Below are 72,089 nucleotides of genomic sequence, written 5' to 3'. Positions count from 1 at the left end.
GGCAGGTGGAGGTGACACTGGATGCAGTAGGGGTTGTCCTTGGTATAGGAAGTAGGTCCTTTGATAAACAGAGTGCCTGTGAGGCAGCAGGAACTGTGGGCTTGCTGCTTCTCACAGTTTAAAAAAGTTAAAGATGAGAAGAACATGCTCCTGAAAGAGACCCAAGAAATGGCAGTATGAGAACATGAGCTGTGAACTGCTGTGGATTCATTGAAGAATGAAATGACATTGATACTAGAGGAGGCAGCACAAGAATGCTGGCTGTGAAGTGCCACCGAGGAGGTAAAAAATTTGTTGGTGACTGAAATGGCATCACTACGAGGTACTGGGGAAGAGGTAAAGGCCATGAAGGAAAAGGACAGGCCCCTGAAAAAACCACAAGAGGGAGTGTGAGAAAGTGAGCTGCAAGGTCCAGTGGAGGAGGTAAAAGATTCCTTACAGAATGAGACAGCAGTGCTGCCAGGTGCTCTGAAGGAGACAAAGGCCAAGGAGGAAAAGAACATACTCCCGAGGGAAGCACAGGAAGAGGTGGCATGAGAATACCAGCTGCAAGGCATTGAAGGTAAGAGAGCTGCTGAAGACTGAGCTAGCACTGCTGCAAGGCACTGTAGAAAAGGTATAGTATATAGCAGAGGGGGCACTCAGGGGAGGGGAGAGAAAGGTGCCATCAACCCCAGAAATGGAGTAGCTGGGGAAGGATGAAGGGGTGGTGCCAGGGGCACTGACCCCTCCTCTGTTGAAAGCACGCTCAGTGGTTGTAAAGAAAATAACCACACAGCAACCGAGGGTTCCCCAAGAAGAGGAGCAGCCCCCTCCCCAGGTCGTGGAGCATGCTATGCCCCACACCTATACTCAGGCTGAGCTGGTGGATTTGGGCTCCCGGTTTAGGCAGAAGCCCTCAGAGTCAATATAAGATTGGCTTCTGCATCTGTGGGATTTAGGGGAGGATGGAATTATTCTGTCTGGATCAGAGACAGGAAAGCTGGTATCCCTGAGAGTAAATCCTGCCTTGAGGCAGAGATTACAAAATGTACAACAGACCCCAGGAAATCACTCCCTCCTTGATTGGCTTATGGCTGCACTTCATGCTGTGTGGCCCAATCAGGATGGTTTACCATCCTCCCCTGCTAGACTGCAGATGTATGCTGAGTTCCAACAGGTGTTACGGGAGATAGGCATAAGTGCCATCTGTAGTACGGAGAATTATGGCCCAGATGAGGAAACTTTTACAGCAGGGATGAGAAATGCTGTGCTTCAAAGGGCTCCCACATCCCTCTTTGTGTCTCTAGAGGTCATTCTTGTCCCTCACTTAGGGCAGCCCATAAATGAGGTTACTGACACACTAGCAGACTTAGGAGTGCCTAAAGCAATGAGAGAAATAGGGTCTGCCACTCAGGAATAACGAAATGAAGTAAGGTCTGCTACTCAGAGGAAGAATTTAAAGGGCCCCATGAAGGTTATGAGGACCCAGATGTGGGTTGATTTAGTATGGGCAGGAGCAAACTGAAGGAAATTAGATGGGAAGTCAAAGAGAATCGTATTGGAGCTGTGGCAACAACTGAAACCAGAGCAGCTGTTCCAGCCATTTAGAACAAAGCGGCAGAGGCCAGAGACAGAATCTCAAGTCCAGCCTGTGCGTTTGCAAGACTTCCTGCTGGAGGGTGAGCCAACCTCACTTGAGCCCACAGAGGAAGATGACTGGGGAGCTTGGTTTGATTGAGGGGAAGTTGAGGTATCTGCCCTGAGGGAACAGGGGAGGACCAGAGGCCACATGTTGAAATATATATTCATTGTTCCCCAGTGAACATACAATGTGTCCTGGCTCTGGTAGACACAGGGGCTGAATGTTCCCTGATTTATGAAACCCTGGACCATAAACTGAGTGGTTTCCCATCACCTCGACTATCATAGATGGATATGGGGGTAAGCCTATCAGGGTGAAACAAGCCCAAATTCCTTTGGGAATAGGGTGTCTACTCCCAAAGGAGCATACTCTATATTCTCTCCCATCCCTGTGGGGAGATTATACTTTGCGAACTGATATCCTATGGTTGTAGACTACTTCAGGTGAGTTCAGACTGAAGATACATGTGTTGAAGGCAGTTCTGAAGGTCATGCTAGGCATCCGCCCATAGCTTTACCTTTGCCTCAGAGGGTGATTAATAGAAAACAATACAAATTGTCCAGAGGGCATAAAAAAATTGGAGAAATCCTCCAGGAATTGGAAATTGTGGTATTATAAAGCCCACCCATAGTCCTTTCAATTCCCCAGTATGGCCAGTACAAAAGCCGAATGGCTCCTGGCATATGACAGTGGATTACAGTGAATTGAATGAAGTCATACCTTCTATGCATGCTGCCATCCCCTCTATTGCAGACCTGATGGATATCCTCAGTCACAAACTAGGAACATTCCATTATGTGGTAGATCTTGCTAAAGCCTTATTTTCCATTGACATTGTGCAGGAAAGTCAGGAACAGTTGGCTTTCACATGGGAAGGATAGCAATGGACTTTCACTGTCCTTCCACAGGGGTACATCCACAGCCTCACCATCTGTCACAGACTTGTAGTCCAGGACTTGGCAGCATGGGAGAAACTGCCAACAGTGCAGCTGTACCATTATACTGATGATGTCATTCTTATGTCTGATTCTCTTTCAGGTCTAGAAGGTGCAGCACCTAGACTACTGCAACATCAAAAGGAGAAGGAATGAGCTGTGAACAGCACCAAGGTTCAGGGACCTGGTTTGTCAGTCAAATTCTTGGGGTCATCTGGTCAGGTAAGACCAAAGTTATACCAGAAGCAGTTATAGATATAGTCCAAGCCTTTCCTACCCCTACAACTGTAGCATTGCTACAGGAGTTTCTGGGTCTTCTAGGCTACTGGACAGTGTTTATCCCACACTTGGCACAAATTCTGAAGCCCTTATGCTGGTTGGTATGAAAGGGTATCAGGTGGCAGTGGTATGAAACATGTGCATATGCCTTTACTACACCAAAACAGGCAGTCAAGACCACGCAGGCCTTCAGTGTGATAGACTACCAAGGCCCTGTTAGATGGATGTTCATGTGGCTGGAGGCAGTTATGGTTGTGGTCTCTGAAGGTGGCTTGAACAGACACGCCAACCCATTGGATTCTGGTCACAATTCTGGAAAGGAGGAGAGGAACGATATACATTGACAGAAAAACAACTGGCTCCCATCTATCATGCCTTGCTGGCTACAGAACCCATCACTGGAATGGTACCAATGCAGGTAATAACCACCTGTCCCATAATGAGGTTGGTATGAGACTGGACAAAAAAGTCTGTGACCATTGGTGTGGCACAAATGCCTACATTGGCCAAGTGGGGTGCTTACCTACAGCAGCATAGTGCCCTCTATAGTAGCTCCCTGAGTGAAGACCTCCAGCACTTATTGGGGCCAGTGACATATACTAGAGAAAAGGAGGAAGAATTTTCTTTAGAACCATTAGTAGCACAGATCTTATCGAAGCTAAGAATTCCTATACCCAAAGATGCATGGTACAGAGACGGCTCCAGCCATGGGAAGCCCCCAAATGGAGGGCAGTAGCTTTCCATCCAAAGACTGAGGCAATATGGGTGGAATGTGGTAAGGGGAAGAGCAGTCAATGGGTAGAATTGCAGGCAGTGTGGCTTGTGATCACCCAAGAGCCCTCCCCAATAGCTGTCTACACTGACAGCTGGGCTGTTTATTGGGACTTGATCCTGTGGCTACCAACATGGTACCATGCCAACTAGTTGGTTGGTCACAGATCTCTTTGGGGGCCAAAATTATGGCAAAACTTATGGGCACATGGTCAGACTAATACAGTTAGAGTATATGATGTGTGAGGTCATTTGCCACTGGCATCCCCAGGAAATGATGAAGCAGATGAATTGGCCCAGGTATGTTGGCTAAAAGGAAAGCCTGCCTCTGATGGAGCCCAATGGTTACATCAGAATTTGTTGCATGCAGGGCAAAAGACAATATGGGGTGTAGCCCATTGGTTGGGCTTGCCTGTGACCTTTGAAGAAGTCAGCCAAGCCTGGCAGGAGTGCATCATATGTTCTAAGAGGGACTTTCACTGAGTTCCCACAGCTACATGGGACAATAGCTAAGGGGCTAATACCCCTCGTCAGGTGGCAGACTAAATTGGGTCTCTGCCCTTCTCAGAGGGTACCAATATGCCATGACTTATGTGGACACAGCTACTGGACTTCTGATTGTTTTTCCTACATGTTGTACAGACCAATAGATGACCAAAAGAGGCCTGGAGCATCTCTTTGCAGCCTATAGCTGACCACGGGGAATTGAGAGTGATCAAGGCACCCAGTTTGCTGGAAATGCACTACCAGAAGGGGTGCAGCAATTGGGAATCAAATGAAAGTTTCATGTGCCATACAATCCTACCATGGCAGGTATGACAGAGAGGTACAATGGTTTGTTAAAATCTGGACTGAAGTCAGACACCAATAGTCTGCAGGGGGATTGTCAATCCACTATGGATAGTGCTTTGGAATTTGAACAAGAAACCGCAAAAGAGAGCCCTGAAGCCCTTAGACATGCTAATGAATATTGCTGCCTCCCCTATACAACTGCAAGTACAAACAAAGGAAGAATGGTTGAAGTTGAGCTCTGGCCACCAGAATAGTATCTTGTTGCCAGCATCAACTGCATTAAACCCTGGAGACTCCATTGAGCGGATGTGGCCTTGGACATTTTGACACCTGGGCTAACAATGACTGGCCCTCCTGGCACCTTGGAGACAAGCCCTGGAAGCTGGCCTCCTGTATTTCTGGAGTAACAGCAGAGTGGCCCCTAAAGATCACAGTAGTATACCTGATGGCCAGAGGTAGGAGCATCTTACTGGGGAGTTTTGTTTTATCATTATGGCCAGTGCATGCACCTCCAGTAGCACTATTATAGACTCCTCAGTAACCCCCAAAGGGAGAGGGGTACAGGTGTGGTATACTACACCTGGATGGAACCCCCTTCCTGCTACAGTCCTGTCACACTCTCTTGCACATATCCTACCTAATGGAAAATATGTGCCTATGTTGGTGTCATTAAAACTTGTGTCTTATTGCCCTTAAGGTCTTTGTGAATTGGGCACACCCCTAGCAAAAAAGCTGCTACTCACTGGCGTGCATGGAGCTCCCTATCCATACCACTACTGAATTTGAGTCATGAACTCATTTGAGTAGAATTGGTTTTGAATATAGCTGAAAGAACCTCTTCAGGCTTGAAGATTATCATAATTTTTGTTACCTGTAACAAAATTTTGTTGTATCTTAATGTTGTTATTATCTCTATGTTGCTCTTATCCTCTGTTGCTGCTGCGGAATCTGGTTACAGTGCTCCAGCTTTGTCACACAGGGACCACTGAAGAAGACTGGGAGTGTGTAGATTGTAAGGTGAGAATCCTTGAGGGGTAGAGTGTGGATAAAGTGAAGGATCCTCACCTGACCCTAAACTACTTGGTGATGTAACTGGCCTGCTTCCAGCCTTCTGCTTCCACACCCACAGGCAGTAAGCGTTTATTGACTGAGTCACTATACACAGTGCTCTGCTCAATGTTCTGGGTGGAGGCAGAGATGAAGGAGGATGACAGATCTGTAGACTGGTGGATGCAGATATAATTCTAGTTCTCGACCTGTGGCCAGGAGAACAAGCCAGGTAATAAACCCTTTCACCCCAGGAATGTTCCTTTGTCATTCTTCATTATCATTGAATCCATAGGGAACTTGCCTGGGGCTGAAACCCATTGGCAAGACAACTATGAAGTCCAGAAGCTGTTGATTACATGGTACATCTCATATCACCTACCTCTTCTCACTGAATTTCTAAAACTAGATTGAAAATAATATATAAATGTACTTTGGGTCAAAAATCAAGTATTTGAAAATCAGGCACAAATACAAAACTGCTTACACTAAAGGTAGTACCTTACTAAATTCATCTCATAATCTATCAGTATAGAGTATCCATTAAAGCAGGAGTTGGCAAATTATAGCCTACAGGCTAAATAGGGCTCAAACCACCTGTTTTTGTGCATCCCACAAGCTAAAATGTTTTTGTGTAAATGAAAAAAAAAATCAAATGGCTGAAAAAAATAAAGAGAAGAACATTTCAAGAAAATTTTCATTGGAAAATTATATGGAATTCCAATTCCAGTGTCTACAAATACATGTTTCATAGGGATACAGCCACACTCATCTGTTCACATGTTTTTTGTGGCTGCTTTTGGACTAAATCACAGAGTCAAACAGCTGCTGCAGAAACCACATAGTCCAAAAATGCTGAAATATCCTAAGCCTTTGCAGAAAAAGATGCTGCCCTGTGTGTTAAGAGCTCAGGCTCCAGAAGAGAGCCCATTCCTGCCTAGCTCTACCATGGAAGAGCTGTGTGACCTGAGGCAAGTTGCCTAAGTTGTCTGCACTTATTTCCTCACCTGTGTTTCCTACTTTCCAGGGTTGCTGTGTGGATTAAGAGAGTAAGAAAATGCAAAACATGTGGGCACCACATTTGAGTTGAGTATCGGTGACCATCACTGCTATTTGTTACTGTAATTACACTAGCTCCCCATACCAGGTAAAGCATTCTACCAGCTGCAAATTTTCTGAAAATCATGGTTGACATTAACTTACAGTTTCACCTACTCTAAAAATTATCTTTTCATTAATTGGTCATTATATATTTGAAAACGTCCCAGTCTCCTACTCAAATGAAGACAGTTATCTTTAACTGTGCCACTGTTTTGGCCATTAATTAGAATTATAGCTCAAAAGACATTTTCAACGTTAGTATCTTGTTCTATCCTGTTTCAAAAGCACTTTTAAAATGCATCCCAGCTAGAAACATTGGCACGTGAGATAATGTATTCCAGATTTGGATCCCTTTTTGACAGATAATTAAACTAGGACTCATGGGGTCAAGCAACTTTCTGGAAGCACAGGCAACCCTTAATTAAAATGAGCAACATTCACTGACTTGCATTTGGACTTTTGCTTTGCACTAGTCCATGATAGATTTCTTCAAACCAAAGCTTTGAACTTAATTCGTCTAACCTAAAATTCAAAATAGTTTCTAGTGATACAAGCAGACAACTTACCATAACAATTTCTCTTGGTGATGATGCTCATATTTCATTTAGAAATGCCACAAATACACCCAATTAATGCATTAAGTATGAAAAGACTTGCTGAAGAGACTCAATTTATTAATGATTCATTAGAACTTCCTAAAGCATGTATTTGGAATTCATTTATAATTCATTTCACAGCTTAGCTGCAGTTCCCACAGAACAAAGTTATCAAATACAATTCTGTTTTAAGTACTCCCTTCACATTTATTTGCAGAATAATACATATTTTTTTCCAAATAAAGGCTAAACATCCTAAAAGCATCCATTCGTGTATTGTAATTTAATGTGCATTTCCTGATGAAGTGATAGTAATGGGTTTTTAGATATAACAGAGTACACTGTGCCACCAAACAAAAGAATAATTATTAAACATAATAGCTGGCTATAAATTGAACAAGATACACATTTAGTCCTTTATAAATATTTATTAGAGAGTAACCATAGTAATTAATAAACACAGTAATCAACACAATGGGAAAACAGCATCTTAAAACTCTGCCATGGTGAGGAAATCCTCACAACTCACCTACCAACAAACCATACACAACCAAATTACTATTTTCAGAATGACATCTGAATATCTGGACTGACTAGTACCAGCAGACTTATGAGAAAAAGAAGGTGGAATATCTTGAGTCAGGCCACGGCTACCCCATCCGCAGTGCTGACAATTCACAGTCTCTAATTCCAACAGCTTAGCACAGCTACAGGGTAACTGCTAAAATGAGAGAGCACTGGCTTTGGAGTTAGAAACATCTGAGCTTAAATCCAGTTCTTCAGTGCTGGTTGTGAAACCTTGGTCAAAGTACTTAAATTCTCCATGCCAGAGTTGTTGTGTAAACTATCGTGGCGATCATTTTTGCAGTATAGAAAAGTATCAAACCATTATGCTGTATACCTGAAACTATATAATGTCATATGTCTATTATATCTCAAAAAAAAAAAATTTAAAAGTTAAGATAAAGACGTAATATATAATATAATTAGTAAATATCTGGAACAAAGTCCATGTTCCATAACTGGGTCTTCTTGCTCTTACTACTTCTGTAACTTCTGAGACTGACATGACCACATCCACTAATGTTACTGCTTCTACTACTGCAACCACTCAGCAATGATCACTGAATTGCACTGCTGTTAGACCAGGTATTACCAGTGGTCACATGAAACTATAATAATTCAGAGTCTTTGCATCTAAACACATAAGGATAGCTAAAAGTTAAAAATTAATAAAAATTAACTTAATTTATAAATTAATAAATTAATAAAATTTAAATTTAAAAAGAAGCAAACAAAGAAAACATCAAATGTCAGTAAGGATGTGAAGAAATTGGGACCTTCATGTACCACTGGCAGAAATGTAAAATGGTACTGCCAATTCGGAAAACAGTCTGGTAATGCTAAACAAAGTTACCATATGGCCCAGCAATTCCACTCTAGATACATATCAAGAAAAATGAGAACATCTGTCCATACAAAAACATACACAAATGTTCCTAGCAGCTGTAGGGAACATGGAAGTTTCTATGGCCAGGATCCTCACCTGACCCTTAACTACTTGATGATTAATTGACCTATTGCTAGGCTACTGCTCACACACCTGTTGGCAATGAGCCATTATTGTTGGTGCTACTATATAAACAGCTCTGCCGGGTGGTCTCCCCAGAGGCAGAGATGGAGATGGGCTTGCTGCATGCAGACTGCCCCAGAGGCAGACATGATTCCAGCACTGGACCTTCCACTGTGATGATAAAGCTTGGTATAAACCCTTTTACCCCTAAGGTTCCATTGTTGTTACTTGGTCTCACCGAATCCAGAGTGAACTTGCCCAGGGGCAATCCCCCTCGGGTGAGACAGCAGCATTATTCAAAACAGCCTGAAAGCATCTCAAGGGTCTGCCAAGGATGAATGAGTAAACAAAATGTGGTATACCCATACAAGGGATTATGATTCAGAAATAAAAAAGAATGACTACTGACACATGCTACAACATGGAAGAACCTTGTAAACATCATGCTAAGTGACAGAAACCAGATAGAAAAGGTCACATATTATATGATTTCATATATGATTCCCTGAAAATGAAATGTTTAGAACAGGCAAATCCACAGAGACACAAAATAGATAAGTGAATCACAGGTGTGGAGGGAGAGGTGGAATAAAGAGTGATTGCTAATGGGTATAAGCTTTTTTTGTGTGGGGAATGAAAATGTTCTAAACTTAGTGGTGATTGGTGCACAATTCTGGGAATATACTCAAAACCAATTAATTTTATGGTGTGTGAATTATATCTCAAGAAAGCGGTTTTAAAAATAGAATTAATCAAGCACATAAGGGCAACTACCTTTTTGGGGAGTGATAGGAAAGAAGTCAATCTTCACAGGATCTGCCATGCTGTGCATGCTGTACCAGGGAATGCCAGCACCACACACACAAACCTCCAGGCAGGATAGGCAACAGGCTTAGCACAAAAGGCAAAGTAGTGTGGGGTTACAAGTGAGCCCTACTTCCTATCCTAGATCACTGCTCCCCCACTATGAAGTGGGATGTTTGTAACAACTAGTAGAACATAAGAGTAGAAGGAGTAGGAAGACTATAAGCTCTCAAGTTGAAAACCTCTGTGAAAGCTGGGGCATAAAACCTGGTTTCCCCATATACCACCTTATGACCCGGTATTACTTAATCTCTCTAGGCCTTAGTTTCCTCATCTCTGAAATGGGTATAATGAGAGTACCTTATGTCACACGGTTGTGGTGAGGATACACTAGTGCATATAAAGGCCTTAGAAAACTGTCTGACAAAAACTAAGTGCTATCGTGGTCATTACTAACATTACTACTAATTTCGTTCTTATCCGACAGGCTGACTCTACTCTCAACATTCCAACAGAGGCATGCAGTAGTACAACCACATATGCTCACCTAAGCATTCCTCTGCAGAATTCCAATCAAACCCGTTTTGTTCACAAGGAGTGTGGGCTTGTTCCACGTCCATTTACTGATGACAGTTACTTCCATGAGGGTGTGGGCTTGTTCCACGTCCATTTACTGATGACAGTTACTTCCATGAGGCCCCCTTCACTAACAGAAAATGAAGGCATCTCGGGAGAGCAGCACAGGACATTTGCACTGACTAATGACTAATAACTAGTAAGTGATAGAGAGAGCCAGGCACAGGTCAGTTAGTTAACATACATTACTCACTGAATGTTCACAACAAGCCCATGAGGTAGGCATCATTAACCACATCACTTTACAGACAAGGCAAGTTCAAATTAGTTCCATAAGGAAGTTAGTAACACAGTTAAATAAGAGTCAGAGCTGGAATCCAAACCCAGATCAGTTTATCCTATGGGACTTGACAGCACATGATGCTAAATTAGATTTTCGATGGAAGAGTAATTAGAAGAGAAATGAAGAATGAAGGAAGAGTACTTTTGGACTAAAAATCATTTCACACAAATAATAGGATACCAAAGTACATGCAATGCCATTTGTCCCTCCACTCACTCCCTCAGACAGGCACACATATATTAAGAATCTACTATATGCTGATGCCAGCAATAAAAATGATCTTTGAAGGATACTGACTTGGAAAGAGAAAAACTATAGAATATGATCAGCACATTAATAAAGGAATACAGGAATATACTGGATGAAGAGGAGATCAATTGCTTTCTTAGCTGAAGAAAGATGACCCTATTCACTATCTTCAACCTCCTTAAACAAAAATTCAGAGAAAAAAACTGACACTCATTTTCAGTGTCTTTTTTGAAGACCAATTCCTTTTCGTCCTTGATGAATGGAATTTTTAAGCCATACTTCTGAATCTTGTTTCTGTTCAGAAAATTGTCAGCCTACAGACAACTTTTCCCCTCTATGTCATGCAGAAGAAAAAGCATTTATCCGACTGCAGGACTGAGTAGGGGAGGGTGCAGAATGGATGGTCCATCCCAGGAATGGGTTGCAAGAAGTCTGAGGCTCTTCATGGGACCAAAAGTACTGCACAAGCCCTAAGACTGACATACTGAACGGTATGTGGAAGCAATTCATTTCACATTTTATATAGGATCATTTTTCGAGTAGAGAGTGTTACTTGCATAAATATATCTTAACTTAGCCCTAAAATCCTAAAGGGATATCCATTATGTCCATAACCACAAAGGTAACAACACTTACTTATTTCCTCTAACCCTGCCGGAAGTACCAGATACTCTTCAACTCTTTTTCCTCTAATAAAGGACATGGCAATTAACATGAAAGAAAAAAAATGAGAATGTACATGAAATATTTCTTTGGAAGGATCAGCTAAATTCTTGGAGATTTAAAAAGACTAATGCTGAGATGTTAAATAGGAAATATACTAAATTCACTTTTGAAGCTGAAGTTTTTCAAGTGATACTTTAAGGTAAGGTGCTAATCTAATGCAATCATATAATAAGATGGCAAATGTGTTCAACTGGATACTACAGTATGTATATTAGAAACACAAGAAAATAATATTAAAATTATAAATAAGCTTTGATATACTATTAAGATTTAGCTTTTCCTATAATGCAATAGCTTTATAATGAAAGTTAAATAAGAAGTCAGAGAAAAACCCTGGTCATTTTCAATGACAAAATATTACTGAATTTATGAATTAATTCTGATACTCAAAAATCATTCTCTGAGTGCCACAAAAAGCCACAAATAAACAAAAATGTAAGAAATATGCTTAAAATTAAATTTAAAATAAAACACTGACAAAAAGGTATATGGCAGAAAATATGTCCAATGTATTATTTCTGATTAGTGTTCAGTAGTTATTGTTTTCATTGTCAGAAGAATAAACAATATTGTCAATCTATGGCTTGATAATCTATGACCAAATCAAATACTCATCTTTACATCATACTAAAATATATGTCCTGATTATTCTCAATGAGATAGATGAATTAGATATTTTTTTCTCAAATTAGGCATATAGTAAGATTTCTTTTAAATTATATCAAACTATGTTTTGAACTTAAACACATCTTGCTTAATAGTGCCTATTAAAATCTGTTTACTTCAATCTTTTTATTATTATGAAAATAAAGTGTGCTTAGGTAGAAAATAATTTCTGAACTATCATATGCTATAGAAGATTTTTTTCAATCCCACATCTTTCAGCTTTCTTTATAAGAAAAATGAAAACCTTGCATTTTATGAAAATTTCATTTTGAAGGTGTCTATATTTTTTAAAAACCAGCTGTCACAATGAGGACTACATAGAAATCTGTTAGTCAAACCTTTACTTCAAAATCTAACCTTTTGTTTTCAGTTACAGTCACTGAGTGTTATTTCTATTTTCTTTTAATATGACAAATAAGAGTAGGAAACAAAGACTTAATTGTTAATATTTAAGGTGTTCAATGACCACAATTTCCAGAAAAATCTGATAATACCAACAAAAAGAAGAAATTATCAAGTCTTAACAACAAATGCAAACAGGAATTTATTAGAATCCCTCTCAAAATTAGTCCTGTCTAACCTGTAGATTTCCCATTTCACACAGACATCAGTTAGAAAGCTCTCTACCCAAAGACGTGTGACTAGAAATGAAGTCAAAGTTTTTATTCTTCTACTGTGCCAAACATCAGTCTCTGTAGCCAGTCTTGCAGGAAGCATCAGTGAAAATGCCAGCATAACAATGTACTAATCTAAAACATGTACCTTTATTCTTGGGTCATGAGCATCTTTAACAGTAGCAACACGAATTAACCTGGGGTTTCATTTACCCACAACTTCAAGTTTCATATTCAGCAGAAAACCATGAGGCAACCTCTGTAGCATTATAAGTGCAGCAAGTCATGCAAAACTAAGCAACTCATATATGCTACTAAATTTTTTCTAAAATGTTACTCATAGTACATTCAGGTCTTTAATACACTGGAATTGAGTTTCAAGAGTTTATGCACATTACTTTATCCAGTTTCAAAAACCTGTGAGAGGGGAACAGAATTTTTGGTCAAGACAGGTAAGAAGACAGAGGCAGATTAAATCAAATTCATTAATGATCACATCAAGGTTCCAAAATCTTATTATAGTTTATCTGTTAGTTTACATGTTTTTTTCTTTTCTTGTGATATTAACCTTACAAAATTAAGAAATTGTTGAATATTCTCACTGCCCAGTTATGGAGTATATGACCCAGAAGGCAAAATTATTTAATAAATGATTAGAACGGATAAATATGATCCTTTACAAATATAAATTTTAAAATAGATTTTAAAAACTACATAACTTTGCTATTAAAGCATTATTTTTCTTTAATTGATTTTATTTTTTACATAAAATGTTCGGTAAAAACTGAATAAACTAAAGTGATTTTAAGCAGTAAATGAGTATTATCAACATAGCACAAGGCTGGCTGAAACCACAAAGCAGCTTGCTTTGGAATATTTACATGATACCAAATTAAACCTTGCAGGAAAACTTCAACTGTCCTTACAAAGTTTTCTGTGATCCTAGCACGGAGAAGCTAAAAGCAAAAAAAAAAAAAAACCAGGAAAAAACAAATTATTTTCAATATATTCACATTTAATATACATTAAAATATAACACAGATCATCAGGGTAAGGGGTCATGGGGAGGGATGTGCATGGATCTGTGCGCTGACAGCACCGCCAAGGAGACCCAGGTTTGAGAGTGGCGTCAGGCCTGGCCCAGGTCTTAGAGAAAAGGGTCTTCCACAAGCCCTCGCCTCTGCTGGCCTCTAACAACCATACCCCAACAGCTCACGACCAGGGATCACTTGCTGTAGATGGAGCTCATTTTTGTGGCTTTCAGTTGAAATCTGCAGGTTTGAATTCCCCAGGGTGATGTGTCATCAGCAGCACAGCCCTGACAGTGGGGTGTGGCAGAGAGGAACCGCAGGACTTCTCCCCAGAGTCTGTCCCCTTGTTCACCTGTCCTCCCACCCTGGCCCCGTAAGTCACTCTAAGTCAGTGGCCTCTTAGGGTTTGTAAACAGCCCCAAACTTCTGCATATACTTAATGTACTCCTTGGTTTGGAGTTTCACATCCTCATTGCACTCCAGGTCCTCTGGGTTCCTACAGTACTTCAGCTCCTTATTCATGATGCCATGAGTCAGCTTTCGAGCTAGGTGTTTGAAGTCTTCAGTTGTGGTAATTGTTCCCACTTTGCACTCAGGTTTCCAATAAGGATTCAGGCACTGGATGATGAACTGGGACATCTCTTTTCTGAATACTTCTTTGCTTTCCTTAGCCAGCTCAGTGGAAGTGTCTGCTTCTGCTGTCTTAGGCTTTTTTGAGGTCCCCATAGGGTTTTCAGCATATGTTGGGGTTCCCAAGTTCACCTCAGCTTCATGCTCAAGACTGGTATTATGTCCTGGGCTTTCCCAAGTAGGAGGATCCCACTGACACTGCCTTGTGATCACAGGATAGTAATAAATCTTCCTGTCTGGATCTCAGGCTGTCTTCCAGTTGGGAGGTAAGACAATGGTGTTTGGTTTGGGAAGAGATGGGGGTGGCAGATCCAGAAGATTATTTGTCACAACCATCTCCGGTGGCTGTAAGGGCTCAGGCTGCCCTGGGGCAACTATCGTAGTCACAGCTTTGGCTGTACCATTAGTCCTTGTGGGTGAGCTGTGAAAATCTGTTCTCCCAGGTTGTATTGAAGACTTAGCTGGGCATAACTCTGTACAATTGGTGAAGTTGTCTGTGAATAGGGTGATGTCACACCATAGACAGCTGGACAGGTCTGTCCTTGATAATATATGGTTGCTTGAGACTGTGCAGGAGAGTAATGCTGTTGTACACTGACAGACTGTTGGTTTGAATCCCAAACACTGTAATTGTGTTCCTGGACTGTGCCTGGGGCTGGCACTGGCAAGATGGCAATGCTGGAGTCTTGGTGTACCACACCATCACTCTGGGCCACATGCTGTGAACCGGACACTTCCATGGGGGCTGTCACATGTGGCACCACTGGCACAGGTGGAGGGGCAGCAAGGGTTTCTGCAGAATGTCCTACTAAGGGCTGAGAATGATCATAAGGAGCAGGAGAACACACAGGGTCCATGCTAGGTGTGGGGAGCAGCACCTTTCCAGCATTAGGGATGCTGGGATCCACATAGGCCTGCATGGGATAACCTTGTGGGTAGCCAGCAAAGGGATGAGGGGCACTGTAGCCAAGAGAGTCACAGGGCAATGGAGATGTCACTCCCAGGTTCTGCATCTGCTGCTGTTGTTTCTGAGCCTCCCACTGAGCCACCTCTTGCTCAAACAATTTCCGACACTCATCTGTAGAAAGTTTATTGCTGTCTTTAATTCGCACTTTATTTTTAGAAGTTAGGGTGTCATATCTACCATCTGGCCTTTTCGTTTCCTGCTCATAGGCAGAAGGTGGTGAGAGGGAGCCCCTTCATTTCCTTTTCTCTTTATTTTGAGTTTGCTTGTCTGGATCTCTCGCTCTTGACCTGTTAGAGCCTTTGGGGCAGCTGTTTGATCTCTGAAGCCAACAGCATCCCTTCCTCTTTCAGTTATTGTATTCTGCTTTTCAGTTCGACTCTTCTTTGGAATTCGATATACCTCCTGTAGGTCTTCCCAACTGTCCAGGAGCTTGGTGGCCAAATCACTTATATCTACTGTTTTATCTGGCTCTTCCTGGCTCCTCTCACTTTCCACACCAGATACACCCTCCTCTTCATCTTGGGATGGTGTTTCCTCAGCAATAGGTTCTTCTAGTTTTGAGCCATTGCTCTCTTTAGGCTCTATTTCAGTGTCAGCCTCTGGTTCAGATGTGGGTAGCTTACTGGCCTCCACAGTGATTTCACTGTCCACTTTACATTCAGGAAGTTGCTGTGTAAGTAACAGTTGTAACTGTAACTCTTCCTCTTCTTCCACGGGGATGTTTTCTAACTGGTCAAGGTCCTCTTTGCCATCCTTGCCTTCTAGCTCACTGGTAGCATCAGAGATTGCACTGTCCATGCTATTTTCACTAACAATTTTAAGTCTATGAAACATGAGCTTCTTGGGGGTGTCTGTGTCAGCCTCTGTGCTCAGCTTGGTGGAAGGATCGGGTGTGTTGAGTGCTGTATGAGCACGTTATGTATTCTCACTAGAATACCCATTTGTTCACTCAACGGAGGGATGGCAGTCTTGGTCTGAGACCAACATTGAATAATTGGAAGTACTTTGCTTTCCTCCAGCATATTTTTTGTAGAAATGGGTAAGTGTTCCAAAGTATAATCTCTTCTTGAAGCTTCTGATTACTTTCCTGGTCATCGCCTAGTTCTGCCATCCAGATCCACAACAAAGACAGCCCACAACGTTCCAGAAAAGACTTCAGGCAAGACTGTGAGTGTGTGTTCTGTATGAGCTTGAGACAGGTAAGTTTCTGCTCCAAAGATTCAATGCTAACCATTAGTAGGGATAAGCTGAGCACCTGGTTTTTATCAGACAGGCCTTCCCCATTGTCCATCAGAGCTTCCAGCTCTGCATCCCCTGAATCCTTCTTACGAGATCGTTCCTTCTTATGAGATCATTCCTTCTTCATTTTTCCTCCTGCTGCTCTCATACTGACTCTGTTCTCTCCTCCCAGATAACCCTGGCAATTAGCTGACCCACAGAAACATTTCTGAGCTTCTTATCCATATCTTTGGTATTGATAGTCAAACATTAACTCTGAGCCTGAGGGAACCAGTTTGGTGGTAAAAAATCCAACCATCAGTTGTCCATTCACAATCCATTTCTGAGTCTCACAGTTCGGTTCACAGCTGTGGTTTATGAACCTAGAGCAATTTCCTTTCTGAGTGGCATCTATTATCTCATCATTCTTCAGGGCCATGAAATAGTAATGGATATTTTTGTTTCGTGCATACTCTTTTACCCGGGCTTTAAACTCTACGATCAAACACCTCACCACAATATTCCAGGACAAAGGTGTTTGAACGGAGGTCTTTGGCAGCTCTCAATACCCAGCCTTTCTTCTCTGTGAGGATGACTTCCACATCTGCATGCTGTTTTCTCTGGGACCGTCTATTGGAACAATAATCTCCATTTGGACACCGAGAAGAACATTCAATCATGAGTAGATGATTAAGACAATCTTCCCCACATGCTATTTTACCATCTTTAGAAAGAGGTGTACACTCACACTGTATTCGCTTAGTATCTCGAAATTTATTCTTTCTTTCTGTTAAATAAACATTTTCTTCAATCAGATCAAAGTAACGAGGCATCATCCCTTGTTTGGCACATTCTGTCCACCGCTGTGGGTCCCTGAAGTCCTCCATGACACAGGAAGGCCCAACCAGTGTTGTGCCTGGGGTCACTGCTGTCTCTCCCTGCTCTAACTCCACTCTTTCTTTCTGTCCTGAAGCTCACCATCAATTTCAGAATCTCTCCAATTCCTGCCTTCTTTTTTTAAGAGGCCCTCTATCTTTCATATCAGTTTTTTCTAAGTTTCTTGAAAGATCTTTCTTTTCATTTACAGCTAAATAGTCCTTAATGGAATTGCTGCTTATTTCACATGCTTGCACTGACCCCTTATCCTTCTGAAAGGATAGGAAAAATTTACTGGACTGGCGTGAAAGGTGAGCTCTTCGTTGATCCCAATTCTCTTTCTCTTCACGATTATCTGTTAAGGAATCAGGTACCTGACCCTGAATTTGATCATATACAACCCCAGTTTCAGGTGGTCTACCTGCTGATCTTGGATCCCAGTAGCCATTGCCTTCCCAAGAATTATGAGTCCCACCATATTGGTCTTTACTTGGCTCATACTTGTGCCCACCATAGGCTCCATAACTGCTGTAAAGTTTTTTATGTGGTAGTAGGCTTTTCTTGTTGAGAGAAGTCCCTCCCCAGGATTCTGAGCTTTTCCGATGAATGGAAGCCATCTACACGGGAGATTTCACAAGACGAAGAAAAACTCAACTCTGTTTTTCCCAGTCTACTATCTGGCCTATAAGGAACATGGTCTGATGCTGAGATTTGTTTGTGACATCTTCAGAATCATCTAAATAATGATCTGGCAGCTCTCCTTGTTGCCTAGAAACCATGTTGGCTTCCATTGTTTCCTCAGAATTTGGATGACCTGGAAGATCAGATTTCACATCTGCATAACTTGTACTATCAACTCCATCACTCTGAGGATGGGCGATTTCAGGCAAGTTGTTATCTATGTGTTTTCTTCTGGGCTGTGTAAAAGAAATTTCTGGATTCTTCTCTGTTCCTTTATGAAAGAAGAACTTCTCAGTTTGAGGACAGACTTTACTTGCTGTACTCTCAAATTTTTCCTCATATGAATGTCTCCTTGACTCCAATCTCTCATCTTCCAAGTGGTCATAATAGTGTCTATAACTCTGACTGCTCCGAGAAGAACAAGGATTTGTTTCTTCCATAGGCAAAGTAGAATTCTTTGGCACAACCACAACAGACTGAAGACAGTTTCTTGGAACACTGCTATCATCAGAATCTGTGTCTTCTGAATCACTTTCATCACCTGAACTTTCAGAAGAACCAGAATAATCTTCATGGACAGTAGACACAATCTCTGAGGCATGACCACTACTGTCACATTGTAAGGTATATGTTACACCATCGTGGTCTCCCATGGTTAAATTCAAATCACAAGAAGAAAATACAACTTCAGAATCATCAGAAGTATGTGTATGTCCTCTTCCTTCTTGTTCATCTAAAGAGATTTCTGATCTTCCTCTTTTATCAGGCAATATGGAACTCCCTTCTTCTTGAGCCCCTTGCACACATTTTCCAGATAGCCCACTCTCATGCCTGTTTTCCCAGGAAGCAAATCCCCTTCCTGAATCAGGAAGGCCACTACCTAATTCTACTACTGTTTCTTTCTCTGCATGCCTTAAAAACGCTGTGCTTTTACTTCAGAATAGGATCCTGAACTGGAAATATGCTCTCTTCACACTGCAATAGATTTAAACTGTCTACTTTTACTCCTGGTGGAAGGCTGTGAAGAGATGAAGCAATACCTGAACTCCCTGCAGGTTGATATAAATCATCAAAATGATTTACACAAGTTGAACTAGCACTACTGACACTCTGCTTATATTCTTCACATGTGAAGTTTGAGTGATCTGTCACATTCATATTATCACATGTAACTTTTTGATTTCAAATGTACAGTCATAAAGCTATTTGCAGAAATCTTTGTAATTTAAGGCTCAATATTTTCAGCTTTGAAATGACACAAAGGAGGAATGTTGTCACTTGAAGTACAGTATGTATCTGAATCTTTGGTTTTACAGCAAGAAACTCTCATGTCAACTGGTTCTTTGTTCTTTAACTATTGTTTTTGAATAATCTACAGTCATAACTGGCAAAGACATGAGTTTATTTTGGTGTGACGACACCAGACATTCTGTTTCTCTAAATGGGCTTTCGGATTTATTATGCTGCATGCCAGTATCATCCAAGTCTTTTTCTTTACATCTATTAATATACTGAAATCCATTTGATGAAAGCATGCATGCTTTGACCAAACAAGGTACCGCAGATCCAGTCACACTATCATCAGAAGACTTCAAAACAGTGTCAGTTTTAGAAGTGCAAAATGTTGCCAAATCAGATTCTGCCCAAGGAGATCCATTTCTATCTGATTCTATGAGACAATAACTTCTTAACTGATCATACTTCATTTTAGATAAAGAGTCGAATTCTTTATCTTTGTGAGGAATATTATCATGGCTATCATGTTCTACAAATTCAGACTTTAAAATAGGTGACTCATTTAGCTTTTTTAAAGTAGGTGAATCATTTAATCGATTTAATGGAGATGCAGACCCAGTTTTTTCTCTTTCAGGAATTTTCCTTATCATTCTTAATTCACTACCTGTTGAACAAGGAGTCTGTAAGCTAAAAGAATGAAAGTGTTTGATTTTCTCATTTAATTCTGTACAACATAAAGAATTTTTAAATTTATCAGATTTGGGTTTTGGTTTTGAAGTGGCAGATTTGTAACGGGAAGCACTATTCTCATGCTTGGAATATGATGAGCCCCGTCCGAATCCCAGTTCATTATGGGGAGAACAACATCTTTTCATTGCTTCACTTTATGAAGTCCTTTTGGATTCTCTGTCTAGTTTTAATGAATTCTTCCCTCTTTTCTCCATCTCTAAGTAAAAGAACTCAGTTTTGTAGTCCCGATCAGATTTCGAAAAGGATGACAATGAGTTGAGGTACACCTCAAGTATGTCTTCTTATCCTCATCTTCTGAGTCAGAACTCTCTTGTGCCCTGTTATCTGTACATGGCCAAGAATAGCATGCCCTCTCTCGATAAAGGGAACTCCTATAGTAACGGCGGTCAGAGTCATAATAATGGGATCGTTCTGACTGGGAATAGGATAAACTACTTCTAGAGCCTCTGTCAGATCTAGAATGAGATCTTCTCCACCTTCACTCTCTCTCTGATCTACATCGAGAAGATATATACAGAGTATCTCTTTCAAGTTTTGAGTAGCTAAAATATTTATCATCCCTCTCTATTTTAGATAGTGACGATTTTCCTAAATCCTCACTGTTTAACAGTGCTGAGCTCTTTCTTGAATCTCTTTCCTTTTCAATGTTTGAAAATTTTAAATCATGTGATCTTTGACTTGAGGAAGTCCATAGAGATTCTTCTTCAGATTATGAACCAAGAAAGGTGCTTTCAGATTGTGAGGATTTTTTCTTACAACCTGTTTTTTTAGAGCCAAAATTACTCCTACAACAATCTAGAATTTCTTCTTCCTTCCCAATCTGGGAATCTTCTTCTTTGTGAGGAAATATTTGCTTGCTCATTCAACTTCTGAGTTATGTGCTCTTCTGAACTATTAGATACTGTGTCCTGTTTAGTGTCCACTTGGGAAGATGCTGATACAATTTTAACTGGTAGTTCTTTCAGGTTTCTAACTGACACATCTCCTGGTGCTGTCATCAGAACTGTTACTGGTATGTATGGCAAGGCCACTAGCTCTGTTACTGGTGCTGGTGGTGAGGGTGTTGTGGCTTGGGGAGGAGGACGTGGTGGAGGTGGAGATGAGGGTGGTTGATTCTCCTATGGCTGCTGGTAATGGCATTATGCAAGAAGGTGAGGATGCCTCTGTTGTGGTGGTAGTCAGCAATGCCTGGATGTTACATGAAGGAAATGTTTCTTAAAATGAATTTTGCCCAACTCTATTCTTGATTTTGGTTGGGAAGATTCTTCTGTAGGAGATAAGATATCTCCAATGTCCATTTTAATTTCAGGAGTCAAGTCTACTTGAGGTACAGCTGGGGAGTTTGGAGGATCATTTTGCTTGTCATTGTCAAGTGCTGTGAGAAACCTGTTCTGCAAAGTTTTCTTTGTAAGACTGAAGCTGAATGACACCATCTGTCGTCCCTGTTGCTCCAAATTAACTTTTGTCTTGGTGCCTTTTGGCAAAAACCGACTAGAAGCAACACCTTTGAATACTGGTCCTTTGAAGAAACCTGTTTTCTGCACATTTTCAATCTCTGGTCATTTTCGTTCGGGGGCCGGGTGCTCGGGGTCATAAAAGTCCCCCATCTTCGCAGGTGGCTGTGGTGGCAGCTGCTTCATCGGGAGAGGCTGGAGGCGGCAACGCTAGCCCACCCCACGCAGCAGGGCGACGCGAGGGATGGGACGGGAGAGGAGCAGGCCGCTGGTCCCGTGGTGGCTGGGTGGCCCACCAAACCATTTTTAAATCATATCACAATGTAATGTAAAGCCATAACCGGTGCTTTTGTGACTTCATCTGCAACATGTTAAACTGCATTAATTTAGGGTTTCTTCCAAGTCTTCAAGTGCTAGGAACCAAAGTTCTATAATGATGGACACTCAGGAAATATTAAAGAAGATGGAGTTGGAAAATACACACTGGGACTTACCAAATCTGAAAAATAACTATAAAAAAGCAGAGTCAAAAGACAACTATGATAGTGTTTAAAAGTTGGCAGAAAGTTTCCCTTTCAAAGCTATTATACATAAAAGTGTTCAATTGACTCTTGCAATCAAAGTGTACTGAATTCCTCAAATTTAGAAAAGCCAATAGGCATATAAAACCCTTATATACAAGAATAATAATAAAAAGTTAAATCTTTGTCCAGTATTTGGTTTGTTTACAGCTTTTGTGGAAGCATATTTGCTTTCTAAAATGCACTATTGTATCTACAAGTAAGGAGTTATATTAACTACAATTAGGTCTCTGATCGTTGAAAATCTTTCTATTCTCCCCAAGGTCACTGCCCTTATAATGAAGGCAATTATTTCAGATTGCAGATGCCAAAGATACATAGTTTGAGGTGAACCCATAATAACCCTATCACAGAGCCTGGAAGTTGCCTTTTTAACTATATCTTTTCAATATTCTATTTTCTTGTAATTTTCTTCTTGGAAAAATAAAATGAGATTTGACAGAAAGCAAAAGTGAAAGAGAATACAAGTAGCTGATATTTTGCTTATTGAGTGTTTTGCAATTCTTAAAACCTTTTTTATCACTCCAAAACTTCTGGTTTTCTTAATTTGACTATACTTCTTCCTCTAAATCTAGCCTATTGTAATCAATTTTTAATAAAAATGAAATAGCATTTAGTTTCAAATCCCTTTTGATCCATAGAAAACTCCTGATAAATGAAATTGTATGTAGAAGCCTACTGTATGAAATTCTGATTAAGGATAGTCAGGGAGCCTGGAATACACAGAGTTGACAGGGAACAGTTAAGAACCACTCATTTAGAATATATTATATTATATATATATATATATATATATATATACACACACACACACATACTTTTTTTTAACAAAATAATTTATACTTGGTTCTTCAACCCTGAAATAAATATATATGCATAATTGGAATTTAAAAAGTGATATACTAACAAATGCTAAAAGCAATGTTTCCCTCAAAATGGATAGAACTATTACACACACAGGCTACATATAATTCACTTATTTTATTCATTGTTGACATTCAAACAGTCCTTGAGACAGTGAAAGCTCTGACTGGACCAACAGAACCGGAAATGAAGGACTCTGTCATCAGAGGCTGACAAGGAGCCTTCAGAAGCCCAGGGAGCTGGTGAGGGTAGGAGGCTACTGTGTTCTTCAAAGAGGGATCTCACCATTGCATTTGTGGACAGGAACAACAGTAAATGAGTCCCCTCCTTTGCATTTTTACCTAAAAGCAAGGTGAACTGGTTATGAATAGAACACTTGAATTTAAAAAGAAAAGAGTAGAATAATTTTAAATGGCCAAATGAAGTCAATATGGACAATATTTAAAGGTAAGAGTGTATACAAATAGTAACTTACCAATTTAAAAAGTTCAGCAGGAACCGCATAAGTTTGAGTGACTTCCAGATAGTCTGTCCAGGAAAAATTTTCTGGATCAGGATAACCTGGAAAAAAAAATGTGAATATCAAAAGTTTCCTCATTGATATTGCAATTTGCATGACATTTGATAAAAATGACACCTACTGTTAAGTTGAATGCTCTCTATTTAATAGCCCTATGCTAAGAACTTTACATATATTACCTAAGTTTAGTCTGTAACTTGTGAGAGGCTATTTTATCCCATAAAATGAGCACTCATTCACTGGTTCATCCATTCACTCAGAACGGTTAAGCAGATGGGCCAAGATCAAATGGCAATGTGAGTACTTGGAAAAGCCAAATCATACCCAGAAGGACTCCTTAGAACTTTGAAAAAAACTCGCAATCCGCTGTCTGACCTCAAACTGTGAACTGATAATCTTTCCAATTCCTCCAATACTTCTGCATCTATTAGGGTTTTATTCTCATCAATAAATTTTTGTAACTGCAATTTCCCAGGTTTGCTATTTATCACTGCAATTTAAAAATACATATTGGTATAAAATGGTATAAAGTACTCCATCTTTGAAAAAATATCTAATTGGGTTTCTTGTTTATCTTAGTATTATTTTAGTCATAATTACATTTGCGAGTGGTCTGTCTATATTATTGTGTTGTTTTCTTTTTCCTTTGAAGGAATAAGTACTTAAATTGATTCATTAGCATTATTGTCTTTTGTCTTTAATAATTATTTCAGTACTGCTTTTATTCTTAATACTTCTTCCTCTTATTTTTTTAGGTTTGTTTTATACTGGTCTTGCCAAATTGAATTGCAAACATAATTAATTAATTTTTGTTTGTTAAAAAATATCAAAGCATTTAAGACTGAAATTACAATCATTGCCCCACATATAGCTTTAGACATCTGGAAAAGCTTTAATGAACCTTTTAGTTTTCTCACTTTTACCTTTTAAAAAGTAATTATAATTATAATCTGTAATTGTCATCTTGATTTAATCACTAGCCAAATATTTATTTAAAGAGAGAACACAAGTGGTTAATTTTGTAGTTGTTTAAAGTATTAACAGTATCTAGTGTGCCACGTGGTAGTTTCAGACTGTTTCATGGTCTGCACAGTTCCTACTTCCGGGACTTTAAGGATCTCTTTTTGGTATATTATAGGATTAACAGTTTAAAAAAATGTAAGTATATACATGTATGTAAACACATACATGTATGTTTTGAGGTATAATATCAATATGCATTAATTAATTCAATCTAGCTATATTATTAAAAAATCTGTTTATTCTCTAAGCAAAAACCATGAAGCAGAATGCTAAAATCTCTAAAATACTTTTTCTGTACAGTTCTCTAGTATTTCTGATTATATTTCCTTCATACTGAAATTTTTATACTAAAATGAAATATATTTAAGGAAAACTATACAAATCAAGGGGACAGCCTGAAAATTTTTCACAAAGTTGGCATATTCCTGTGAGCAGTGCCTAGCCACTCCTCTCCACTGTCTCCCCATCTGGTTACCTCCCCAGTTTCCTCAGTGAGAAACCCCTCTCCTGGATCTCAACCTAGGAGACAAGCTCTGCTTGTTACAGTTCTTCCTTCATGTAAATGGAATCATTCACCATGTGCTCATCGGCAGTGGACAGCCTTTGCTTAGCATTCTGACCAAGGTTCATATAGACTACTGCACATGACTATTCCTCTTTTGTGTTGTATAATACTCCATTGAAATTTATCCATTCTACCGGTGATGGTTGGATCATTTCAATTTGGGGGCTACTATGGAAAGTACTGCTAAAAATATTCTAGAACATTCCCTTTGGTGACCAGAAGTATATGTTTCTATTGAGATACATCCAGAGTAAAACTGCTAGTTAATGGGGTATTTGCTTTTTATTTTGATGCTACATTATTTGTATATAAAAGTACGTGTAAAGTTCACTGCTTATTGCACTTTTTATTTAATATAGAGAAAATGTCCCTTTGGACACATTTATTGTATTTTGTCTCAAATTCTTTTTTTACTAAAAATTAATTTGTATACCACCCTCTTATTTTCTGTTTATATTTGCCTGGTAAAATTTTGCCCATCTTTTTTACTTCTGTATTATTCATATTTATCTTATCTATTTTAAACATCTTATAAATGGACTTTTAAAATCATTTACATTATGTTCATAACTGATTTGCTCTATCAAACTTCTGTAAATGAGTTTTTTAGCTGGATATTTTTAAAAGCTCTCTTAAGATTTCCTTTACGTTTTGTCATTTTTGTCATGAGTTATGTTATATAGTTTATGCTGCAATAAGTACTTTTGACCTTGCATTTTTTAAATAATTTTTATCTTTAAAAACTGTCCAAACCCATTCCTTGGAATTGGGATCTCCACATTTTTGCACGAGCTCTGAATATATACGCATACTTTGTCCCTCCAGCACTGTGGTCCCCTCCACCCTCCTCTAGGTTCCTCACCCAGGGACCCAACTGAAAGATTCAGCGGTGACAGAAGCAGCCAGTGTGTGGTGGGCTGAGGAATGAATGTGCAGTGAATACGTGAGGAAGCAATTAGTGCTGCTCCATCCCCTTAAAGAAACCTGGCATGTTGCTAAGAGAGGAACTATCCTTTTCACCCTTTTTGTGATCACTAAGCAAAAATAAAAGACTGAATGTTTTCAATGGTTCTTGAGCAATAGCTTCTCTGTGCTACTCTGCAGAAATGAGCCATGCATGTGCAAGAAGAGGAAAACATGTACCATGCATACATCCCCAATGAATGAACCCAAAGAAGAGAAGAATGTCCTACAGCCTAGGGAGACTTAAAAAAGCCACCTACGCCCACTGTCTTCCCCTGGCCCCAGCTAGGCTTGGGGTGGGGTCGGAAGTCAGGTAATAGAGAAAGGCACAGGGTACAGATGCATTCACAGAGCTGTGTGGAGATGCCATGATAGAAGCTTTTCAAAAGTTTAAATTCCTACTTGGAACAAGAAGGAAATATATGACACTACCCCATGGAACAACAATAGTTTTTAACTTCTTCACTCATCTTAAAAAAACAGTAACATATCACTGGCTTCCATTTATTGGTAAGCACTATACATAGAACCCCCTTTGCATTAGGTCACTTATTCCTCACAGGTATGTGCACAGTTTCACTTTTTATACTCATTTTATAGGTAAGAGAGCTTGAGCAGCCTGCCCCATTACACAGTTAGAAAGTGGTAGAAATGGGATTGGAATGACTATGTCTGAGTCCAGTACCCATGTACTAAACCACTGCATCCCCTGAGCATGTAACTCAGGGTATCCATGGTCCAAAGCAGTCCAACTGTGCACCTCAGGACCAAGTGTTTGAGCTGCCCTTGGAAGCCAACACGTAGTGTCACAAGGGTGAGCAGGTAGGAACAGAGAAAGCTGGATGGGAGGCTGGGCTGTATGTTTAAATGTGTTCATTCATGTCCCACTGCATTCCACACTATTTAGAGTTTAAAATGTCAGAGATAGAGAACATCTGAAGAAAAGGAGGTCCAAGCTGTGGCTGTGGGCACAGATGACTGAACCAAACAAGGGAAAAGTGTCAGATACTGGGATCAAGGAACTACACAGCAGGGCATAGGCCAGGCAGCCCCAGGATGTCCGTGCGGTGCTGGCAGGTGTCGGAGAGAAGAGGAAGATCTGGGGACAAATGTCTTGCATCAGAGTTAGAGGATAACTAGAGGTGACCAGATGACAGCAAGAGGGGGTGAAGTGTGGTGGGTAGCAGAGCCTGAGACCTGAGGGATGGCAGTGTTAGGAGGGCCCCCTTGGGACACTGCAAAATGTGCTATCCGCGTTGGGGGCTGAGGGAAGTGGAGGTCTAGGAGCGGCACGGAAAGCCATGTTTGATAAAGCTGGGGTAGATGCAGGTCAATTCCAGCACTTCGAGTTGAAAGGATGTGAGTCAAGAAAAAGTTCTTAAAATGGAGATGAATTCAGGGGTGGGAGCAGAAAGGGAGGAACTCCAGTCAAACCAAGTCAAGTGTAAATGCAAACACACCTAAATCCCATCATTCCAATGGCTTCTTGTTTCACTCAGGGAAAAAGCAAGTCCTTACAACTATGTAAAAGACCCGGAACAGCCCGACCCGTCACCATTCCAGCTCATCTCCCCGTCACTCCCTTCCTGCTCCAGCTAGAACAGAGCACACTTTCTCCTCCTCAAGTTCTCACACTTGCTGTTTCTTTACAGGAAGCGCTTCTCATTCCCTCCAGGCTCCCCAGCACACCTCCTTTCAGCTGCAGCTCCAATGTTACCTGAGCTCTCTGTGTAATACAGAATCCCCTCTCAGAATACATGTGCCCTTCCTAACTTCATTACCTGCCTTATTTGCTTCCATAGCACTTACCACCTAATGTATACAAATGTAAATATGTTATAAAATATAAAATTAAAAAAATATATATTTATAATATATGTCATAAAATTATAAAGATAAATATACAATTTTACATACTGTTGTTTCTCTTGCTCTCTTGGAACATAAATGCTTTATGATAGGAATTTATTTACGTCACTGATGTTTTCTCTGAGCCTAGGATAATGCCTAGCATACAGTTGTTATTAATAAATATTTGGCAAATATTTGTTAACTGAATGATATGTATTTCCTAGAAGCTTGGATTTAATGTTGTGGTGGGCAAGAATCACAGTGATAAGAGATGAAATATATTGGTCTAGCCTCAAAATACTAAAAGGAACTCCAGTACAAAATTGTTCCCTGCTGGTACTGGTGGTATTTAGAGGCTCCATTAGAAAGGATGATGCTCCTGTAACAGCATTGGCTATGGATTCAAATATCACTGTAGAGTGGATAATGCCAGTTGAAGGCCATCTGATTTATGGCATCTCTACATGGCAAACGTAATACTCCTCAACTCTTTGTTTCATACAAGAAAGGCCAGCTTAAGTATAAGGTTTGTTACAGACTCATCTGATTATAATATCTTTGCTTATTTTTCCTCCAGGAACAATAACCTAAATAGAAATATAATTTTGACACTGAAATATATTTTCTAAAGAATTGGGATCATGAATTAATAGCAGAAGTCCTTAAGTTCCTGCCTCTGGTCTGGGTAACCTCTCCCATGGAATCTAGAGAAGCATGGCAACCATAATTACATCAGTGGCCAGTGCAGGAACCAAAAATCATAGGTGTCCTAGGACAAGCAATTTTTAAGTAATGGACAATAGTCCTGTTTAATAACCAGCAATAAAAAGGTATCTGCAAGAATTTTAGGAGAAGGTTCAATCATAACAGACAGAATATTGATCATAAATACATATGCTAAAGTAGACTTAAGAGGACACTTCATCTAACTCTTCATATTACTGAAAAGGAAGGTGAGAAGTGGCATTTAAGTGACTTTTCCCAGGCAAGGCAACTGATAATGAAGTCAAAGCTAAAGCCCAGGTCTCCTGCCCTGCAGTTTATAGGAACCAAGACTTCTCAGGAGCTGCTTTCAGGTTCGGTGAGTGCTCTACGGGCTGCTGGGCACTAAGACCAAGAAAAGGCATCAATAGAGGAATGAAGGCCATTTGAGTAGGACCATGGAAACCCAGACTGGGTTTGGCCATCATTTGAAGACTGCATTTTCTAAGAAAGCCCCTCAGATACTACTCATTTGTTTGTTTCAGGTAGCTCTCCTGCAAGCAGTTACTCATTCGAATGTCCAGGCTTCCCGATGGTATAGTCTGAGCCTAATTCAGGTTCACCCAATTTTGTTTTCAAAAAACATGTTGAAACTGGCCTCACATTTATGGTACCTTAGATGCCAGAAATCCTGGCATCACAATTAAAGTTAAAATACCCTTTCTGAAAAAAAGAATACAAGTCAGAATCCCTAATATTTATAATCAGATGTCAGATTTGTTCCTTGGTCATTAATCAGATCATTAAGTACATGGAGAACTCTTTGATCTATAGTATTGACAATAAGTACCCCAAGCACTTGTCAAAAACTCATTTTCTGATTGTGTTGCTCAAAGTATGGCTGAGACGGACTATATTCAGAATAGATTAAGAGAACAGTTTCTTCTATGTCTAGTTAAATCACCAGAAAACACCTAATATGTGCTTCATTGGTTGAGCTCTTAGTAGAATCTTCAAAAAGGCCATGGCTTCCACAGTTCCTAATGTAACCTAAAGCTTAGTGTCAAGCATTCAAGATGGAGTAATTACCTTTGTTTCTCTCTCTGTTAATGTTTCACTCTGTGTCTCAGAAGCTTGCATTATAGAAAGACACACTGGTTATTTTGATTCTATTGTGCTTTCAATTTCACTAACTATATAATATTCTACCAAGTAATATCCTAGGACTAACTTAATGATCCTCATATGCCTTTATTTTTCCTCGTTAAATCCTCAGCTCCCACCTGTGCCTCACACTTAGAAGGTACTTAATTAATATCTGTTCAATTAATTCATTAATAATTTATATTTTTCTCTAAAGTCTTACCTTCCTTATGCCAACAGAAACTATCTATAGGAAACAGCACATGCCATTTAAAATATAGTAATTATTCATATATCTAAAAAATGTTAATGGTTTATGTGATGATAAAAGGTTTATTTATACTGTAAATTTTGTTAATATAATTTAAGTTTTGCAAGAAAACTATGAAGTAAAGTTAAGTAGTTATTTGTTCTAAAACAATATAACATGCTAAAATATTTCTCTGCTCCTCAAACTTATCTTGAATATTTGCTAAGTTTGTCCAGTGTACTGATGATTCTAGAGAATATAGAGAAACCAAATGCTGTTATTCCTAAAAAACATGTTACCTCCTAAAGTACCTATTATTACAGCTTTTTTCTGAAAAATAAGCTTGCGTTTAGCATTCATTCAGTCTTGAATGACTGACTTCTAATTCAAAGATGTAGAAATAAGCTCATACACTTAGCTCTGATTCCTTCTAAAGGCCACCAAAATATCAATAAAGGTATTTTTTAAATGTATGCTTATCAATAGAGAAAATGTTGAATAAATTTTAATACAACATCTCATATAATATGTTGCCTTCATAAAGAATTAGAACTATACCAGGTGATTTGAAAGAGATTTGCAATGAGATACAGTAGAGCAAGATAAAAAGAACATGGGAAAATATGCACATAATATAAACTCATTTTTTTTCTTTTTTTTTTTATCCAAGCTAGGCCTTGATCTTCTGCATAGAAACAAACAGACCCTTTGCCCACACTTTGACATGCCCTCTATATCACTGTGCAGAACTCATTGGAGGTCAGCACACAGGAACTGCTTTTTTTTTTTTTATTAAGAGAAAGGAGTACTATCAGAAAAGAGTACCTCCATAGCTGATCATCTGACACCCTTTAAGTGATCAACATTAAGGATATTTAAAGCATGCGTTTATCTTTGATTTACCAATAGTTTTATCCTATCAAGGAGTAATCCCCCTTTTCTCTCTTTTCTTTTTTTTTTAATCTTTAATCTACACTTACATGAAGAATACTATGTTTACTATGCTCTCCCCTATATCAGGTCCCCCCTAACAACCACATTACGGTTACTGTCCATCAGCTTAGCAAAATGTTGTAGAATCACTACTTGTCCTCTCTGTGTTGTACAGCCCACCCTCCCCTTTCTCCCTCCCCCCACCATGCATGCTAATCTTAATACCCCACTTCTTCTTCGCCCCCCTTATCCCTCCCTGCCCACCCATCCTCCCCAGTTCCTTTCCCTTTGGTACCTGTTAGTCCATTTTTGGGTTCCGTAATTCCACTGCTGTTTAGTTCCTTCAGTTTTTCCTTTGTTCTTATACTCCTCAGATGAGTGAAATTATTTGGTATTTCTCTTTCTCTGCTTGGCTTATTTCACTGAGCATAATACTCTCCAGCTCCATCCATGTTGCTGCAAATGGTTGGATTTTTCCACTTCTTATGGCTGAGTAGTATTCCATTGTGTATATGTACCACTTCGTCTTTATCCATTCATCTACCGATGGACATTTAGGTTGCTTCCAATTCTTGGCTATTGTAAATAGTGCTGCGATACACATAGGGGTGCATCTGTCTTTCTCAAACTTGATTGCTGCGTTCCTAGGGTAAATTCCTAGGAGTGGAATTCCTGGGTAAAGTGGTAAGTCTGTTTTGAGCATTTTGATGTACCTCCATACTGCTTTCCACAATGGTTGAACTAATTTACATTCCCACCAGCAGTGTAGGAGGGTTCCCCTTTCTCCACAGCCTCGCCAACATTTGTTGTTGTTTGTCTTTTGGATGGCAGCTATCCTTACTGGTGTGAGGTGATACCTCATTGTAGTTTAATTTGCATTTCTCTGATAATTAGCGATGTGGAGCATCTTTTCATGTGTCTGTTGGCCATCAGTATTTCTTTTTTAGAGAACTGTCTGTTCAGTTCCTCTGCCCATTTGTTAATTGGGTTATTTGTTTTTTGTTTGTTGAGGCGTGTGAGCTCTTTATATATTCTGGACGTCAAGCCTTTATTGGATCTGTCATTTTCAAATATATTCTCCCATACTGTAGGGTTCCTTTTTGTTCTATTGATGGAGTCTTTCACTGTAAAGAAGCTTTTCAGCTTAAAGTAGTCCCACTTGCTCATTTTTGCTGTTGTTTTCCTTGCCCGGGGAGATATGTTCAAGAAGAGGTAACTCATGTTTATGTCTAAGAGGTTTTTGCCTATGTTTTTTTCCAAGAGTTTAATGGTTTCATGACTTCCATTCAGGTCTTTGATCCATTTTGAGTTTACCTTTGTATATGGGGTTAGACAATGGTCCAGTTTCATTCTCCTACATGTAGCTGTCCAGTTTTGCCAGCACCAACTGTTGAAGAGACTGTCATTTTGCGATTGTATGTCCATGGCTCCTTTATCAAATATTAATTGACCATATATGTTTGGGTTAATTTCTGGAGTCTCTAATCTGTTTCACTGGTCTGTGGCTCTGTTCTTGTGCCAGTACCAAATTGTCTTGATTACTATGGCTTTGTAGTAGAGCTTGAAGTTAGGGAGTGGGATCCCCCCTACTTTATTCTTCTTTTTCAGGATTGCTTTGGCTATTCGGGGTCTTTGGTGTTTCCATATGAATTTTTGAATTATTTGTTCCAATTCATTGAAGAATGTTGCTGGTAATTTGAGAGGGATTGCATCAAATCTGTATATTGCTTTGGGCAGGATGGCCATTTTGACGATATTAATTCTTCCTAGCCATGAGCATGGGATGAGTTTCCATTTATTAGTATCCCCTTTAATTTCTCTTAAGAGTGACTGTAGTTTACAGAGTATAAGTCTTTCACTTCTTTGGTTAGGTTTATTCCTAGGTATTTTATTCTTTTTGTTGCAATTGTGAATGGAATTGTTTTCCTGATTTCTCTTTCTATTGATTCATTGTTAGTGTATAGGAAAGCTACAGATTTCTGTGTGTTAATTTTGTATCCTGCAACTTTGCTGTATTCCGATATCAGTTCTAGTAGTTTTGGAGTGGAGTCTTTAGGGTTTTTATGTACAGTATCATATCATCTGCAAATAGTGACAGTTTAACTTCTTCTTTACCAATCTGGATTCCTTGTATTTCTTTGTTTTGTCTTATTGCCGTGGCTAGGACCTCCAGTACTATGTTAAATAACAGTGGGGAGAGTGGGCATCCCTGTCTGGTTCCCGATCTTAGAGAAATGCTTTCAGCTTCTCACTGTTCAGTATGATGTTGGCTGTGGGTTTATCATATATGGCCTTTTTATGTTGAGGTACTTGCCCTTTATACCCATTTGCTGAGAGTTTTTATCATGAATGGATGCTGAATTTTGTCAAATGCTTTTTCAGCATCTATGGAGATGATCATGTGGTTTTTGTCTTTCTTTTTGTTGATGTGGTGGATGATGTTGATGGATTTCCGAGTACCATCCAGGCATCCCTGGGATGAATCCCACTTGTTCATGGTGTATGATCCTTTTGATATACTGTTGAATTCTGTTTGCTAATATTTTATTGAGTATTTTTGCATCTACATTCATCAGGGATATTGGTCTGTAATTTTCTTTTTTGGTGGGGTCTTTGCCTGGTTTTGGTATTAGGGTGATGTTGGCTTCATAGAATGAGTTTGGGAGTATTCCCTCTTCTTCTATTTTTTGGAACACTTTAAGGAGAATGGGTATTATGTCTACTCTGTGTGTCTGATAAAATTCCGAGGTAAATCCGTCCAGCCCCAGGGTTTTGTTCTTGGGTAGTTTTTTGATTACCGTTTCAATTACTTTGCTCGTAATTGATTTAACTTTTGTGTTTCTTCCTTGGTCAGTCTTGGGAGGTTGTATTTTTCTAGGAAGTTGTCCATTTCTTCTAGGTTTTCCAGCTTGTTGGCATATAGGTTTTCACAGTTGTCTTTAATAATTCTTTGTATTTCTGTAGAGTCTGTCGTGATTTTTCCATTCTCATTTCTGATTATGTTGATTGGTGTTGATTCTCTTTTTCTCTTAATAAGTTTGGCTAGAGGCTTATCTATTTTGTTTATTTTCTCAAAGAACCAGCTCTTGGTTTCATTGATTTTTGCTACTGTTTTATTCTTCTCAATTTTGTTTATTTCTTCTCTGATCTTTATTATGTCCCTCCTTCTGCTGACTTTAGGCCTCATTTGTTCTTCTTTTTCCAGTTTCGATAATTGTGGTGTTAGACTATTCATTTGGGATTGTTCTTCCTTCTTCAAGTGTGCTTGGATTGCTATAAACTTTCCTCTTAAGACTGCTTTCACTGCGTCCCATAGAAATTGGGGCTTTGTGTTGTTGTTGTCATTTGTTTCTATATATTCCTTGATCTCTATTTTGATTTGTTCATTGATCCATTGATTATTTAGTAGCATGTTGTTAAGCCTCCATATGTTTGTGAGCCTTTTTGTTTTCTTTGTAGAATTTATTTCTAGTTTTATACCTTTGTGGTCTGAAAAATTGGTTGGTAGAATTTCAATATTTTGGAATTTACTGAGGCTCTTTTTGTGAGCTAGTATGTGGTCTATTCTGGAGAATGTTTCATGTGCAGTTGAGAAGAATGTACATCCTGTTGCTTTTGGATGTAGAGTTCTATAGATGTCTATTAGGTCCATCTGTTCTAGTGTGTTGTTCAGTGCCTGTGTGTCCTTACTTATTTTCTGCCCGGTGGATCTATCCTTTGGGGTGAGTGGTGTGTTGAAGTCTCCTACAATGAATGCACTGCAGACTATTTCCCTCTTTAGTTCTGTTAGTATTTGTTTCACATATGCTGGTGCTCCTGTATTGGGTGCATATATATTTAGAGTGGTTATATCCTCTTGTTGGACTGAGCCCTTTATCATTATGTAGTATCCTTCTTTATCTCTTGTTACTTTCTTTGTCTTGAAGTCTATTTTGTCTGATATTAGTACTGTAACCCCTGCTTTCTTCTCACTGTTTGCCTGAAATATGTTTTTCCATCCCTTGACTTTTAGTCTGTGCTTCTCTTTGGGTTTAAGGTGAGTTTCTTGTAAGCAGCATATCGATGGGTCTTGCTTTTTTATCCATTCTATTACTCTGTGTCTTGATTGATGCATTAAGTCCATTTACATTTAGGGTGACTATTAAGAGATATATACTTATTGCCATTGCAGACTTTAGATTCGTGGTTACCAAAGGTTCAAGGTTAGCTTCTTTAGTATCTTACTGCCTAACTTAGCTCGCTTATTGAGCTATTATATACACTGTCTGGAGATTCTTTTCTTCTCTCCCTTCTGATTCCTCCTCATCCATTCTTCATATGTTGTGTGTTTTGTTCTGTGCTCTTTTTAGGAGAGTTCCCATCTAGAGCAGTCCCTGTGGGATGCCCTGTAGAGGTGGTCTGTGGGAAGCAAATTCCCTCAGCTTTGGCTTGTCTGGGAATTGTTTAATCCCGCCATCATATTTAAATGATAGTCGTGCTGGATACAGTATCCTTGGTTCAAGGCCCTTCTGTTTGATTGCATTAAATATATCATGCCATTCTCTTCTGGCCTGTAGGGTTTCTGTCGAGAAGTATGATGTTAGCCTGATGGGTTTTCCTTTATAGGTGACCTTTTTCTCTCTAGCTGCCTTTAAAACTCTTTCCTTGTCCTTGATCCTTGCCATTTTAATTATTCTGTGTCTTGGTGTTGTCCTCCTTGTATCCTTTCTGTTGGGAGTTCTGTGTATTTCCGTGGTCTGTTCGATTATTTCCTCCCCCAGTTTGGGGAGGTTTTCAGCAATTATTTCTTCAAAGAGACTTTCTGTCCCTTTTCTTCTTTCTTCTTCTTCTGGTACCCCTATAATACGAATATTATTCCTTTTGGATTGGTCACATAATTCTCTTAGTGTTGTTTCATTCCTGGAGATCCTTTTATCTCTCTCTATGTCAGCTTCTATACGTTCCTGTTCTCTGGTTTCTATTCCTTCAGTGGCCTCTTGCATCTTATCCATTCGGCTTATAAATCCTTCCAGGGATTGTTTCACTTCTGTGATCTCCTTTCTGACATCTGTGATCTCCCTCCGGATTTCATCCCATTGCTCTTGCATTTTTCTCTGCATCTCATCCCATTGCTGTTGCATTTTTCTCTGTATCTCTGTCAGCATGTTCATGATTTTTATTTTGAAATCTTTTTCAGGAGGACTGGTTAGGTCTGTCTCCTTCTCAGGTGTTGTCTCTGTGATCTTTATCTGCCCGTAGTTTTCCCTTTTCATGGTGATAGAGATAGTTTGCAGAGCTGGTACGAGTGACCGCTGTAAGAGCTTCCCTTCTTGTTGGTTTGTGGCCTTCCTCTCCTGGGAGAATAGTGACCTCTAATGGCTTATGCTTGTCAGCTGTGTGCAGACAGGGCTTCTGCTACCTGCCCATTTAGTATGGAGTTTATCTCCGCTGTTGCTGTGGGTGTGGCCTGGCTGGGGCTGCTCCTCCAAAATGGTGGAGCCCCATTGGAGGGGGAGTGGCCGGGAGGCTATTTATCTCTGTAAGGGGCCTCTGTGCTCCCTGTTGTCCAGGGGGTTAGAGTGCCCAGAGATCCCCAGATTCCCTGCCTCTGGTCTAAGTGTCCTGTCCTGCCCCTTTAAGACTTCCAAAAAGCACTCTCCAAACCAAAACAACAACAGCAACAATGAGAGAGGAAACGGAAAAAAAAAAAAAAGGAACAAACACACGATTTTTTGTCCTCAAGCGCCTGTCCCAGGCACCCGCTCACTGGTCCTGCTGCCCTGCCTCCCTAGCACCAGGGTCCTTGTCCCTTCAAGGCTTCCAAAAAGTACCCGCAAAAAGAAAAAAAAAAAAAGGGGAAAAATGCGCGATATTGTTTGTCCTCAGGCGCCAGTCCCAGGCACCCGCCCAACGGTCCTGCATCCCTGCCTCCCTAGCACTGGGGTCCCCATCCCTCCAAAGCCTCCATAAAACACTCGCCAAAAATAAGGGAGAAACGTGCAACCCTCTCCGTCCCCAGGCGCCGGTCCCAGGCACCTGCTCACCGGCCCTGCCGCCCTGCCTCCCTGCCTCCCTGGCACTGGGGTCCCTGTCCCCCTAAGGCCTCCAAAAAGCACTTGCCAAAAAGAAAAAAACAGGAGAAACACGTGATTTTCTTTGTTCTCAGGCACCGGTCTCAGGCACCCGCACACCAGTCTTGCTGCCCTGCCTCCCTGGTATTGGGGTCCCCATCTCTCCAAGGCTTCTAAAGAGCACTCGCCAAAAAAAAAAGAAAAATGGAAAAACGCGCGATTTTCTTTGTCCTCAGGCTCTGGTCCCAGGCCCCTGCCAACCAGTCCCGCCGCTCTGCCTCCCTAGTATTGGGAAAAACATTCGATTTTCTTTGTCCCCAGGCGCCGGTCTCAGGCACCCGCTCACCAGTCTTGCTGCCCTGTTTCGCTGGTATTGGGGTCCCTGTCCCTTTAAGGCTTCCAAAAAGCACTTGCCAAAAAGAGAAAAAAAAAGGGGAAAAACGCACGATTTCCTCCGTCCTCAGGCGCCGGTCTCAAGCACCCACCCACCGGTCCCGCAGGAAAAAACACGCGATATTCGTTGTCCTCAGGCGCCAGTCCCAGGCACCCGCTCACCGGTCCTGCTGCTCTGCCTCCCTAGCACCAGGGTCCCTGTCCCTTTAAGGCTTCCAAAAAGCACTCGCCAAAAAAAAAAAACCGCTCCGGTTTCTTTCCACCCACTGGGAGCCGGGGGGATGGGCGCTCGGGTCCCGCCGGGCCGGGGCTTGTATCTTACCCACTTTGCAAGGCGCTGGGTTCTTGGAGGTGTGGATGTGGTCTGGATGTTGTCCTGTGTCCTCTGGTCTCTATTTTAGGAAGAGTTTTCTTTATTATATTTTCATAGATCTGTTTTGGGGAGGAGATTTCCACTGCTCTACTCACACCGCCATCCTGGCTCCACCCCAATATAATCTCATTTTTATAACACACACACATGATTTAAAAAGAAAATGAGTTCAGGAACATAAGGCTGTATGAGTGTGTGGTGTAAATGTATATGTAATTATATGGAAATTAACAAAATGTGTATAGCACAGAAAGGCTAATGGTTTACATTATTTCCCTTTACCCTTTGGGAAAAGAGCCAAAGAACATTTCCTGGGCTCCTATCCTGGTAGATGCAGTTATGTAACTGTATTGAGACAAATGCATGTGAGTAGAAATGCTGTGATAGGCCACTTCTGAGTCTGGCCCCTAAAGCCCTCTCATATGTGACCATCAATCAGTTCCTGTCCCATTCTCGGGCTCAGTTGAAAGATTCCCAAGAACCCAGAGGAATAAGTTCATGGAGCAGAACCAACCCTTAATCAACTATGACTGTACCATGATAGGAGCAAGAAGTCAATTCTTAATGTATTAAGGCAGTAAATTTTAGAGTGGTTTGATATGCTGTTTAGCTGATGGTAATTAATATGGAGGGACCAGCAATAGTTGCTATTTCCTTGGAGGGAGATACTAACTTCAGTGGAAGTAGAAACAGAAGGTAAAAAAACAGTATAAATAAAAGTTTTTACAAAAAAACAGAACAAAACTAATATGAGGACATAAAGCAACATTGTAAACTGGTAAAAACCCAAAAGCAGATGAGAAATGTCAACAAAATTCTGGAAGTGTGGAAAGGAAATAAATCAACGAAATCTGATTTAAGGTAAAACATAAATCTGTTAAAGGAAAAACAATAGCAAGTTAATTTATGTCACAGAGTTCTGGAAAGCTTCCGGAATTTCAGAAATCAGAAACTTCTGAGGTAGTGTGGGACTCCTAACAGATTATTGTCTTAAAGGCCTCAGAGAAACTGTTAGACCTGCTGGGTCATCTACTTTGCCCCACCTAACTAGGTACCTGCCTGTCCCACAGTAACACAAAATGCTGGAGGTTTTAGTCTCTGGAAAGGTTGAAATTCAGAAGGTATCGATTTTGGGACCTTAGGTAACAATAAAGCTTACTCACAGAACAATGACCTCTCCACCTGCTCCTAGTACCTGGATCTCAAAGAGCTGGCAGCCTTTTCCCCTGGCTGTCAACACTCTTTAAACAACACACATACACAAACATGCACACCAGGCAAAAGAAAGGCAAGGCCTTTCTTTGGAAATTGGATCAAAAGTCCTGGTTGTATTTTCATTTGTGGGTATCCAAACAAAACATCCTGGTTATTAACATCTAAGTAGCCTACAGAGACCCTCACAATTTCAGAAGCTCCATCACGGCACCCAGATTTTACTATACTTCTCAGAATTTTTAAAATTAAAGGACAACTAAGGTACAACAGAAATTTAAAGACCCCAATAAATAGATAATAAAATGAAAAAAACATGAACAATAATAAAAAAAAGGAAAGAAAGAAACTACAGGGAGAATACTTAAGCCATGAAGTTTAAAAAGTAAATGAACCTCTAATGATAATCCATAGAGATTAAAACTCATGAAGTAAGAATGCCGTTGGAAAATAAGAAGGAGGGTTCCATTTGTGTCTATGATGGAAAAAGCCACAGAAGACTGTTACTCATTTCCTAAGAATGAGGAAAAGACAGATATCTGAAAAAATCATAATGTTTTGATCCCATCAGACAGCTAAAGATACAAAGAAACAAAGTAAATGGAAATCCAAAGAGGGACAAGTCCCTCTAAGGAGACTTCTAGGTCACTAGTCCTGTAGGGACCTGTGGCAGACCACTGCAGGAAGAGGTAATTCCATCCAAATGAGTACAATGAAATCAGCAAAAATTTTAATAAATTCCTGAAGGCCAAGTAGGGTCAGCCTATCAGTGTGGAACAGCTGTCCCTAGACAGAAGGGGAGTTCACACTGACTCTCTCAAGTTCTTTTTAGTGGGCCTCACCAAGTGCTTGTGGAAAAGGTCAGGGAAAGTCTTTCCAGAAGACTGGAAAAGTCCCCTGTCCTGAGCACTAAAGATAAAAATTAGAAAGTAGCCAAAGGGAAAGTTAAAACGACATTCAGGGGAACAATGATAAGAGTGACAATAGATGTCTGAACAAAAATCATGATAGCCAAAGGATGATCAAGTGACATTTTTAAAGCAATGAAGGGTATAAAAAGTCAATCCAGAATTCTATGTCCACCAGAAACATCTTTAAAAATGGAGGCAAAATAAAGGCTTTGTCAGGCAAAAACTATCTGAGATAATGCATTTCCAACAAACTTATGCTATAAGAAAATCTAAAGTAAGTTACTCAGGGAGAGGGGACATGAAAGAAATGAAACAGGATATGATACAGATGATACCACAGAAACATAAAGGATTGTAAGAGACTACTATAAAATATGCTAAAAACTGAGTAACTTAGGGAGATGGATAAATTTCTAGAAACAACCAACCTTCTTACATTGATTCATAAAGAAACAAAAAGTCTGAACAGACCAATAAGGATATTGGGGCAGTACTCAAATCTTCTCGCATTCAAAAGTCAAGGACCAGATTGCATCAGTTATAAATTCTACTAAACATTTAAGGAAGAACACCAATTCGTCTTGAAAGTTTCCATTAATTGAAGAGAAGGGAACACTTCCAAACTCATTTTATAAGGCTAGCATTGCCCTGATACCAAAATCAGAAAAGGATGTCACATAAAAAGAGAATAACAGGTCAATACCTCTGACGAATAGAGACACAGATACCTTCAGGAAAATATTAGCAAACCTAATTCAACAACACATTAAATAGACTCATACACAACAATCAAGTGGGATTTATTCCAGGGCTGAAAGCATGGTTCAGCATCCAGAAATCAATGTGATTTGTTAATGCACAACATTAAAAAAGTGAAGGATGAAAATCATGCGAGAAAACATTTGACAGTATTAAACATCCATTTATGATAAAAACTCTCAACAAAGTGGGTATAAAAGGAATACAAGTCAACATAATAAATGCTATGTATGAAAAAACTAACAGCGAGCATCACACTCAAGAATGAAAAAGTGAAAGATTTTACTCTAAATCAGGATACCTACTCCTACAACTTTTAACCAGCCTCTATGGTATAAGAGTTCAGAGCAATTAGGGAAAAAAATAAAAACTATCTGAACTATAAAGGTAGAGGTAAACTGCACCTATTTACAGATGATACAATATTATATATAGAAAATACTAAAGAGTCTACCAAAAACTGTTAAAACTAATAAACAAATTCAGTAAAATTGTAGCACACAAAATATGCTGTTTCTGTATACTAATAACAAACTCTCATAAAGAGAAATTAAGAAAACCATCCTATTTATAATTGCATCAGGAGGAATAAAATACCTAGGAATATATTGAATGAAGGAGTAAAGACCTATGATGATAACTGTAAGATATTAATAAAAGAAACTGAAGAGGACACAAATAAATGGAAAGATATTCTGTGCTCATGGATTGGAAGAATTAATATTGTTAAAATGTCTATACTACTCAAAGCAAATTACAGATTCAAAGTACTCCCTTTAAAAATTCCAATAATATTTTATTTCACAGAAATATAATGAATAATCCTAAAACTTGTTTGGAACCACAAAGACCCTGAATAGCCAAAGTATTCTTGAGAAAGAACAAAGCTAAAGGCATCATAAAAACTCTCAACAAAATGGGTGTAGAGGGTATGTACCTCAAAATAATATAGTCCATATATGACAAACGTACAACTAACATACTCAATGGTAAAAAGCTAAAAGCTTTTTCTCTAATATCAGGAACAAGACAAGGATGTCCACCCTCTCCATATTCAACATACTACTGGAGGTCCCAGCCATGGAAATCAGGTAAGAAAAAGAGATAGAAAGCACCCAAATTAGTAAAGAAGAAGTAAAACTGTCACTATTTGCACATGACATTATATTACACATAGAATCCCTACAGATATCACCAAAAAACTATTAGACCCAATAACCAGATTCAGCAAAGTTGTAGGAAACAAAATTAATACCCAGAAATTTGTATTTCTGTAAGAGTAGGTATCCTGATTTAGAGTAAAAGCTTTCAGTTTTTCATTCTTGAGTGTGATGTTGGCTGCTGGTTTTTTCATACAGAACCTTTGTAATGTTGACTTATACTCCTTTTATACTCACTTTGTTGAGAGTTTTTATAATAAATGGATGTTTTATACTGTAAAAAGAGAAATGAGGAAAACAATTCCATTTACAATTGCATCAAAAAGACTAAAAATACTGAGGAATAGTCATAATGAGGTGAAAGACTTGTGCTCTGAAAACTGTGAAATACTCATGAGAGACATTAAAGAAAAACAAATAGGTAGAAATCTGTCCCATATTCATGGATAGGAATAATTAATATTGTCAAAATAGTCATCTTACCCAAAGCAATTTACAGATTCAATGCAATCCCTATCAAAATACAAACTGCATTTTTCAAAGAACTGAGCAAGCAATCCTAAAATTCATATGCAACCACAAAAGACCCTGAATAGACAATGAAAACCTGAGAAGGAGGAATAAAGTTGGGGATATTATACCCCCTGACTTCATGCTATACTACAAAGCTATAGTAATCAAAATAGTATGAGACTGGCATAAGAACAGACCCATAGGTCAATGGAACAAAACAGAGAGCCCAGATATAAACTCAAGTATATATGGTCAATTAATATGTGATGAGGGAGCCATGAATATACAATGGGGAAAAGATAGTCTCTTTAATAATTGGTATGGAGAAGACAGCTACATGCAAGAAATGAAACTGGAGTACTGTCTAATTCCATGCACAAAAATAAATTCAAAATGGATGAAAGACCTAAATGCAAGATAAGAAACCATAAAACTCGTAGAAGAAAACATAGGTAAAAATCTCTTGAACAGAAGCAGGAGCAATATTTTCCTGGGCACATCTCCTTAGGCAAGAGAAGAAAAATAAAAAACAAACAAGTGGGACTACATCAAACTAAAAACTTCTGACAGCAAAGGGCACCATCAGCAGAACAAAGAGCCTAATTATAGTTTGGGAGAACATATTCATAAATGATTTATCTGATAAGGGCTTAATATCCAAAATATATAAAGAACTCATACATCTCAACACCAAAGAACAAATAACCTTATTAAAATATGCATGAAGGATCTGAACAGACATTTTTACAAAGAAGAAATACCGATGACCAGCAGGCACATGAAAAGATGCTCCATATCACTAATCATCAGGGAAATGCAAATCAAAACCACAATGAGATATCAACTCATACCAGTTAGAATGGTCACTGTCCAAAAGACAAGAAATAACAAGTGTTGGAGAGGATGTGGAGAAAAGGGAACCCTCCTACATTGTTGGCTAGAATTTAGGTTGGTGCAGCCACTGTGGAAAGCAGTATCGAGATTCTTCAAAAAAACTAAAAACAGAAATATATGACACAATAATTCCACTTCCAGGAATTTTTCAGAAGAAAATAAAATCCCCAATTCAAAAAGATAGATGCATCCCTATTGCTGCATTCTTAACAACAGGCAAGACATAGAAGCAACCAAAGTGTCCATCAATAGATGAATGGATAAAGCAGATGGGGTACATATGCACAATGGAATATTATTCACCCATAAAAAATAAGAAATCCTATTTGCAACAACATGGATGGACCTAGAGGGTATTATGCTAAGTGAAATAAGCCAGATAAAGAACGACAAATACCATATAATTTCACTTATTTGTGAAATCTAAAAACAAAACATAACGAAATGGACAAAATAGCAGTAGACTCATAGACACTGAGAAGTGACTGATGGTTACCAAGGGAGAAGGGTTAGGGTGGGTGGGATAAAATGGTACAAAAAAACCCATTTTCATAAGAAGAAAAAGAATGTAGGGTTGCTTTTCATTTTAAAGAAGAAGTCCACAGCTTCACTTCATTGGTGATTATGTATAGGGATCCAATGGTAAATTAAACTTTGATTCATGAAGACTAGAATTTAGCTGCCCGAACAGTCTTTATAGAGAAAGAGGACACTATCCTTTTACAATTTCTGTACAAAATGTGTAGGGAGTTCACTTTCCATGGAAAGCCTGGGGAAAATGGTGATACGATTTGCAGTCAAGTTAAAGAACAAGAGAAAAGACATCCCCTCACAGGCTGCAGTGGCAGGTTCACCTATTGAGGGAGTCACAGGAACGTCTCACAGGATCTCCACAGCCAACTGTCTACCCAAGGCACAGACACAGTAACATAAAACAATATTGCACATTATACCCAATGGCCATAGAAAATTGTCCCACAGTTAATAAAATATGCAAATTAAAGATTTTCTCTGCTTTCAGTGGCTTTTTGCTATCACATTGAAATACATTTTCTGTACAACATGATATCTAGAAGAAAAAAGCTTTGCAAGGTCAGGATTTATTTCCCTGGCCCATCAATTCACAGAGCCCTCCAGACCACAAAAAACTCAATAAAGATCTTATATGTGTCTTCTTACTCAGTCACTTGCCGAATCAAGCCCATAGGTAGGAATTTGCAAGTGTTTCCCATGTTCCTAGCTCCACTGCCACAGCCTCGCTAGGACCCATACTCCTTATTTTCACCTACAATGAATCTCCCTAAAGGTCTTCCCATTCTTCCTTTCTAATCTGCCCCTATTACCAAATAATGCTTAAATGTAGTTGCAACAGAGATTTGACTATAAACTCCTCATTCTGGCTCTTAAAGATCTTTCATAAAATGACCTCAATTTACCCATCCTACTAATTCCTTATTATCTTCCAAACCTTAAGCAAAACCCATTTCAAAATCCTGACCTCCAGAACTTTAACATAATAAATTGTGTTGTTTTAAGCTACTAAATTTGAAGCCGCTAAGTTTGTGGTAATTTGTTTCACAGCAGCACACCATCATATAATTTTCTTCATAAAGGACTTTCTTTTCTTTCTGGCCAGGTGTAACCTCTGACAAATTTCCTTGCTATCATCCATAACAGCTATTTACGAACTTACTAAGCAGTCCCTAGTAGACTGTCAGCAAGTTTAGGTCAAGGAAGGCTGCTCATCAACCTTCTATCCTGTGCTCCCCCACCAAAGTCCTACACAAGGACAGTAACAGATTATAGCACAATGAATGAAACAGGGATCCATGACTCACTAATACTATAAACAAACAACTGAATAAATAAGTAAGGGGAACAAAGCTAATAAATATAGAAAGAATAATGAATTTAGAAAATCATCATCTGGCAAACATACTAATAACTAATTCATCTAAGAAACATCAATCAGATGCTAAGAACTAGTGAGCAAAAGTTTGATGAGTAGTAGAGCATTAACTTAATCTCAATGTCACTCTTCACCAAATATGTATTAATTACAAAAGGAAAAGAAATAATTTTACAGTAGAGAAACTTGGCACACATCACTTTAATCAAGTGACCAAAGGTAACATTCCACAGGAGAGGGAGAGCCCAAAATCACGCACCACCTGAAAGGCTGCAGTGACAAGACAGTACAGTTTCTGTGATATCCTCCCCAGGAGCACAGCTCACGTCTACTCCTGAGGTAACATTAGATAAACCCCAAGTGAGAAAAATAACTGACTTGTACTCTTCAAAAGAGTCAGGTAGATAAAAGCCAACGCAGGACTGAAGAGCTCGAGCAGATTGAAGGACACTAAGGAGAAATGACAAGTAAACACAACATGTGATCCTGGGTTGAACCTGTTTCTCTACTCATTTGTTTTTGCATAGAGGATATTATTGGGTGACTGGCCTTTTATTTTGGCACTTTAATCTCAAACGGTTTGGCAGGAAGTTTTTTCAGTAGTGAAGGAACGAGGGCAAAGGAGCTCTTGAAATCAACTCACAGGGTCTATTACCACGTGAGAAGTCTGAGGCCAGTTATCTAATCTCTCTGGACCTCAGTCCTTTACCTATGAAACTGAAATAAATGACAAAAACTTCAGAAAGTTGACAGGAAAGTAGGTCAATGTGTGACATCATATTGGACATTCAAGAAAAATGAGATCCAGAATAAGATTCCATTTCACACTGAGTATGATGGCTATAAACAAAACACAGACAATGAGCATTAGCAAGGCTACAGGGAAACTGGAACCCTCACACCCTTCCTGGGAATGTAAAATGCTGCAGCTTCTGTGACAGAGAGTCTGGAAACTACTCAGTAAGTGAAATGTACAATTACTATATGATCTAGCAATTCCACTCCTAAGTATATACCCAAGAGAGCTCAATGTATGTTCATGCAAAAACTCATGCACTAACATTTAGAACAGCATTTTTCAAAATAGCCAAAAAGTGGAAACTTAAAAGCCCACCAACTGATGAACAGATAAACAAATTGTGGTTTATCTGTACATAAGATATTATTTAGAATTAAAAGGAAAGATGGCGGCATGAGAGGAGAGACAGAGGCTTCCTCCTAAAACTGGATACAATTAGAAAATTTAATTGGCGCAACTAATTCTCAGAGAGCAACAGGAAAAAACAAGGCATCAGACTGCACACACCTGGAGAAAAGAGCGGACCTCACAGAATGGTGTAACGTACCAGAGCTGTGGCACTGCGGGATCTGAGCCCCTCCCCCACGCCAGCTCATGGCCGGAGGAAGAGAAACAGAGCAGGGAGGGAGTGAAGGCTTGGGACTGCTGAATACCTACCTTGGGAGATCTGTTCTGGGAACACAAACCTACATTTCATTGCGCTTTCATGAGACCTGCATGCCTACCAGTTTGGAAAGTTAATACAGGCAGAGTTCCTGGGGAGACTGGGATTCTGACTGCTTGTGGAAAGCAGGGATCCATATCAGCTGCTCTGAGCCAGAAATTTATACCTGTGTGACCAGCCCACTGACTCAGGAAGTGGAGACAGGCACTGCAGACAGGAGGTGGGCAACAGCTCTTTCCTTCCCCCAGGCACCAGTACTGCCCATCTATGACCCTGGACACTGCTTCAGGGGCTGAGCAGCTCCAGAAAAGAGCTTCTGGACACCAGAGGGCACCATATACAAACATGAAACGCCAAAGGAACCTTGTCCAGAGTAAAATTATTAATACAATTCCCAAGAAAGATTGAAATTATATGGATCTCGTAATTCTTCCTGAAAAGGAGTTCAAAATAAAAATCATCAACATTCTAATGGAGGTACGGAAAGACATCTAAGAAATCAGGAATGAATTCAGGTTGGAGATCCAATTGTTGAAGAGCACGATGGAGGGTATTAAAAGCAGATTGGATATGGTGGAGGAGACAACAAATGAAATAGAAACTAGAGAAGAGGAATACAAAGAAGCTGAGGCACAGAGAGAAAAAAGGATCTCTAAAAATGAAAGAATATTGAGAGAACTGTGTGACCAATCCAAGTGGAACAATATTCGCATTAAAGGGATACCAGAAGAAGAAGAAAAAGAGAAAGGGATAGAAAATGTCTTTGAGGAGGTAGCTGCTGAGAACTTCCCCAACCTGGGTAAAGAGATAGTCTCTCAGACCATGGAGATTCACAGATCTCCCAACACAAGGGACCCAAGGGACCCAAGGAAGACAACACCAAGACACATAGTAATTAAAATGGGAAAGATCAAGGATAAGGAAAGACTGTTAAAATCAGCCAGAGGCAGAAATAAGATCACATACAAAGGAAAGCCCATCAGGCTAACATCAGACTTCTCAGCAGAATCCTTACCGGCCAGAAGGGAGTGGCATGATGTATTTAACGCCATGAAGAAGAAGGGCCTGGAACAAAGACTACTTTATCCAGCAAAATTATCATTTAAATTTGAAGGAGGGATTAAACAATTTCCAGATGAGCAAAAGCTGAGAGAGTATATGTCCCACAAGCCATCTCTGCAGTCTATTTTGGAAGGACTGCTATAGATGGAAGTGTTCCTAGGGTTGCATAGCTGTCACCAGAGGTAGTAAAACCACAGTAGGGAGGGTGGAGCAGCTGATTGCAAGGCAAATGCAAAATTAAAATGACTATCCCCAAGGTCAGTCAAGGGACAAAAACTACAGAATTTGATACCTAATGTATAAAGAATGAAGGTGGAAGAAAAAGGAGGAGAACTAGAAGAGAACATTTAGATTGTGTTTGTAACAGCATACTAAGTGACTTAGGTTAAACTCTTAGATAGTAAGGAAAGTAACCTAGAACCTTTGGTAACCACGAATCTAAAGCCTGAAATGGTAATAAGTACATACGTATTGATAATTACCATAAATGTAAATGGACTGAATGCACCAATCAAAAGACATAGAGTCACTGAATGGATAAAAAAACAATACCCATCTATATGCTGCTTACAAGAGATTTACCTCAAACCCAAGATATTTGGTTGCAAGATATTTCATGCAAACAATGGGAGAAAGAAGCAGGTATTCCAGTACTAGTATCAGACAAAATAGACTTCAAAACAAAGAAAGTAAAAAGAGATAAAGAAGAACATTACATAATGATAAAGGGCTCAGTCCATCAAGAGGATATAACCATTATAAATATATATGCACCCAACACAGGAACACAAGCATATGTGAAACAAATACTAACAGAACTAAAGGAGGAAATAGATTGCAATGCATTCATTTTGGGAGACTTTAACACACCATTCTCTCCAAAGGACAGATCCACCAGAGAGAAAGTAAGTAAGGACACAGAGGCACTGAACAACACACTAGAACAAATGGACCTAATAGACATCTATAGAACCCTACACCCAAAAGAAGAGGATACACATTCTTCTCAAGTGCACATGGAATATTCTCCAGAATATACCACATACTAGGCCACCAAAAGAGCCTCAGTAAATTCCAAAAGACTGAATCCCTACAAACCAACTTTTCAGACCACAAAGGTATAAAACTAGAAATAAATTGTACCAAGAAAGCAAAAAGGCTCACAAACACATGGAGGCTTAACAACACACTTCTAAATAGTTAATGGATCAACGACCAAATTAAAATGGAGATCCAGCAATATATGAAAATAAATGACAACAACAACACAAAGACCCAACTTCTGCGCAACGCAGCAAAAGCAGTCCTAAGAGGAAAGTATATAGCAATCCAGGCATATTTAAAGGAGGAGGAACAAACCAAAATGAATAGACTAATGTCACAATTATCGAAATAGGAAAAAAGAAGAACAAATGAGGCCTAAAGTCAGCAAAAGGAGGGACATAATAAAGATCAGAGAAGAAATAAATAAAATTGAGAAGAATAAAACAACAGGAAAAATCAATGAAACCAAGAGCTGGTTCTTTCAGAAAATAAACAAAATAGATAAGCCTCTAGCCAGACTTATTAAGAGAAAAAGAGAATCAACACACATCAACAGAATCAGAAACGAGAAAGGAAACATCACGATGGACCCAACAGAAATACAAAGAATAATTAGAGAAAACTATGAAAACCTATATGCTAAGAAGCTGGAAAACCTAAAAGAAATGGACAACTTACTAGAAAAATACAACCTTCCAAAACTGACCAAGGAAGAAACACAAAATCTAAACAAACCAATTACCAGCGAAGAAATTGAAGTGGTAATCAAAAAACTACCCAAGAAAAAAACACATAGGCCAGATGGATTTACCTCGGAATTTTATCAGACATACAGAGAAGATATAATACCCATTCTCCTTAAAGTGTTCCAAAAAATAGAAGAGGAGTGAATACTCCCAAACTCATTCTAGGAAGCCAACATCACCCTAATACCAAAACCAGGCAAAGACACCACCAAAAAAGAAAATTACAGACCAATATCCCTGATGAATGTAGATGCAAAAATACTCAATAAAATATTAGCAAACCGAATTCAAAAATACATCAATAGGATCGTACACCATGACCAAGCGGGATTCATCCCAGGGATGCCTGGATGGTACAACATTTGGAAATCGATCAACATCATCCAACACATCAACAAAAAGAAAGACAAAAACCACATGATCATCTCCATAGATGCTGAAAAAGCATTAGACAAAATTCAACATCCATTCATGATAAAAACTCTCAGCAAAATGGGTATAGAGGGCAAGTACCTCAACATAATAAAGGCCATATATGATAAACACACAGCCAACATCATACTGAACAGCGAGAAGCTGAAAGCTTTTCCTCTGCGATCGGGAACAAGACAGGGATGCCCACTCTCCCCACTGTTATTTAACATAGTACTGGAGGTCCTAGCCACAGCAATTAGACAAAACAAAGAAATACAAGGAATCCAGATTGGTAAAGAAGAAGTTAAACTGTCACTATTTGCAGATGACATGATAGTGTACATAAGAAACCCTAAAGACTCCACTCCAAAACTACTAGAACTGATATCGGAATACAGAAAAGTTGCAGGATACAAAATTAACACACAGAAATCTGTGGCTTTCCTATATACTAACAATGAACCAATAGAAAGAGAAATCAGGAAGGCAATTCCATTCACAATAGCATCAAAAAGAATAAAATACCTAGGAATAAACCTAACCAAAGAAGTGAAAGACCTATTCCCTGAAAACTATAAGACACTCTTAAGAGAAATTAAAGAGGACACTAACAAATGGAAACTCATCCCATGCTCCTGGCTAGGAAGAATTAATATCAGCAAAATGGCCATCCTGCCCAAAGCAATATACAGATTTGATGCAATCCTTATCAAATTACCAACAACATTCTTCAATGAACTGGAACAAATAGTTCAAAAATTCATATGGAAACACCAAAGACCCCGAATAGCCAAAGCAATCCTGAGAAGGAAGAATAAAGTGAGCGGGATCTCACCCCCCAACTTCAAGCTCTACTACAAAGCCACAGTAATCAAGACAATTTGGTACTGGCACAAGAACAGAGCCACAGACCAGTGGAACAGATTAGAGAATCCAGATATTAACCCAAACATATATGTCAATTAATATTCAATAAAGGAGCCATGGACATACAATGTGGAAATGACAGGCTCTTCACCACATGCGGCTAGCAAAACTGGACAGCTACAGGAAAGAGAATGAAACTGGATCACTGTCTAACCCCATACACAAAAGTAAATTCAAAATGGATCAAAGACCTGAATGTAAGTCATGAAACCATAAAACTCTTAGAAAAAAACATAGACAAAAATCTCTTGGACATAAACATTAGCAACTTCTTCATGAACATATCTCCCCAGGCAAGGGAAACAAAAGCAAAAATAAACAAGTGGGACTATATCAAGCTGAAAAGCTTCTGTTCAGCAAAGGACACCATCAATAGAACAAATAGGTACCCTACAGTATGGGAGAATACATTCGTAAATTACAGATCCGATAAAGGCTTGACATCCAAAATATATAAAGAGCTCATGCACCTCAACAAACAAAAAGCAAATAATCCAATTAAAAAATGGGCAGAGGAGCTGAACAGACAGTTCTCCAAAGAAGAAATTCAGATGGCCAACAGACACATGAAAAGATGCTCCGCATCAATAGTCATCAGAGAAATGCAAATTAAAACCACAATGAGATATCACGTCAGACCAGTAAGGATGGCTACCATCCAAAAGACAAACAACAACAAATGTTGACAAGGTTGTGGAGAAAGGTGAACCCTCCTACACTGCTGGTGGGAATGTAAATTAGTTCAACCATTGTGGAAAGCAGTATGGAGGTTCCTCAAAATGCTCAAAACAGACTTACCATTTGACCCAAGAATTCCACTTCTAGGAATTTACCCTAAGAATGCAGCACTCCAGTTTGAAAAAGACAGATGCACCCCTATGTTTATTGCAGCACTATTTACAATAGCCAAGAAATGGAAGCAACCTAAGTGTCCATCACTAGATGAATGGATAAAGATGTGGTACATATACACAATGGAATATTATTCAGCCATAAGAAGAAAACAAATCCTACCATTTGCAACAACATGGATGGAGCTATAGGGTATTATGCTCAGTGAAATAAGCCAAGCGGAGAAAGACAAATACCAAATAATTTCACTCATTTGTGGAGTATGAGAACAAAGGAAAAACTGAAGGAACAAAACAGCAGCAGAATCACGGAACCCAAGAATGGACTAACAGTTACCAAAGGGAAAGAGACTGGGGAGAATGGGAGGGTAGGGAGGGATAAGGGCGGGGAAGAAGAAAGGGGGTACTATGATTAGCGTGTATCATGTGGGGGGTGGGGGAAAGAGGAGGGCTGTGCAATACAGAGAAGAGAAGTAGTGATTCCACTACATCTTACTATGCTGATGGACAGTGACTATAATGGGGTTTGTAGGGGTGACATGGGGTAGGGGAGAGCCTAGTGAACATAACGTTCTTCAAAAAGAAACACTATATTCTGACATGGCATGTACTCTAATACAAATGAAATTTAAAAGGAAAAATAGATAAATAAATAAAATAAAATACCTGACAGAGAAATAGAAAAACTGAAAAAAAAAAATAAGCAGTGTGCCGATACATACTACACTGTGGAAGAACTCTATCATTATGCTAATTGAAAGAAGCCAGACATATGATTCTACTTACATGAAATATTCAGATTAGGCAAATCTATAAAGAAAGGCACTATATTAATGGTTGCCAAGAGCTGGGGAGAATGGCCAATAATAGCTACATCGTTCAGGGTTTCTTTTTCAGGTGATGGAAACCTACAATTGGGGCTGATGGTTTTAGTACTCTACAAATATGTTTAAAAACCAATGAATTATAAATTATAAATGGATGAATTGTGTAGCATGTGAATTATATCTCAATAGAGTTTTACAAAAACATAAATGGATCCCTTCCTTCAGAGCGAGCATCATGTTTTATTCTTCAGTTTTTCCCATTCTATGAACAGAGAAGTCACTCTGGAGGTGTTTGCTGAGTTGGACTGTAGACGCAGTCTGTGCCTCATGTGTGACTGGCAACCTACATGTGGAGAGCCACTCTATGCAGGATTGTCATCCTTGCTGGGGGGCAATGCTCTGCTGTCGGCCAGAGGGTCCCTGATAGCCGTGTGGTTCCACAGCATTTCCTGTCTACCTGCCTACAAGGAGTGGGAGAGTGGCTGGGGCAGAGGCTCCTGCCACTGATTATGGAAGAGAATTTCACACATAAAGGCTGTGGAGAAAACAGTCTTCACAATACTGTTCTAACTGGTAAACAAACCACTCTGAGCAATACAGAGTACTGGAAATTTCATATACATACAAAGCAATCAGTTACTTTTAAAATAGCATTGCCATTCAAAAGATCTGAAAAAGGAGGAAAAATGTAACTTTTAATGAAAATCTATTTAACATTCTTCAATATATCTAATTTCTAACTGCATAGAGTTGGCTATATATAATGTACCACCTAAAGTTATGCTACTAGGAGATTTTACTTCAATAAAAGAATCATATTTACCGTTATTTGTAAGGAGGTGGCTTTAGCTTAACATTGCCTACCCAACCCCAAATGAGGATCAAGATCTCACCACGAGACCTAACTACCATCCTAGAGAAGAGAGTCTCTTCTTCAGATACTAAGATTTGTGTTATTAGGTTTTTCTGTATGTCTACCTGTTTGTCATTATGTAACTTCAGTTACAATTCCCTTCTGAAGGAATAGAAGGTTCTTTCATTTTTTTTTTTAGGCCTTTCAAGAAAGATACAGAATAGAAGATGTAACACATTGGATTAAATTTACCTTTACATTTTACAGTTTACATATTTAAAAACTGGGCTTCCTCTTTCCTTCTGCAGAAGGCCTCTTATCTGGAGTCTATGAGGCTGTAAATATATACGAGTAACAACTGCACAGATCAGCATATGCTGTTCTACTTTCAAGTGCTCTCAGAAGGGCAATTATACACATGTACACACATGCATGCACATACAAGACAGATACAGCAAATACATTTTTGGACAACAATGTAATTACAACCATAAAATAAAATTTAATGTAAAAATATACAGACATAAGTGATGTTTAAAGTATAAATTCATTTTAAGCAAAATAGCTACAGCTAACAAATTGCAGAGCCAAATAGCTAACAGAAACAAATCATTCAAACAGTGTTAGTTTTATTTTTTACCATATTTAAACTCTAAAAATATACATACTTAAAACATATGGACCATAGACATATTTCAAGTACTTTTAGCTCCAGCCTTGTCATAGGGGAAAGAATATCTGAAGATCACTCTGATGTGTTTGGTTTTTCTTTTAAAATCTGGTTTAAATTTCCATTTGTGAGCTACCTCACACAGCATTCTATCATCCTGCCTCAGGGCACCTTCTACTATCCATAGCTCCAAATCTTTACCCTCTTACGTAATTAACAGGGACCTAACATCTTTGGGGCACTCGTGTTTTCACAAACCTACAGGCCAACAAGAACATAACTCATCACAAGCTTTAAGCAATTTTGTTTACTGCTAAGCTTTAATTGCCCTCACCCAACTTTTGCTCACAGTTCCTTTGCATATGATATCTTGTTCATATCTTGACTAAATGGTTGATCTACTCAAGTTTTCATGTTGCATATCACCATATTAAATAGGAAACTTTCTGAGATTCAGTGAAGGCCACACTGAAGGTCAACTCCTGTAACTGTGTAAGAGGAAACTCCTTTATGACACAGCTGAGTCCCTCTTAAAGACATGAATATTTTTAAATAACTAAGCTTTGTGACTTATTGTTCTTTCTGTTTTTCCTTAGCACTCAGAGCAGCCTTAGATACTCTATTAGGAATTTAAAAAATTTTAAAAGAGTAGATGAGATTATGAATACAGACACAAAACTCCCTAATAAAATCAAGAATGGTGCAATTTATCCAGGAATACAATACTGGTTCGCCAAATGAAAAGTAATAAATGTAGTTAACTTCATATTAATAGAATAAAGGACTGCTCTTTCATGATAAAACAAACTAGAAATAGAAGGGAATCTCCTCAGTCTGATAAAGGGCATTTACAAAAATCCACAGCAATCATACTTAATGTGGAAAGACTGGGCATTCCCCTTAGATCAACAACAAGAGAAGGAACTACTATTCAACAGTGCACTGGAAGTTCTAGCCGGATAATTTAGGGAAGAAATAAAAAGCATTCAGAATGGAAAGGAAGAAGTATCTCACTTAGAGATCACCTAATTTTGCATATAGAAAATCCTAAGGAATATACACACACTCACATACATGCATGCACACACACTATTAGAGCTATAAACTAATTTAGCAAGGTTCAGAATATAATATCATTAAACAAAAATCAATTATATTTCTACATAACAGCAATGGACAATCTAAAGATGAAATTGAGAGAACAATTCCATTCATAGTAACATTAAAAAGTATAAACTAAAGATATTACAAAAAAAAACATATCCCTGTGAATACAGATTAAAAAAAACATCAAGAGAATTGTACAAAGCTGAACAGGGCCTGCTCACAATTATACACCATGAAAAAGTGTATAATTGAAAGGATTATACACCATGAAACAAGGGGAGAACATTCTCATTGATCATGTCAACATGATAGAAAAAGCCTTGGACAAAATTGAACATCCTTTCATAATAAAAACACTTAGAAAATTAGTAGTAGAAGGTAACCTTCTCCACGTGAAATAGGACATTTATGAAAAACCCACAGCTAACATCAAACTCAATGGCGAGAGATTGAAATCTTTCCGTCCCAAGATTAGGAAAAAGATGAGAATGCCCACTTTTGCTACTACATTCACCACTGTACTGGAAGTCCTAGCAAGAAAAATTAGGCAAGAAACACATTTAAAAGCATTCAGTTCGGAAACTTGAGTCTTTTGGAACCTTGTTTTTTTAACAGACTGCACAATTCTATATAAGAAAAATCCCCTAGAGTCTACATAAAGTCCCACTAGAACTAATACATGAATTCAGCAAAGTTGCAGGATATAAAATCAGTTGTTGGCCTATGCCAGAAATAAACAATTCCATTTACAATAGCATCCAAAAGAATAAAATACCTAGAAATAAATTTAACCAAGGAAGTAAGACCTGTAAACTGAACACTAAAAATACCACTGAACAGAAGTTAAAGACATCTAAATAAGTGAAAAGACATCCCATGTTCACGGATTGGAAAACTTAGTGTTTTGAGATGGTGCTCTTCCCTAAAGCAACCTACATTCAATGCAACCTTATCAAAATCCCAACAGTCATTTCTCCAGAAATGGAAAAGCCAATCCTCAAGTTCATATAGAACTGCAAGGGACCACAAAGAGCCAAAACAATCTTGAAAGAAAAACAAAGATGGAGGGCTCACACTTCCAGATTTTAAAACTGACTAAAAAGCCACTATTTGGTACATCCTAGATAATGCACTAAGATAAGAAAATAAAATAAAAGGTATGAAAACAAAATAAGTAATTAAAAAGAAAGAAAACTTTGCTTGCAATGACATGATGGTCTGCACTGTGTATACAAAAGCATCAACAAAAAATTTCATGGAACCAATAAGCAATTACAGAAAGGCTGCAGAATACAAGGGGAATATATAAAAGTCAACTGTTTTCCTATATACCAGCAATGAATAGGTGAAATTTTAAATTAAAAGAACAATACCTTTCACCCAAAATAATTAAATAGGTATAAATCTAATAAAATACAGACAACATATATATATGTGGAAAACTATAAAACTATGCTGAAATAAATCAAACTAAATAAATGGAGAAATATTCCACGTTCATAAATAAGAAGACTAAATATTGTCAAGATGGCAGTCTTTCCCAACTTGATCTATAGATACAGTGCAGATTCCAATAAAAATCCCAGCAAGTCACTTTGTTGATATTGATAAACATTCCAAAGTTCTCATGGAGAGACAAAAAGACACAGAAACAGCCAACACAACATTGAAGAAGAATAAAGGACTGATTCTACCCAACTTTAAGAATTACTATACAGCCACAGGTATCAAGACAGGATAGTATTGGTGAAAGAAAAGACAAGTACACAGATCAATGGAAGAGAACAGAGAGCCCAGATATAGACTCACATAAATACAGTCAACTGATCTTTGACAAAGGAGCAAAGGCAATATAGTGAATCAGACAGTCTTTAGAACAAATAGTGCTGAAACAACTGGACATCCCAGATGCAGAACAATGAATGTAGACACAGATCTTATACCCTACTCTCCTCACAAAAATTAACTCCAACTGGATCACAGACCTAAATGTCAACTGCAAAGCTATAAAACTCCTGTGACATAGGAAAAAATCTAGATGACCTTGGGTTTGAGGATGACCTTTTAACATGATGCAAAAAGCATGATCCATGAAAGAAATCACCGACAAGCTGAACTACATTAAAATTAAAAACTTCTGCTTTTCTATAGACACTGTCAAGTGAATGAAAAGACAAGCCACAACTGGGAGAAAATATTTCCAAAAGACATATCTGATAAAGAACCAATCCAGAATACACATATTAAGAAAAACTCTTAAAACTCAACAATAAGAAAACAAACAACCTGATTAAAAATAAGCCAAAACCTTACCAGACACTGCACTAAAGAAGATTTACAAATGACAAATAAGCAAATGGAAAGACGCTCTGCATCAGGTGTCATCAGGGAAATGCAAATTAAAACAACAATGGGATAACACTGCACACATAGGCAAATGGCCAAATCTAAAACACGGACAGCACCAAATGCTGGTGAGGATGTAGAGCAACAAGAATTCTTATATATTGCTGGTGGAAATATTTATTGTTATAGCCACTTTGGAAGACAGTTTAGTGCATTCTTACAGAACTAAACATCTTATCATACCATCCAGCAATCTCATGCCTTGGTATTTACCCAAAGGAGTTGAAAACACGTCTACACAAAAACTTCCCCACGGATTTTAAAGCAGCTTTATTCATAATTTCCCAAACTTGGAAACAACTAAGATGTGCTCCAGTAGGTGAATGGATAAATAATCTGAGATGCTACCATTCAATGGAATATTACTGAGCACTAAGAAGAAATGAGCTATTAAGTCATGAGAAGACATGGAGGAATGTTAAATGTGTATTACTAAGTGAAAGAAGCCAATCTAAAAAGGCTACCTACTACGTGATTCCAACTACATCACATTCTGGATAGGGCAAAACCACAGAGGCAGTAAAAAGATGATTAGCTGCCAGAGATTTTGGAGTGTAAGAGATGACTAGGCAGAGCACAGAGGGTTTTTAAAGTAGTGAAAACATTCTCTTTGATAGCATAATAATAAATACATGTCATTACACATTTGTCCAAGCCCATAAAATGTATTTTACCAAGAATGAACCCTAAGTAAATTTTTTAGTTTGGGTGATGATGATGTGTCAGTTTAGATCATCAATTGAAATAAATGTATCACTGTGGCTGGGGGATGTTGTTATTGATTGGGTGAGGTTGTGCATGTGTGGAGAAAGGAGGTATATGAGAAACCTTTGTACCCTCCTCTCAATTCTGCTGTAACTTAAATTTTTTCTTAAAAAAAGTTGGAAAAAAAAACACTGTGATACTGGCATAGACGAAAGAAATAGAATCGAGTCTAGAAATGAACCTAAACATCTATGGCCAGTTGATTTTCAATGATATTGGCAAGATCATTCAATGGATAAAGAATAGTTTCTTTAACAGATAGTACTGGGAAAATTGGGTAATCAGATGCAGAAAAATGAAGTTGGATGCCTACTTTACTTCATATACAAAAATTAAATCAAAATGGTTCACTAACTCAAATATAGGAGCTAAAACTATAAAATACTCAGGAAAAACCAAAGGAACAAATCCTCATGACTTCAAATATGACAATGGATTCTTAGATTTAATAACAAAGCATAAGCAACAGACAAAAAATAGGCAAATCAGACTTCATCAAAATTAAAACTATTGTGTACTTAAGGACATTATGAAGAATGTGAAAATACAATCTATAGAATGGAAAAAACATATGATAATCATTTTTACAATATGGGTTTAATATCTAGAATATATAAAGAATTCTTATAATAAAAATAATAAATAATGGTACATGATAAAATATTGAAATAAAAATATTTTAAAGAATATATAATTTTTAAAAGTGGGCCAAGGATTTGAATAGATGTTTCTTGAAAGAAGGTATACAAATGACCAATAATCACATGAAAAGATGATCAACATCATTAGTCATTAGAGAAATGCAAATCAAAACCACAATGAGATACCACTTCACACTCAATGGGATGGTTTTAATCAAGAAATAGAAAAGAGCAAGTGCTGACAAGGATGCTGAAAGATAGGAGCCATCATAACATTGCTAGGACAGATATAAAATGGCACAGGGGCTTCAGCAAACAGTGTCATTTGCTCAAAATGTTAAACACAGAATTACTATATATGACTCAGCAATTACACTCTTAGGTATATAGCCAAGAAAAATGAAGACATATGTCCACACAGAAAACTGTATAGGAGTACTTATGGCAGCATTATTCATAAAGCCAAAAGCACAAACAAACCAAATGCCTGTCAACAGATGAATGGATAAACAAATTGTGTTATACCCATACAGTCAAATAGTATTCAGTCATAAAAAGAACCAAAGTACTGATATATGCTACAACTTGGATAAACCTAAAAAACATTACACTCCATGATAGAAGCCAGACACAAAAGGTTAAGGTTTTGCAAGATTCATTTTGTATAATATATTTAGAATAGGAAAACCCATAGAAAGCAGATTAGAGGTTACCAGAGCATAGGAGGCAGGGAGTGGGGACTGTCTACTAAATACAGCATGTTTAGAGACAGCTGGTGGTTATATAACATTATGAACATACTAGCATTGAACTGTGTACTTTAAAATGGTTATTTGTATGTTATGTGAATTGTAGTCTTAAAACTACAAGATATCACTGAAAGAAAATTAAAGGTCTAAATAAATGGAAAGATGCCCCATGTTCATGGGCTAGAAAACTTAGTCTTCTTAAATGGCAATACTCCCAAAATTGATCTATATACACATCAATCCCTATCAAAGTCCCACTTGGCTTCTTTTAGGCAGAACTTGGCAAGCTAATTCTAATATTCACAGGGAAATGCAAGTGACTCAGAATAGCTAAAACAATCTTGAAAAAGAACAGAGAACAGAGTTAGAGGACTCACAAATTCCATTCAATATTTACTAACAAGCTACAGTAATTATCAAAGTGTGGCATTGGTATAAGAACAGACATACAGACCTATGGAATAGAATTGAGAGTCCAGAAATAAACACATATATCTATTATCAGCTGATTTTTAATAAATCTGGCAAGATCTATCAATGGGGAAAGTATGGTCTTTTGTGACAAGTCTTTGGGAACTTAGATTCAGCAGTACTTGCTTAGATACCATAAGCATAACAACAAAAGAAAAAATAGGTAAATTGGACTTGATCAAAATGAAAAACTTTTGTGCTTTGAAAGAAACTATCAAGAAAGTGAAAAAGACAACAGGGCCTTATCAAAGAACTTTAATAACTCAGTAGTTATTAGACAACAGTTAAAAGACAACCCAATTTAAAGATGAGCAAAAGACTTAAATAGATCTTCTTTGAAAGATGATACACAAATGACCAATAACCACATGAAAAGACACTCAACATCATTAGTCACTAGAAAGATGCAAATCAAAACCACAATGATATATGACTTCATATCCACTAGGACTGGCTGTAATCAAAAAGATAGTAATGTGTTGGTGAGGATGTGAAGGAATTGGACTCATACATTGATACTGGGAATGTAAAACATGCAGCCACTTTGGAAAATAGTTTACTGATTCCTCACACACAGAGTTACCCTATGACCCAGCAATTCCACTCTGAGCATGACACTAAGAGAGACGAAAATTTGCTACTCAAAAACTTATACATGAAACTTCACAGCAGCTTTATTCATAATGGTAAAAAAGTGAAAACAACCCAAAAGCCCATCACCTAATGAATGCATTCACAAAATGTGATATATTCATATACTGGAAAATTACTTGTAAATAAAAAGGAATGAAGTACTGATTCATGCTACAACCTGTGCCCTGAAAATGTGATGCCAAGCAAAAGAAGCCAGACACAAAAGGCCACACATTGTATGACTCAATTTTCATGAATGTCCAGAGTAGCCAAGTCCATGGAGACATACAGCAGATTAGTGGGTGCCTAGGCCTTAGAGGGAAGAGAGAACAGGGTAAGGGTGTGGAAACCTCTGCAGTCCATGGTGTTGATGGTGACGGGGCCTGTAAATGAGCCGTACGCTGAAAGGGCGAAATGCACAGTATGCCAAACAAAGTGCTTATGTGAACACACAAAGAAGCCGGGGCAGTGTCTCAGTGGATAAAAAAACCCCTTAGTTTGTAAAAGGAATATAATAAATATATGAGGTTTAGAGGCAGGCTAATTGGAGATTCTAATTCAAACACTGTACATCGGGCCCAAATCTCCTCAGAATTTAAACTTAACTCAGGATAACTTGAACCTGAACTGAAGAATTTCTAATGCTAAATTAGTCTAAGGCTAATACTATCACTCAGATTTCAGCACAGTGGCAATATTTATGGAAGCAATCAATTTCGCAGTGAAAACTACAAGCCTGGATTGAGTTCTGCTATTTATCGACTTTATGAACTAACCTCCTATTCACATCAAGCGGGGCCTTAATGCTTCAGCCTCACCTAGGGTGTGGGGGGTCTGCTCCCCTCAGTCCTCCATTCCTGTTACCCATGGAAAGATACTGGGCTTTAAGGATCCCTTTCTTAGAGTGCTGCAAGACTGTTCCAGACTCACACGGTGCCAACTGACAGGGCGATGGACTTAAGCCCTGAGTCAGTCGGTGAGGCCAGCCCAGCGAGAGCAGCTGCAAGCAACAGAGAGACTACTTCACAGGGGAAAGTGCAGAATGAGGGCTCATCTCCAGGCTCACCAATTCATGCCACATATTCTGAGACCCCTGGAACATTTCACCTCACCTCAAGGACATTATTCTAAAGTTAGGATCTGCTGTTTTGCAGAAAAACAGGGTAAACAACTCTAAATCTTTCTGCATATCAACATTAGAAATAAGGAAGATGATACAATATTTCATAAAACCTTTCTAGCCTAATTGGATGTTTTTAAATAGGTTGTGGTTTTTTGTTTTGTTTTGTTTTGTTCTACTTGTTTTTAATTTTTCAGGTTTTTTCACTGAACTCCTGAATTTGATGACAAATTCTAACATTTTTCATATTCAGGAAAAACAATAGAAAACAGCATTCCAGAATAATTCAGATGAAAAGGTTAAACATCTGCTCCATTCTAGAATGACATGTTCTTTACTCTGCATTTCTTCCTGTCCATTTTTTATTGAAAGGAATAGTTTTCTTTCAGAACACATGTTTCAAAAATACTAAGATTACACAGCCATTATATTTAAATTCAGTTTGAAACAAGAAAACAAGAGATTTGATAGAGAACATTTCCCAATATTTCTGTAATGAGAAAAAATACAATTAACCAGAGAGAGTCCCTACTTGAGTGTTTAGCTGAGTCATTAAGTTGGTTTACTGAAGGGGTCTGGCAAGCTTGGAGACACATTTTTAAGTTAATTCTCACTTCTTACAGTGCAACATTTCCTACATTTAACTCCAAAGTTAATTATATTCAATAATCTTATGGGTCAATGAACAAATTAATGGAAGTTATAAGATAAATGATGAAGGTAGAGATAGTTAGTTTTAAATGTCAATCCCCAGCAATTATACTCATTTCGCTGGGATAGAAATTCCTCAGCAACTTTTTCTAAATGGCTGCCTAATACATCTTTGTAAACACAATTCATTTTCCTTTTGGGTACAGATATGTAGATTTCAGACATCTGGGTCACTTAGGGGACAACAGAATCTTGCAGAGCATTTTCACAGACATTTTGTATTGAAATGTGGTTTGCATAAACAAAATAGGAATAGTCACTGTCACTCACAGAGGTGGCTTCAAAAAACCCAGCCAGTCCACTCACCTTGGGGTGCTATCAGAGTTCTTCCATTCTCCTGACAACAACTAGCTTGCTGGACATAAGGACTATTTCCATCACACTTGCAGAAACAGGACTGGTTTAGATCCCACATTACTCAGCACCAGAGAAAGAATTCAAGAGTAATGACCATTCTGGAAATTAAGTGATACACTGGAAAATATTACTTCAGAGCTAAAATATTTTACAGCTAAAGAGAATTAGAAGTAATTTTTAGTACTGTATTTTGTAAGCTGAGTGACCAAACATGTCTTCCATAACCTTCTTGAAATTTAAAAACATTTTTTAAAAAGGTGTTTGACCAGGACCTGAAATGCTAGTGATTTCCCAAAGGGTAAACATTTTAATAAACTTCTACCACTTCTTGCCTGCAGCAAGGAAAACATTAATAAGCCAGTCCAAATTTTAATAGGGCAGACCGATCATCCTCCACATGCTTACAATTGCCTCTCTTTCTTTTTTTTTTTTTAATTTTATTTTGGTAACATTAATCTACAATTACATGAAGGACATTATGTTCACTAGGCTCCCCCGCTAACCAAGTCCCCCCCACATACCCGTTCACAGTCACTGTCCATCAACATAGTAAGATGCTGTAAAATCATTGTCTTCTCTGTGTTGCACATCCCTCCCCGTGGCCCCCCCCACACTATACATGTTAATCATAATGCCCCCTTTCTTTTTCCCGCCCTTATCCCTCCCTTCCCACCCATCCTCCCCAGTCCCTTTCCCTTTGGTAACTGTTAGTCCATTCTTGGGTTCTGTGCTTCTGCTGCTGTTTTGTTTCTTCAGTTTTCTTTTGTTCTTACACTCCACATATGAGTGAAATCATTCGGTACTTGTCTTTCTCCACCTGACTTATTTCACTGAGCATAATACCCTTTAGCTCCATCCATGTTGTTGCAAATGGTAGGATCTGTTTTTTTCTTATAGTTGAGTAATATTCCATTGTGTATATGTACCACATCTTCTTTATCCATTCATCTACTGATGGACACTTAGGTTGCTTCCATATCTTGGCTATTGTAAATAGTGCTGCGATAAACATAGGGGTGCATCTGTCTTTTTCAAACTGGAGTGCTGCATTCTTAGGGTAAATTCCTAGAAGTGGAATTCCTGGGTCAAATGATATTTCTATTTTGAGCATTTGGAGGAACCTCCATACTGCTTTCCACAATGGTTGAACTAATTTACATTCCCACCAGCAGTGTAGGAGGGTTTCCCTTTCTCCACAACCTCACCAACATTTGTTGTTGTTTGTCTTTTGGATGGTAGCCATCCTTACTGGTGTGAGGTGATATCTCATTGTGGTTTTAATTTGCATTTCTCTGATGACAAGTGATGTGGAGCATCTTTGCATGTGTCTGTTGGCCATCTGAATTTCTTCTTTAGAGAACTGTCTATTCAGTGCCTCTGCCCATTTTTTAATTGGATTATTTCCTTATTGTTTGTTGAGATGTGTGAGCTCTTTATATATTTTGGATGTCAACCCTTTGTCGGATCTGTCATTTATGAATACATTCTCCCATACTGTAGGATAACTTTTTGTTCTATCGATGGTGTCCTTTGCTGTACTGAAACTTTTCAGCTTGATATAGTCCCATTTGTTCATTTTTAGTTTTGTTTCCCTTGCCCAGGGAGATATGTTCAAGAAGAGGTCACTCATGTTTATATCTAAGAGATTTTTGCCTATGTTATTTTCTATGAGTTTTATGGTTTCATGACTTAAGGTCTTTGATCCATTTGGAGTTTACTTTTGTGTATGGGATTAGACAGTCATCCAGTTTCATTCTCTTACATGTAGCTGTCCAGTTTTGCCAGCACCATCTGTTGAAGAGACTGTCATTTCTGCATTGTATGTCCATGGCTCCTTTATCGACTATTAATTGACCATATATGTTCGGGTTAATGTTTGGAGTCTCTATTCTGTTCCATTGGTCTGTGGCTCTGTTCTTGTGCCAGTACCAAATTGTCTTGATTACTGTGGCTTTGTAGTAGAGCTTGAAGTTGGGGGGTGGTGAGATCCCGCTCACTTTATTCTTCCTTCTCAGGATTACTTTAGCTATTCGGGGTCTTTGGTGTTTCCATATGAATTTTTGAACTATTTGTTCCAGTTCACTGAAGAATACTGTTGGTAATTTGATAGGGATTGCATCGAATCTGTATATTGCTTTGGGCAGGATGGCCATAGTCAGGAGCATGGGATGAGTTTCCATTGGTTAGTGACCTCTTTAATTTCTCTTAAGAGTGTCTTATAGTTTTCAGAGTCTTTCGCTTCATTGCTTAGGTTTATTCCTAGGTATTTTATTCTTTTTGATGCTATTGGGAATGGAATTACCTTCCTGATTTCTCTTTCTATTAGTTTATTGTTAGTGTATAGGAAAGCCACAGATTTCTGTGTGTTAATTTGGTATCCTGAAACTTCACTGAATTCCAATATTAGCTCTAGTAGTTTCACAGTGGAGTCTTTAGGGTTTTTTATGTACACTATCATGTCATCTGCAAATAGTGACAGTTTAACTTCTTCTTTACCAATCTGGATTCCTTGTATTTAGTTTGTTTTGTCTAATTGCCGTGGCCTGGACCTCCAGTACTATGTTGAATAACAGTGGGGAGAGTGGGCATCCCTGTCTTGTACCCGATCACAGAGTAAAAGCTTTTAGCTTCTCGCTGTTCAGTATGATGTTGGCTGTGGGTTTATCATATATGGCCTTTACTATGTTGAGGTACTTGCCCTCTATACCCATTTTGTATAGAGTTTCTATCATGAATGGATGTTGAATTTTGTTGAATGCGTTTTCAGCATCTATGGAGATGATCATGTGGTTTTTGTCTTTCTTTTTGTTGATGCGGTGGATGATGTTGATGGATTTTCGAATGTTGTACCATCCTTGCATCCCTGGGATGAATCCCGCTTGGTCATGGTGTATGATCCTTTTAATGTATTTTTGAATTCGGTTTGCTAATACTTTGTTGAGTATTTTTGCATCTATGTTCATCACGGATATTGGTCTTTAGTTTCCTTTTTTGCAGGGGTCTTTGCCTGGTTTTGGTATTAGGGTGATGTTGGCTTAATAGAATGAGTTTGGGAGTATTCCCAACTCTTCTAGTTTTTGGAACACTTTAAGGAGACTGGGTATTATATCTTCTCTGTATGTCTGATAAAATTCCAAGGTAAATCCATCTGGCCTGGGTGTTTTTTTCTTGTGTAGTTTTTTGATTACCACTTCAATTTCTTTGCTGGTAATTGGTCTGTTTATATTTTCTGTTTCTTTCTGGGTCACTCTTGGAAGGTCATATTTTTCTAGGAAGTTGTCCATTTCTTCTAGGTTTCCAAGCTTGTCAGCATATAGGTTTTCATAGTACTCTCTAATTATTCTTTGTATTTCTGTGGGGTCCCTCGTGATTTTTTCTTTCTTGCTTCTGATTATGTTGATGTGTGTTGACTCTCTTTTCCTCTTACTAAGTCTGGCTATAGGCTTAACTGTTTTGTTTATTTTCTGGAAGAACCAGCTCTTGGTTTCACTGATTTTTGCTATTGTTGTATTCTTCTCAATTTTATTTACTTCTTGTCTCATCTTTATTATGTCCCTCCTTCTGCCGACCTTAGGCCTCATTTGTTCCTCTTTTTCCAATTTTGATAATTGTGACATTAGACCATTGTTCTTCCTTCTTTAAATATGCTTGGATTGCTACATACTTTCCTCTTAAGACTGCTTTTGCTGTATGCCACAGTAGTTGGGGCTTTGGGTTGTTGTCATTTGTTTCCATACATTGCTGGATCTCCATTTTAATTTGGTCATTGATCCATTGATTATTTAGGAGCATGTACTTAAGCCTCCATATGTTTGTGAGCTTTTTGCTTTCTTTCTACAATTTACTTCTAGTTTTATGCCTTTGTGGTCTGAAAAGTTGGTTGGTAGGATTTCAATCTTCTGGAATTTACTGAGGCTCTTTTTGTGGCCTAGTATGTGGTCTATTCTGGAGAATGTTCCATGTGCACTTGAGAAGAATGTGTACCCTGTTGCTTTTGGATGTAGAGTTCTGTAGATGTCTATTAGGTCCATCTGTTCTAGTGTGTTGTTCAGTGCCTGTGTGTCCTTACTTATTTTCTGCCCGGTGGATCTGTCCTTTGGAATGAGTGGTTTGTTGAAGTCTCCCAAAATAAATGAATTGCATTGTATTTCCTCCTTTAATTCTGTTAGTATTTGTTTCACATATGCTGGTGCTCCTGTATTGGGTGCATATATATTTATAATGTTTATATCCTCTTGTTGGACTGAGCCCTTTATAATTATGCAATGTCCTTTATCTTTTGTTACTTTCTTTATTTTGAAGTCTGTTTTGTCTGATACTAGTATTGCAACACCTGCTTTTTTCACTCTGTTGTTTGCATGAAGTATCTTTTTCCATCCCTTGACTTTAAGCCTGTGCATGTCTTTGGATTTGAGGTGAGTCTCTTGTAAGCAGCATATGGATGGATCTTGCTTTTTTATACATTCTGTTACTCTGTGTCTTTTGATTGGTGCATTCAATCCATTTACATTTAGGGTGATTATTGAGAGGTATGAACTTAGTGCCATTGCAGGCTGTAAGTCTGTGGTTACCAAAGGTTCATGGTTAGCTTCTTACTATCTTACTGTCTAACTTAACTCGCTTGTTGAGCTATTATAAATGCGGTTTGATGATTCTTTATTTCTCTCCCTTCTTATTCCTCCTCCTCCCTTCTTCATATGTTGGGTGTTTTGTTCTGTGCTCTTTTTTAGGAGTGCTCCCATCTAGAGCAGTCCCTGTAGGATTCCCTGTAGAGGTGGTTTGTGGGAGGCAAATTCCCTCAACTTTTGCTTGTCCGGGAATTGTTTAATCCCTCCTTCATATTTAAATGATAATCATGCTGGATACAGTATTCGTGGTTTGAGGCCCTTCTGTTTCATTGCATTAAGTATATCATGCCATTTTTTTCTGGCCTGTAAGGTTTCTGTTGAGAAGTCTGATGATAGCCTGATGGGTTTTCCTTTGTAGGTGACCTTTTTTTTCTCTCTGGCTGCCTTTAATACTCTGTCCTTGACTTTGATCTTTGCCATTTTAATTATTATGTGTCTTGGTGTTCCCCTCCTTGGATCCCTTGTCATGGGAGTTCTGTGTACCTCTGTGGTCTGAGAGGCCATTTCCTCCCCTAGTTTGGGGAAGTTTTCAGCAATTATTTCTTCAAAGACACTTTCTATCCCTTTTTCTTTTCTTCTTCTGGTACCCGTACAATGTGGATATTGTTCCATTTCAATTGGTCATTCAATTCTTTTAATATTCTTTCATTCCTGGAGATCCTTTTATCTCTCTCTGCATCAGCTTCTCTGCGTTCCTGTTCTCTGTTTTCTAGTCCATTAATGGTCTCTTGCATCTCGTCCATTCTGCTTTGAAGTCCTTCCAGAGATTGTTTTATTTCTGTATTCTCCCTCCTTAGTTCTTGCATATTTCTCTGCAAGTCCATGAGCATGGTTATGACTTTTGTTTTGAATTCTTTTTCAGGAAGACTCATTAAATCTATCTCCCCAGGTTCCTTCTCAGGGGAAGTTGTAGTAGATGTTGAAGCTGTCTGCGTTAGTCTTGTCTTGATCAAATTTTTTTGCCTTTTCATGTTGACAGGTGCAGTGGTATGCTATTGACGTGTCTGTCAGCTGGGAGAGCCTAGACTTTTCCACATGCTCCTGGCCTTTCTTTACTGGGACAACTGCATCCCCTAGTGGCTTCTGTTGGGCAATTGCATGTAGATTGGGTCTCTAAATCTTGCCAGGCTGGTTTGGAGGAAGCTCCCTTGCTGTGAGCATGGCCAGGCTCAGGCTGCTGCTCTGCTATGGCAGGGCCCCGGAGGGGTAATGGATGGGGGGCTATTTGGCTGTTTACCTCCATGAGGGGTCTCAGAGCTGTTGCCCAGGGGGTTAGTGCACCCGGAGTTCCCTGGAATTTCCAGCCGCTGAACTGTGACATGGGATGCTTCTGTCCAGTTGTGGGGTCCCTGTCCCTTTAAGATTTCCAAAAAGCACTCGCTTTTCTTTGTCCCAGGGGTGCCGGCTGCAGGACCTGCTCACAGGTCTTACTGTCCAGCTTTCCTAGTTTCCAGCACCCCACGCACGCACTGTGTGTCTGCGCTCTGGTGCGGATGGCTAGGGCTGGGTGTTCAGCAGTCCTGGGCTCCCTCTCCTTCCCCGCTCCGACTCCTCTCCTCTCGCCAGGAGTTGGGGTGAGGGGCCTCAGTTCCTGCCGGGATGCGGCTTGTATCTTACCCCTTTCACCAGGCGCTGGTTTCTCACAGGTGTGGATATAGTCTGGCTGTTGTACTGTGTCTTCTGGTCTCTCTTTTAGGGATAGTTGTATTTGTTGTATTTTCAAAAATATATATGTTTTTGGGAGAGGAGATTCCCACAGTCCTACTCAGGCTGCCATCTTGGCTCCGCCCCCCAAAAATGTATCCTCTCTTTCTTTTTCAAGGAACCCAGACCATTTTATCTAAGACACATGCAGAAATTATTTATGCTCTTCCTCTTAGTTCAAAGAAGAAAACAGGGCCCTCTTCATGTACATGTAGAACTACAGTCTTCAGCTGGGACTTATCAGTTATTCGGGATATACTGTGAAGAAGTAGTACAAAAATTATTTTTGCCAGGCCCTCTTCCATATTTCAGGTTTTTACCCAGAAAACCCTGTTCATTCAGGCAATGTTAGTGTAATGGCATCATAGGATACATTTTTTCTGCTCCCCACAGGCTTTCAAATAATTCACTCAATCCTCTGTGAATCATTCCTTTTAAAAATATGGCAGGCTGAGCTCACTTTTTTCAGGAAAAAAATTTTGTGATTTCTTAACTTCCTCTTCACAAAAAATGCTTCCTTTACAAACTAGACACATGCTATACAAGTGCCCTGAACTCTCCATATATTTCAGATGAGGGCTCATTAGGTAAACTCTCACAGAACGGAGAAAAAGTTACTTGGGCTCTTTAATTCAACAGCTCATGTGAAAGACAAGGTAGCAAAAAATCTGCCACTAAATCCCTGATGTTCGTTACTATTAGAACAGCAAGAACAGTGACAGTACTGGGATAAAATAAATTCTTAGTACCAAACATAAACACACGAAAATAAATGTACATTGTGTCTCACCAGTAATCGTAGCTCTCATCCCAATTGTCAAAATGCACTAGTAAGTGATCTTCAACAACATCTGCTATGGTCACCACACACACCAAGGAAGGGTTCTTCCTGTCCATGGCCTCCAGCTTCATTCCAACCTGAAATCCTTTAGCCATTGGCCCATTCTAACACAGAAACAGAAGGAAGGGCCACAAAAAGAAAAAGGATACCAAACAGGACTGAACCACTGTCAAAACTTGTAGAATTTTTAGCATCAGAAAAGTCTACAGGGTATCAACACTTAGCCTCCTCAGGAATGAGGCCAGCAAATGCCAGTAAATATATTCCAACTGACTGTTAGGAGGCTACATTCATAACAAAGACCTGGGAGACCAGCTTTTACATGGTGCTTTTCTCTTTTGTTGTGCAGGTAGGTTTTAGTTCTCTTATCTTCGTCATTTTCCCTCTTCAGTTCTTCGAATAATCCATATTAATTTTAAAATATAATTTTTACTGAATACACTAGTATCAAATGATTTTCTATGCTCCCCATAAGCTTTTGAATAGTTTCCAAATAGCATTATTTGGAAAAGTAGTAAAGATAGGCAATTTAGCACAAAATTACCAAATATACTATGGTCAGATCTGAAAATAGCTTTCTCAATATTTAAAGAACACATACACTAATCCATAAATAAACTTACAGTTAAAAATATCCAATATTTTTAGTATCTGCGCATATATTTTTGTATTAAAAATGCAAGGGCTATGATTTACAATAAGAGTACAATGACAAAACACCACTTTTCATAGAGCTATAATTAGCCAGCACTGGGATTTAGAAAGTCTACATACATCTGGGGAAGAGAACAAAGTTTTTTCCTACTTCTCTACTATTCATACCAAACTCTGATTTTTGTTTTCCTTCAGCACTGTTCATTTTTAATAGCAATCTCACATTTCTGTAACTCTCTTCCCTTGACACAATTCTATGAAACACATCAACAAGTTCTACAACACTGATTTGGACAGGATACTGAAGCATGGAGAAGCTGGGTGTGTCCCAGACTGGCACAAAGCCAGTATGTTGCAGGGCTGACCTCTGACTCTAGTCAGCACTACTGCCTTCCTGGGTGTGTGGCCTCATTGCTGAGCCCGCAGACGGGCTCGGAGGAGGTAGAAGCTGTGATTCACTCTCGTTCTCTCCTGAAGACTTTCTAGGTTGCTGGGAGACCCATGGCATTGGGAGTGTGCTCAACCCAAACCCTCTTTCACCCCTTAAATAGGCAAGAAACATCACCCTCACTCTAATTACATGCAATTACAAGTACACTGGCCACATTCAAAGTCTACCTGGGGTATCTACTCATCTCAAAATACCAAAACTAAGTTTAATCAAGCAACCCACTGGAAGCAGAAAGGAAAAAACATTTCTGATAGGCATTTTAAATGTAGCAGGTTTAGTATAACATTTTGAAGTCTCTCCATCTAATTAAAGTATATGATTGTATATTTAAAGGTGAAAATAAAGATATGACCATAGGAAGCTGAAAAATTAAGTGAGAAAAGTCATAAGAAGCTAAGGCTTCTTGGAAGATTAAAATAGTACAGAATATATAGTGAATTTTAAGGAAATCTAAGCTCAAGCAAGAATCTGATTTATATTGAGGAGGAAAATACTTATAGAACTTCTTCTGTTTCTGAATAATTTCTTGGGAGCATTTTGCAATTTGCAGGCCTTCAAGTAATCCATCCAAACAAACTTATCTTTTCTATATCCTAAAAAAAGTACAGAAAACTCAAAATACCCACAAGATGTAGCCATGTGCACATTAAATACATTCTTCTTATTCAGTCTTCTGCCATAAATTCAGTGTCCTTTAGCAGACCACAAGATTTAAATTAAAATCTCTAAATTGTTTCAGTGCTGTTTAATGTATGAAATTGAAACTGTCAAGTGTGATTTCCCATCATTCACGTCATTCCTGCAATTTTTAAAAATTCATTAACATATGGGATTGATAACCCTGGTGGCCTGATTAGAGAGTCTCACCTCCCATGAAGGCTTTCCA

General features: G+C 38.7%; 1 pseudogene; it reads right to left on the bottom strand.

Annotated features, from left to right (window-relative positions):
• Nucleotides 1-13,748: 13,748 nt before the first annotated feature.
• LOC108408941 (histone-lysine N-methyltransferase SETD2 pseudogene) lies at nucleotides 13,749-22,020 on the bottom strand (annotated as a pseudogene).
• Between the last annotated feature and the right edge of the window lie 50,069 nt (nucleotides 22,021-72,089).

Source organism: Manis javanica, chromosome 9, assembly GCF_040802235.1.
Source record: "Manis javanica isolate MJ-LG chromosome 9, MJ_LKY, whole genome shotgun sequence".
Classification (NCBI taxonomy): Eukaryota; Metazoa; Chordata; class Mammalia; order Pholidota; family Manidae; genus Manis; species Manis javanica.
Note: the sequence above shows the minus strand (reverse complement) of the source record. Positions and strands in the feature narration are given on the sequence as shown.